Genomic DNA, 72,089 nt, shown 5'->3' with positions numbered 1-72,089 from the left:
GTCATGAAATGGATGAAGGACAATGTATGGCAGTGGATGGGACACGGTTGACTCTTTGCAGAACAACATCTCTTGAACATATAACGACACTGATGTGATGGATTGGTAGCATTACCCCAAATGTGGATGGTGTGGCGAGGACCATGGTGATGAGACCGGTGAATGAAACAACCCAACCCGATGTGATACGGAGGACAAAGTGTCATGTTCAAGAGCGACTTGCTACCATTAAAGCTGTGAGGTTCTCCCAATTTTTCCCCAGTCATTGCTGACCAGTACCTCTTTATTTTTATCAAGCTTGAGGAGAATAACATATGCTTGTTCTATAACCTGTCCTTCGGGCAAGCCCATCGCTATGTTTTAACAAGCCTAGCGATAGGGAAACTCGTTCTCGTCTAAAGACAAGTTTGTCACTATTTAATGAATTTAACGAGTCTAACGACAAGGATAACTCGGTCCTTTTCATTTTTAGAGAGTCTGAAAAGGCACATAAAGTCAACTCCAGAATTCCTTTTTCGTCATCTAATCCCTTAAGTCCAAAAAAGTATAAAACAATACAGAAGGGATGAATTTTCGATTGCTTTAACGAGCCGAACAAAACAAGCGCTCGATCTTTTTGTGCAATAATCCCTCAGGTCCAAAAAGATTAAAATCTAGAGGAGGGATAGCTTTCCGGTCGCTTTAACGAGCTGGAAGGCCAAAACTCGGCAAACTTTTCATATTTTACGAGTCAGTGAAAAGAGCTCAAAGAAGACTCGTCTTTTGAGGAACGAGTGATAAACGGGGATAGCAGCAGATTCCAGGTACAGGTTGGAATTTTCCAATCACGGCAGTGTCACAAGGATGGCTAAATGAAATCACTCTTCGCAGCTGTTCCTCAAAATGGGTAAACAAACATATGGAGATGAACGATTGGCCAAATGAACGGATGGAGGTGAGACTGCAAGAACACGACCAAGGGCTTTAATATGGCTGTCAAAGGTTACATTTACCAAGGTTATTTACCGGTTCATTTTTTCTGGGTGAGCTTGAACTCTAGGGGAAGATTGCTCACAACTTATGTTTATTTTTTAACGAGCATGAACTATGTGCTAAAACTGCTCGATGATGGATGCCCCCAGCATAATAATGCAGACGAGGCATATGCCCCCTAAACCTTAAGGGGCAGTTCATTTTTTAACGAGCTTGAATGCGACCAAACCTTGCTCAATTATACCAGTCATAATACAAGAAACGCCTCAGGTGAGATAGCTATTTTTTAAGGAGCTTTATCTCACGAAGCTATGCTCCTATTTGGCAAGTTTTAACTTTTGCCCCACATCCTTTCTTTATGCAAGCTGGAAACGGCTAATCCTACGAGTTTAACGGGTTAGACCTACAGGTTTAAAGGGAGGACCTAAAAATTTAAAAAATAAATAGTCGTCCCGTGCTTGCACTCCAAAAGGTTTGCATGCCCCCAGGTATAAAGTATAATTTCGAGGCACTGCCTCTTTCTTATTATCCCAAAAATGGTTTTGTTCGCTGCCGCAAACTAAACTCTTTTTCCCGGCGATGTCTATTATTAGGTTGCTAAGGATGGTGACTACCTGTTGCAGCAATTTCATCTCTTTCTTTGGAGGCTGCCCCTACTTATCCTTCAAAACATATGTTTTAATGGGTGAGGCTTGCCTTCAAAGATGGTGGCTACTTGCCGCCGCAAATGGATCTCTTTCCTCAGGAGAGCCTATTTTTTAGACAAAGGGAGCCGATTATTTCGCTCACATAACTTTGACAAAAGAACTTTATCCTAGAACAACCCTCTCTTCCTTCCTTCGGACGGGGTACGGACTAGTCCCATTCTTCTGCGGAAATTAACTTTATACCCAAGGTTTTCTCTGCCCAAGGCAGGCCAGGGTGCATGCCCCCTGGGTCCCAGTTCTTTCTTTCCGAATCACTCGCACTCATCGGGAAGTAGAACCGGGGGTGGAGGCATTCCTTGAGTGAATAAACCGTTAAGGGATGGTATTTGACTATTTGCGATGCGTGATCCTGGAAATGAAAGTTGGTCTACGAGCTTGACCATTCTTCCTTCGTGCGGAAAACACATAACTCTAAAGAGTGAGGACACTATCGTCTCCATGCAATATATATAGTCTCGTCCAAGGAGTAAGTTATAAAACAAGGGTCCCTGGACGACTATGACATTCATATGAACTATCTTCCCCTTCAATGTAATGGGAACATTGGGGAGAATCCCTAACGGGTGACTGGTTCCTTTATCAAAACCCGATAGATTTCTCATCTCAGGTAAAAGCGCCGGGGAACCCAGTGCTTTCCAAGCAATAGAGGAAAGGATACTCACAAATGCCCCTTCATCAATGATAGTTCCAGCCATCACCATTCTGTAGATTTGGACGATGATTCTGAATGGGATACTGGCTGGTAACCGGGGTCTGCCTAGTTGATTCCAATCAAAGGATACAACTAGGTTGCTTGGTGGTGGGACCGAATACACGGCCGGATACGACCCTGACGATGTTCCTTCCTGTGATAAAGGAATGGGCGCATTGCCCTGATGCTCATCAGAGTCTGTGTTGATGAAAAGAATATGGACGGTGTCATCCTTATCCTCTTCAGTGAGGGTGTCATTTGAAGATGGGTCTTCAATGACGGAGTCATTTGAGGATGAAACCTCTGAAGGAAGAACCGGGTCAACTACCGTTTCGACCTTTAGACTTTCGTCTGGTCTGGATTCAGCAGGTTCATTCTCAATGACTGACACTTCAGCTGACCACTTGAGCGGGCCAGCTGGATTTTCAACTATCGAGGGATTAGGCACGAGTTTTTGGTATCCAGGAGGAAGTCGTAACGGTGAAACCGGACGATCTTCCAAAACTCTCTTCGCCTCATCTAAGAATGGACAACGGTGGATGGCGTGATCGCCTTCACACAGTCTGCAGGGTGATCTTGGTCTCCCTCTTTGTCCTTCACTCTCGCTAGTTGACGGACTGCAATCAACATGGCTATCAGAGGTTGATGCTACCGGATTGTGCAACCTTGGGGACCAGTCCCTTAGTATCCAGGGAATACAAGGACAATCACGATGGAAGTGGGTCCCTTTGAAAATGACACATGGCGATTTAGGCCCGGTCGGTGCAGTGTGTGGATTTTTGTCAGATGTCTTTTGCTTGCCCCCAGTCGCCTTCGCCATAGGCCCCTTCTGCTTCTTTTCTCTCTTCTTCTTTTCCTTCTTCTCCATGGGAGGCTGACTTTTGCCGGCTCTACCTTGCGAAGATGAAGGATCAGAGGAAGAATTGTAAGAAGTGGAAGGCTGGTGGGTAGCTCTAGACTGGTCTGACTGTTGATTCGACTGCTCAGGATTAGTGGTGATCTGAACTACATTAGTTGAAAAGAGCCATACAGGTAGGCCAATTGTCAATCCTGGAAGTGACAATGTGGCCATATGAGGCGCACCAACATCTCCCCAAGAGGAGAAGGGATTGGGGACTTCCGCCAAGGTGACTTCCTTGGTCGGTGGGCTCCATACTTTTCAACTTAAAGATCAACGTGGGAATAACAGGTGATTATGTTCCGATTAAAATAAATTTTATTAATGACGCTTTAGACACAGCTTTGCTTTTTCATGTTTTAAGAGTCGAGAAAAAGCTAAAGATGACTCTAGTCTCCTTCGATGTTTTAACGAGCCCGAAGTGACAAATGCTCGGATGGACTTTTTCAGTTATAGAGTTTGAAAAAGGCCAAAAGAAACTTCTCTGGAGTTGTAGGCAGAGGGTGTGCCAAACTTTTCGCGAAACCACAGAATACGTTTTACGGTACGGGTGGTCGATCTTCGTGAATGCTGTGTTCACTGCATCGCGATCAGTAGGGCGGCCGACACGGCTTCCTATGGATAAAGGCTTTGTTCCTATAGGGGTCTCCCAATATATACGCGACGGTACGTGGGAGCACAAGTTCGTATTAGTGCCACCGACTCTCAGGAGGAATCACCCACCTTCGTAGAGATCGACAGTCACTATGTTTAACGACGCCGGAACACGTCTCTACCTAGACCTCTATGTGTTTGCGTTATGTTACAAAGCGTTGTTATGTAAATTGAATTTATTTTAATGTTGATATTGTTTAGTAGTTTGCCTTTAAGGATCACCACGAGATGTATGTAACAAATTCCTGAATGCAGTCTAAGATGAGAAGCAAACTTTTCAATCTTTCAACTTTGAAAATCTTAACTACTGAGGGAGAAGAAAGGCAAATCTTTTCACACAGATCATAGAGCACACACTAATGGAAAATTTCCTAAATCAGCATGCAAACAGTCAAATGCAAAATGCACAATGCATGTATTTTCTTTTCCCTTTCTTAATGTTGATGTATTACAAAAAGAAAGTTGTTATATAACTTTGATTTCGATTTAAAGCGAAAACAAACAAGTTTGTCCAAAATCAAAAGACACCTTAAGATTTACTTGTTTAATCACTGGAAATACATGAAATCAAACCATAATGACGAAAGTAAAAAGACTAATCAGCTATGGACAGCAAACAAGCTAACTCTTTAGACCAGCAAAATGCCTAACACAGGTTCAGATCTAAGAGGCCAAAGCAAGACTAGTTCACTTTTGTTATGGGAAATTGTAAATGATGTAAGAAATACAAAAGAACAAGTACAATTTCGTTATATAACAGAGGCGGAATGATGGCAAGTAAGGTTGGTTTCAGAATAGGTACAAGAAAGACAACTTGCTGCAAAAAACTATAGTGAAAACAGACAAGAAAAAGGGAGGAAACCCCAACTGCACAAGGCAAAATTGGGCCAACGCAGGTGCTGCTCAGCCAGTCTGGCTCTCAGCGCAGGTAGCCCCTTCGGGACCTGCGTTGCAAAGCAGGTAGCCTGTGTACTACCTACTTTGGAAAACGAAAGTTGCGTTTTCTCAGTTTCCGGGTCACAATTTTCTCAAAAATTCACGGTTTTTGCTCAAATCAGAAGCTATCAATCAAGCACACACTAAGGGATGACAAGGAAGATGAAAAGCTATCACTAAGAGCTTACAAGGATCCTTGTAGATCAGCTCTTCAAATCATGAACATGCTCAGAAATGAGCTAGAGTAGCTGCCCTCTACTTCGCTTTTGATATAGTCAAAAGCTTTTCGATTTGGTACTCTTTTGTTCAGGAAATGAATAGCAAAATACTACAAACAATCAAACAGATACGATCCCCAGCGGAGTTGCCAGTTTGTTGTAGGGAAAAGTATTCGATTCGGATGACCCTATCCCACTCTAAGGGTGATAGTACCTCAGCAACAACTGTAAAGAAAACTACTTAAGGTTTACTTCTTTATGAAAGCAAGAGAGAATGAGGAAATGCACTAACCGTTGCCTTGCGCTTAATGTCGAATCCAAACTCTTCTCTTTGCTTTCTTGCTCCCAGCTCCTTGTTCTTTTGCTGGCCCAGCTACAATGAGATCCTGCAAAATGACAAAGAAGGAAACTACAAGAAGCATGCAATCATAACTGATTCAAGGATTAGTATAAATCAAATATACAATTATCACAATATATCATTGAAACAAGTGCATATAGAAGAACCTCAATAACTTTTATTAATGAAGAAGTAAAGTTTTGAGAAGGTTACAACCATTGAAGGCCCCAATCCAGCAACACCTCCCAGCAGAAAGAATTTCTCCTCTTCACCTCCTTCAAGCAATCACCCAATAGCTCTATAGTGAAACCAACAGCATATCATTACTTTGCACAAAAATCCAGCCTCCTGAGCTCATAGGAGAGAGCTCAATATATAGATGAATTGAGAAAGGATGAGTCAGCTTGCAACTGATGTGTAGCTGCCTTGTGTCCTCTCTCTCTTCAGTTGATCTTCAGTTCTTGAGTCCACTTGGAGAACCTTTCTTCCACTTGGAGAAACAGAGCCTCTGACTCATCACAAGGCGAAATCCCTGATCCAAGTGTCATTTTTGGAAGATTCCAGAGCAATGACTCAGTGTGCCACTTGTCCCATCTCGCTCAGCGCAGGTGGCCTTTGTTCCACTTACTTTGCAACGCAGGTACACCATGGAGGAGTTGAGTTTCAGCGCAGAAGCCTAGTGGAGCACCTGCTTTGATTTCAAGATTGCTTGTTTTTGAGCGTTTTCAGGTGGAGAACTGATCTGAGAGCTGTTGGTTTGCTGACCTTGTTCCTCTAGGAGTAGGAACATCATGTTTAGGGACTTTGGATCCCTTGGATTATTGACAATTCATGCCTGATGCTGCAAGGCACAAAATTGTCTATAACAAGCTCCTTTTTCTACTTTTTCAAGCTCGGTAAAACATGTGAAAAGGTTACTTTGAGGTCCGCTTTCAGCTCTTTTCTGACCGTTTAAAGACGAAAAGATTGCCGAGTTACTCCTCTTGACTCATTAAACTTTAATAAGGGGCGGTCGTTTTAAGTTCTTTTTGTCGACCGTTAAAACATAAAAGATTATCGGGTTTTTGTCGTTTCAGACTCGTTAATGGTTACAAAACGACGTGGTTTTGATCACTTTTTGACTTTTTCAGGTCGAAATCACTATTTATGAAAAGTACTCCTCGATCGTAATGGTCGGGCGGTTCTTTCGAGCATTTTTTTATACTTTTTCAGGCTCGAGAGACACAACTTTACGAAAAAGGACACCCCTGGAGTTTCCTTTTCTGTTGTCTTTTCAAACTCTCTAAACATGAAAAGACGCCGAGTTCTTCCTTTGTCAGACTCGTTAAAACCTGATGACATCGGATTCTGTCGAAATGACACACCACAAGCATATGCTATCCCCATCAAGCTTGTTAAAAATAATTGGGGTACTCGCCAGAAATGGCGGGAGAAAAAAAAGGGAACCATAATTATTGTCGTGTCGGCAGTATGTCGCTCTTGAACATGGCACTTGTCTGCTTTCGTGTCTGGGTGGGGATATCTCATCTCACTTTTCACTTGCCTCCGTGGATTTGGGTAATCCTGTTTGACCTCTCATCTGCTCATTGCCTCGTCACCATGACCTCTGATCCATTGATGTCAAATACTGCCAATTCCACTATCGTGCCACCAATATGTTCAAGAGAAGTTGACCTCTGCAGAAAAAAAACCTCCCTCTAATAGCTCACATAATCCTGATTCACAACATTATCTCTCTGTCTCATGTCGCTGATGTGGGAAACATCACGGCCCACCTTCGATTAAGGTCACTTCCTATCGACTTCAGCTCATTATCCAGGAAGCTGATCTAGAGACTCCCTTCCGGTGCCTTGGAGCCTGCATGCCTCAACGGCAGGTTCTTCGTGTTCGACGTGAGGTTTTCATCATTGGCCTCCGATTGAATGATTCTATGGGTGTTCGACGCCAGATCACTAATTCGCACGCCGTAGATTGTACCTATAGTACCTTGAGGGCCATTTTCATTATTGGTGGTACCTCTCGCGTCTGTTAACAGTTTCCAATATTGACTGGTAATTAGACAATGATCATGCATGTTCGACTTCAGCTCATATATTCGCATGCTTGAACTTGTAATTTTGCTCGGGTCGAGATGGAGCGCAAGACCTTGGATTTTGTCTGTTGTAATCCAGGCATGATTCTTGTTACATGACTCATTCACTGGATGGATGCGACCATACCTGAGTCGATTCATTGATCCTAACCAGATGGCTGCGCCCATACTATGGATCTAGATTATTATGTACTCTCTTATGGATGGCTACGACCATACCACATATATCATGTACTTGAGCTATCAGTTGTATCTCTCCATGCAAATTCTCGGTGGCAGCTGCATGTGTTCTTGTAAAGCATTTCACCCCTCTCTCTCTCTCTCGGGCCTCATGCTTTAGGGGGCATCTATTACACAGTAATTTGTCACCATTGGTCACTGTCCCTGTTACCCCTTTCTTGTACTTTGGAGGACTCATTCCCGGACCTGTGAGCAGTGACATAACTTAAAAACACTTGCATTATGTTCCCCTAAGTATGGACTTCATGTGCCCTGAAGACACCTCCTGCAAAATATCCCTAAAAAGTGCCCTTTTTCCATTAGCGCGGGTCCACAATGTATTACCTGCGCCAGTGAATGAGATCCTCAAAAGAAGGTGCGGCCATTGGCGCTCTGTCTTAGAGTAACACCCGCGCCAACCAAGTTTGGAAAAGATTTTTAACAAACGCGTGCCCAGATGTTTTTTCCCTTCAAGTCATGAAGCCTTTTGAGGATAAAGCTCATCTTCTGGATGTCGAGAGTCATTGTCTATCCCTTACATCTATCCACAGCGGCTTTTTGGAGATAATGTCAATCCATAATGGGTGTCTTGATGCATTGTATCTTCCTCCCCTTCTCCATCTATAAAAGTCTGTCCTCATGCATTTGACAAGGGAGTTTTTGAATAGTAGTGATAACGCTTCTCTCGAGTGATAGTAAGAGTCTTGGAGCATAGGGAGGTTATGCTGCCGGAAGTCTGAGAGAAAAAGGTCTATTGCAAGACATATGTAGTTGCTTGCCCAGCCAGAGGAGAGATTCAACGTCAGAACTTTGGTTGTACTTTTCTCTGTTGATTATTCATTAATAAATGACTATCATTATGGTTCCGATCTTATTGTTCATGTTTGATCTATATATTTTCTGACTGATATATAGTTGTATTTAGTGGATTTTATGCTTGTATTCGCTTCGTTCTTCGCATGTGCAGGTATCCATTCGCGGAGATCGTGAGGATCGTGACCTGCTGGAGCAAGGGAACGAGAGTATCAACTCTTCTACGATACTCGCGTTGGACTCTAGGTTGGTTCTCATAATCCACTTTCTATTGGCAACTAGGAACTTGTATGGTAGCGTTAATTGATTGTTGCTAGTCCCATTTTGGGCTAGTGGGATCGCCTCTATCCGCAGAGGGGATTTACCTCTACAACAATCATCTTGAACCAAAACCATGGTGATGGTGCTATTGGCGGTGGCCAGATGAAGAGTATAGTTGCGGTGATAATTAGGCTGATGTAACAACGGAGCAGAAACAAGGAGTGCCTTGATTTGCTCGAATGACTCTTTTGCAGTGGCATCCCAAATGAAGGAGGTATCCCACTTTAATAACTGTGTATAACCCTTGGCAACTTCAGCATAGTTCGAAATAAAATGGCGTAAAAAATTTGCTTTACTGTGCAAACTCTGCAATTGTTACAAAGAAGCAGGAGGAGGAAGATTCAGAATGGCTTCAACCTTGAGGGGATCCAGGCGGATGCCCTCTTTGGAGATGAAAAACCCAAGAAGTCTACCAGATTCAACGCAGAAGACACATTTATGTGGATTAAGACGGATACGGTAGTGTCGACAATGAAGAAAAATTTCGCGGACGTGATTTGGATGGTCATGGCACTTTGTTGAATGGGTCGGAAGGTCATCCAGGTAAGGCTGCAAAATGTGACGAATATCATGAAACGTATAAGACATTGCTCGTTGGAAGGGAGCTTCTTATAGGTGAAGGTACCCCACGGGCAGATGAAGGTGGTTTTGTGTTGATCCGCTCGCGATATATTGATCTGGTTGTAACCAGAAAAGCCGTCCATAAACGAATAAATATCACTTCCAACATAATCGTCAATGAGCTAGTCAATGAAAGGCGTAAGATAGTTATCTTTGGGACAGGAACGATTAATGTCATAGTAGTCAACACAAACTCTAATAGTTCCCTGCTTCTTGGTCACAGGGACAATATTAGAAACCCAATCAGTGAGCGAGATAGGGTAAATAAACCCAACTTTAAGAAGTTTTTCAACTTCTCCTTTAATAGCTGCAGCCTTTCGGGGGTGCACAGGGCATAAACATTGTCGAATAGGTTTAGCACCTAGAAATGTAGTTATTTCATGCACCATGATACTAGGATCAATGCCAGGCATCTCTTCATATGACCAAGCAAAAACGTCAGGAAATTATCTAAAAAGATTGGTATAAATTTGAATCTCCTCCAGAGTACAAGTTATTCTGATGTAAATATTCTCGACAACCCCTGGTTTAACAAAGATGTTGATAGGTATGGTTTGCATAATGTTCCCCATGTTTCCTTCATAGAAAAATTGATGGATTTGAATAGGTATCTAAAGGGGTTGGTACGGGAAACATGAATCAAACTGCTCAAGGCAAGTAATCATAGCCCCGTGGCTAGGGAGAAACAAGGAATGATGGTGATGATCAAACCAAGGAGGTTCCTTGAAAGACATAGTCTCAATAATCGCTTCATCAGAAGGAAAGATTTTCTGTAAGGGATTTGAAGAAGCACTATCTCCGAGCCAAGGGGATTGTATATATGTGTCGAGAGCTCTGCTTGAAGGAGAAGGTTTAGAAGATGAAGCCAAAGCAGAAACAATTTCGACATAGTTGATCTCAGCAGGACTCAACGACATGACATTGCCCCAAGATTATACCTGATCAATGGGAGAAAGGACCCAAGGATCAGAGTGGACAAAGATCATATTGATGGCAACAATGTTGGGAGGTGGGAGTGAAAATACACCCATGAGGGCAGGATCTTTAAAAAGTCCAGCACCCACACTGTCATATGGAACAGAGGTATGCTCCACGAAAGGCACATTGCCATCGGAAAAAGAAGAAGCACAGAAGGACAATCGGTCTATCGTGACAATTTTCCCTTGATGGGGAAAACAAAGGACACGAAATAGAGATGAAGCCACAGCTCGCATGGCATATGTCGAGCTTCATCCTAAGAGGAGGTTGTAAGTTAAATTCGCATCGACAACCTCGACCTCAACTTCAACTATCTTCCCTTCCAGTGTAATAGGCAAATGCGGAAGGATACCATAAGGACGGGAATCTCTCCCATCAAAGGCTTCCAAGGTATTGGGAGACTGACTCAGGGTTGGGGAACCAATAGCCTTCCAACAAGAAATAGACATGATGCAAGTGGAAGTGCCCTCATCAATAACAGTGAGGTGAATATTCTTAGAGTTGATGATGACCTGAATGACGAAGGCGATTTGGTGAGGCAGTCTCAGTACATGATTATCCAGGTCAAAAGTAAGCAAATCTAATTCGGCCAGGTCAATGCCACCAGTGGCTGATAGCAGAGACTTCCTCTAGGAGGGATAGCTCTGAAGGACTTCTAATGCAGACATAGCCGAAGGAGCTTGGGCTAAGTCTTCAACAATTCTATAGTGTTGTGCAACACAAGCATTAGGGTTGTAGGAAGACTTCTGGAGCACTCCATTGGGAGGAGGTCGAATGACTGACTCGGTATTAGGCCTCTCAATATGGAGTGGACTAGTACTAGATGAAGGAATACTAGAGGGGACTTCAGTTTCCTTCCCGGCTTGTGAAGGATATTCTTTTGACTGTGTACTAATATGGATGGAGATCGTCCCAGCCATTAAGACTTGAGAGCCGAAGGTGGAAGAGGATTGAGGTTGATAAACCACCATTTGAGTCTGTTGCAAGGGAAAAGGCTCTTTGAGCATAGCAAGTGTCCTAGGGGCGCCTTTTAGTAAAAGACTAACCTCAGACTGCCTAGGGTAGTCTTTAGTGTAGTGATCGTCGTCGCAAATGAGACAGGGATACTTAGGCTTGCACTTGGCACCTTCTTCGGCTGGAGGCTTAGGGGGATCCTGCTTCGGTTGATCGGTTTTATTCTTTCCTTTTCCCTTCTTCTGACCTTTCAAAGTTTTGTCCGCCGCGGTGGACAAGATGGTGTTAACTTCGGAAGTTTTACCAGGATTGGGTGGAGCATGAGAATCATTTTCGTTTGGAGCAGGAGACTTTTGATTTGCAGGGTTCACGCAAGATTTTCTGGAGGATGCATTAACGGAACCGATGACACCATCAACAGATGGCGTTGATTGAGCTTTGGAAGTTTTGGGTCGTGTAGCATCAGGAAAATAATCATATAGGGTACCGAACTGGGAGTAAACCAAGTCAAGATACTGAGCATGCACAATAGCTTGCTCTTCAGTTACACATGCTCCCATAGCAATGTCTCGGGCTATCGAATTGACAAACAAGGTTGTAAACCAGTCAGTCAGCAGTTGATCGGGGATCCAGAACTTAATTAGACGATGCCACCTCCTCCATTCATGGATATGATCAAAGATATGCTTGGCCATGTCCTATTTCAAGGATGTCAGGAGGTGTGTGCCTGTTTCATATCGAATTGACAACTGAAAATGAGTTTAAAATGCCATAACAAGCGAGTTAAAGTCTTGAAAAGTTTCACAAGCTAGCTCAATGTACCATTTCGTGGCAGAGCTAGTGAGAGTCCATTGGAATAGACGGAGCCAGATGGAATCGTCAAGCCATGAATTAGATGAACACCATAGGTGATAGGTCATGACATGAACTTGGGGATCTTCTCCAAACTTACCGTCAAATTTGGGACAATCACCGGGAATCTTAGTTGGAACCGGTGGCCAATATGGATTATGAAGAATGGGATCATTTGTCAGTTTGGATACATCTAGTAGTTCCAACATTGCCACGAAAGGAAATTGAGGATTAAAGGACATCTAAGGTCGTGAGTAAGAAGCAGCATTAGAGTTCCATCTAGTTCCTGGTTGCTCCCATTGATTTTTCCCAAACAAATTTGGCCCATAAGGGTTTTTTCTGTAAGGGTTTTTTCCATAGGGATTATAAGTGTAACCGGATGGTTGACCCTGGTTTTGACCACCAGCAGCCCACTGATTAACAACTTGACCAACAGGAGCAACATATGGTTGCTGAAAATTCTGATAAGGATGAACCTATGGCTGTTGATAATTTTGGTATGGGGCAATTTGAGGTTTCCCTTGGGGCTGCTGGAGGTTTTGAAAACCATATGGCGGCTGGGCTCCAAACTGTGCCTGGGGTCTAGGCTGCATTTGATAAGCAGGTTGGGTTTGAAATCCAACTTGAGTTTGGAGACCGGATTGGGTCTGGAGCCCAGATTGGGTCTGGAAACTAGGTGGAGCTTAAGAAACAATGAGCGTTTGAGCGCCTAGTTGAGTGGGCCCAGACATATGTCCTTGCGAGAACTGAGGCTGACCCATCTGGTTAGAAGGTAGGCCTGGTTGAGGTTGAGGTTGACCCATTTGCCCAGAAGGTTGAGCTTGCTAGGTAATGGGTTGACCTTGCAGAACTCAAGGCTGACCTGACTGACCAAATGGTTGAGCTAGCTAAAAAATTGGTTTGCCTTGCTAGATTTGAGGCTGACCCACTTGTCTAGAAGATGGACCAGGCTGGAGAGCAGGTTGGCCTTACTGGATTTGAGGCTGACCCACTTGTCCAGAGGGGTGACCTTGCTGGGCACCAGGTTGGCCTTGTTTGATGTAAGGTTGTCCTAGTTGACCAGAAGGTTTCCCGAAGTAAGTAAAAGTGGAACCACTAAACGCCAAAGGTTGTCCCTGTAAGGGTTGTCCTTGTGGGGCAATAGGTTGCCCTGGATAAGGTTGCTTGTAATACGGCTATCCATAAGACAGCTGCCCGTGAGACGGCTAACCTTGATAGGGTGGACCTTGAAAATTTGAAGGTTGTGCTTGGCCACCATGATAACTGGTCGGGCCCCAAGCAATAGATAATGGAACGGAAACCTCAACCATAGGTTGAGACAGGATGGTTCCAGGGTGACAAATATGGGCTCCTCGAGAATCATAGTAATGAAACAGATTTTGTGGATCTGGATTCTGAAGAGCATGAAAGTACTGGTCATAGGCCCCCCCTGTCGGAATGGAACCAGAAGAAGGTGGGACACTATGGGTGGGATTAACAACTCCAGAAGCCAATGCTGATGGACCACCATCTGTAGGACCTACTGAAGGTCTGGCAATAGTGGTCACGATTGAAGATGCAATGATGGAACTAACAACGGGAGCTGAAGAAGCCACATAAACAATCGGAATAGTCGGGACAGATGTGACAGTCACATTTTTAATCTGGGGTGTGAAAGGTTCTGAGGTTGGAGTGGCAGTACGAGACCACATGGAACTTGTAAGGGGAGACCTGGAACTCATGATATCAGCCAAAGCATGGTGGCGTAAAGGCAACATGATACCAAGAGGGGTGACACAGAAGGGTGAAGTTTCCGTAGGTATATGGATTTCACCACTTGCCATAAAGGTTTCTTCACCAAAGACGGGGTTCGTCTCGTCCATGTCAGAGGAAGATATTGGGACTGAAATAGAAGAAGGAGTAATGTGGAAATCTTCTTCGGAAGGTTCCTAGATGGGGTTCCAATTAATATCGTAAAACTTGTCTTCTGGAGCGCAAGAGTTAAGCAGTTGAATACTCGGAATAAAAAGAAGAGTATCACTCACAACCTGTACCTCAGAAGCGATAGAATATGGAGAGCCTTGGTCACTTGGTACGGGAGACGGGATCGGTGATTCCACTAGGATGATTTAACTCAAAAGTTCTAGGGAAAAATAAACGAGTAAGGAAAACAATCCTATGCAAACTAAGACACAGTCAAGATTTAACAAGGTAAATGTGAACGCAGTCGAAAAAATTTTATGACGTAGGAATAGAACTTGACCTTTTCACTTTTAAAGAGTCGAGAAAGGACAAAAGATGACTCTAGTCGCCTTCGAATATTTAATGAGCCTGAAAGGACAAGTGCTCAGATGGACCTTTTCTTTTAAAGATTCGAAAAGGAACGAAAATGACTACTCTAGAAAGCTAGGAAAAAGGTTTACCAAACAACCCGTAGAACTACATATACACCTTGGTGATCAAATGAAAGAAAAAATAACCAAGGACTTTTCATACGGCAGTCAATCTTCCCAAATGCTGTGTTCGGTGCGTTACGGTTTGTAAGGCGGCAGACATAGTTTCCTATGGATGTAGGATGATAACCTAGTGGGGTCTCCTGATATATACTTGATGGTACTGGAAGCACAAATCCGTACTAGCAGCTATTGAGTCACAGAAGGAGGAGTCACCCAACCTTAAGTGAAAGCAATAGTGACTAGGTCTAATGACGCCGGAGCACATCTCTAGCCTAGAGCTCTTAATAATGTGCATTAAGTTCCAATGCATTGTTAAGTTCATTCAGTTCATTTTAGAGTTGATCTTGAATTAGGTTTCAATTTCCAGGCCCTACCGTATGTATATCAAAAACCATAGGATGCAACTAGAATGAGTAAAGCATATTTCATTTCGATGAACACCTACTTACAGAAAGGTAGAAAGTTCGTTCCCAAACTGAGACAAAACCAAGACAAGCAAATGCAAGCACTAAGAAACATAATGCATTAACACACTAATCCTATAGTGCATCGATACGACTAATGATATATTTAAAGTTTGCTTTCCAATTTCTCAAACATGAAAATTTGAAATGAAAATGTACTTTCACTTTCGTATACTAAATGAATGCAATCTGTTGGTTTTGATTGTTTTGAATTTAAAGAGACAAACAAGCAAGTGTGAACTGATCGATCCAAACAATTGTGATCTATGCTTGGTAGTGAAGAAATCGAACCAATATAAAAAATTGGTTCAATAATCGACACTAAAAATCAACCAGAAAGAAACAAGCAATGAAAAAGCCTCAAGAAAAATCAATAAGACGGTTGTGGATGAACCTTGGATAGAAAAGCAACCCAGAAAAATGGTTCAAAAACTTGAAAGAGCTAGGTCACAAGGCCTAAAAACACAAGATTCACTCAATGAAACCAAAGAGACAGTACCTTAACCAAAATCAATTAAAACAAGCTGATGGGTGAGAGGAAAACAACAGGGGATAAATAAGACTGGTGAATTCAGGAGGTGAAACTGTAAAAACAACTTACACAGGAATCATCGCGGGTATAATAACCAGCGACTAGTGACGATGAGCCAATAGTTGTAGCAATAGAGCGACGTCGTCGCGGGAGTACATCGATATTGCCGATTTCAGGAATAGTCGCAAGTATACGACAGGATTCAGTGACGCATAGGTTTACAAAACGAAGACAGGGCGATGTCATCGCAGCTGTCAAGAGTTTTTTAGCGACGAGATCAAAAATAAGGAAAAACAAGTGAAAACTCCCGAACAAACACCAAGCTATTCTTCTAGATAGTAAGGGGAGTTCCCAGATTGACCCAGGTCACCCAAAAAACTAATGCTTTAACTCAAAATTCAAGAGACAATAAATCAAAACCAAACAAGAGAAAACATACAAAGGACTCCCCAGTGGAGTTGCCAACTTGTGAAGTAGGAAAGTGTTCCCACTGCAGACAGAGGCAACCCCTCTAGCCCTAGAGTGGGTCTAGTCATAGCAAAGACAAAAGAACAATCGTTGGAGGCCTATCTAAAACCAGTGGTTGATGAAGTTCCGTTGCGCTGCTCCATATCCCGTTTCTTTCTCCTCGATGAGCAATCAACCTGAAACACCACAAGAAAACAATAGAGCACGTAACTGAGAACAACAATGATCTATTTACTTATAAAGTAAAGAAATCATAATATCAAGTAAATTGTACAAAAAATATAGGAAATCATCATTGATTGTATTAAAATGAATCAAGAGCAAAGCTTACAACCAAGTCTTCACGTCACAAGCCTTCTCGGAGGGTCCAGCCAGTATGTTTCTTCAAGCATTCACTCTCAAGAATGGGTCTCCCAAATAGACAATATCTCTCTCTCACTCACAAGCTCTAATACAAGGCTAAGGCATTCCACAACCTCTTACCAAACCATTAGCAATCCTACACTTGTCACACTCACACCAAAGCTATCTACCAAACTCAAGAGGACTAGCAGCATTGCCCAACTAAAAGAGATAGCAGATCATAGCAATGGTGAGTGATTTTATAGGAGAAGGAGTCTCCATGAAATGAGGGAGAAGGAGCTTATCCTCAAGGGAGGTTGCACAAGAAATGGAACCAATATCCCAGAGGAGGAAGGGCGACCCAAACTAACCCAACAACCAGCTCTAGAGACATCCAGAAGGCCGACTGTTTGAACAAATTTGCCAAATCTGGATTGTCGCTAGTCATGAACTAAGTCCCAGTGATGACATCGCAAGGAGGAAATGCATTCAGACCAATCATCGCCAAAAATCGTTGGAGGACTTGCGTTGGGCCCTAATACTCAACCGTCATGGGAAACATGTGTACACCTACGACGGTGTCGCAATGAGACTATTCATGACAAGGGATCGTCATGTATATTAATGGCTTAATCGCGACAAGGCAGAAACTTAGGGAATAAGGGTCAACTTTCATCATCAGAGAGCATTTTCTTAATCTTCTTACATGAGTGGGAAGATATGGACATGTGTATTTTTTATGTATGACACAGTAGAGGGACTCAGATGAGGACAGTGACAAATTACTGTGTAACAGTCCTGAACAAGGTAAGCTAGAAAAACAAATAAATAATTGATCAACATGAGGAATGTGGAGGAATTTTCAATCTAAGTCTAAGTCACATGCACAGGCCTGAGTCAAATCAACTGGAAGATACAATCTCTCTCATGGGGCCCATCTCCAAGTTACTGGAGCTTTGTAGTCGTTCTCATGACCCATCCTCCATGTGACTAGGGCAGAGGATTAGGAGAACTCATCCAAAATCAGCTCATAACCTGATCAAGCCTGACCCACTGAAAAATCATCTTCTGTAAGACCTCAAGGACCCACTGTATCCTCTACAACACTCCAGAAAAACACTATAGCAACACCATTATCTTCATCAGTCAAACTAGGTTGACTTGTATGCCACCCATTAGCGGCTCCAACACTCAAGCCATCAAACTTCACCAAAACTACTCCAACATCCGCAACCATCAATAATTAACCTTGCAACTAATCATACAAGCTGAAACCCATCCATATATACACCAAGTACCATAGACATGCTTGAATGTCTCCAATACTGTCAACTAGGTGTAGCAGCTCCACAACCTACCAAGGCATCCATACAACAACCAAAAACCAACACTAACATCTGCAAACATCAAGCTAAGGTCTGCAGCCAATTTATAAGCCAAGTACCATCTCACTAGCATAATTCCATTTTTGTATTAATCAACCATGTAGTATCTCACCATACACACACAAATCAGAGACCATAAACCAAACAATCATGTGCATAAACAATCTCATACTACTCGGTTGACATCAATTCCAACCAATACCAATGAAACATCTAACACCAATTCTACTAGGTTGAAATCAATGCCAACCAACCAACTGAGCTATAATGCCAACAATCTTCCCTTTGGCATTGATGGAAACCCCATCTAAGCCAACCAACTAGCCTCTGAAAAACTCATCATTCACTCCCCATTTGACATAAGTGGAAAAGGGTTGAGCTCATCCAATAACCATAGTTGAATAGAAGCTACTACCCCTTGACACTAACTATGTCTCAGTAAGAAGCAACAACCATAACCATCAACATAGTGTGGCCAGCAATATACTATAACCAACAAGTCATCATATGCACCAGTAAGGTCATATCATAATGCATCAACAACACTCCTGATGGAAGAATGACATAAAACAACAGAAGTAATGGGTCTCTCTCTCTCTTGAACAAATGATAGTATTTTCAAGGAATAAAACCATCTAAATGAACCGTATTGTCAAGGCCAAAATAACAACACTATATTGTTGCTTGCAGCAACAACAATATAGAGTAATCAACAGTATAAAAATCAGAAACAACACATCATAAGCAATAGAGAAAAAAATAATCAAGAACTCCAAGATCACCACTGTCAACCAGAGTAGTGGCACTCTATCCATTAACATCACCAACAACAACAACAAAACAATTGATCACCATCATAAAGCAAGACTACACTACATCCATCAGTAATAACATAGTTAGACAATGACAATAACATCCTCCCATGCATCAACATATCATAACCAACAAAAATACCAACAAGGAATATGATGACCATCATCCAATATGGTGTGAGAAACAACACATAATTTCCTCCAAGTGACAAGCAGGAGGGTACTCCAAAAGAACCAAGGACTATGACTCCAAAATATTGCAATGAAAGTATAGGGCTTCATAATCCTACTACATGGCTACATGAATGATAGATTGTGACTGTACAATGCTTCATCAAATATGAAATATGACTCCTCACAATACATGAACATCACTCATATGATTCTACCGATGACCCAAGAGTGATACATGATGTTACATGACTACAAAATAATTTTGAACGCTCACACATGACTGCAAAAACATAACACATACCAGTTGATGTAAGGCTGAAATAAATCTCATGGTGCTCTCTCTCAAGACAATCTTGACTCATGACAATACATAAATTCCATTTCACGGATCACTCAATCAACACAATGATGATAAGAAGTAAAAATACAAGTCTTTGATCCATGATCAAAAGTGAATAAATGCATGCCAAAAAGAGTGTGCACAACTCTATCTAAAGATTTGTCAGAACATGTCCTGAACTACCAAGCTGCAACATTAATAGTTGGTAACCCCAAAAACACAAGCCTCCATGAATGAACTATAGAAAAACGATCCATTCACATATAAAAATAAGTAACAAAACACTATTAACCGTCCATATGAATGAATCGATACTATAAACTCCAACTAAATAGCAAGCAAAAACATGCCTCTAATCATTAGGAAACTATCATATATATGCCATCAATACAACCTTTCTTTTTCTGGCACCAACAACACATATACATCATGAGCAATAATTTGATCTGAACACAATAATGCAGCATCAACATATGCAAGTAATCCTCAAATACAATCAGCAGTAGTAACCATGCAACCAAGTTTTTTTTAGCACAACCTCTAGGCATAAGAGGGCTATCATCAAAGTTAGAAATCTGCAATATAAACTTCATCCACTCTCTCTAGATATCATATGTGCACTACAAAGAACAATCCTCGTCATCATTAACAAATATATGTGATAGTCTTCAAGGTGAGATCCTTATGACAATATGATATGAAAATAGGATGCATGGCCACTTAATAATGAAACGTAAGAAATATGACTTATGTGAATACACATGTAATGGACTCTCAAACATGTTACAACTGTACTGAATGATGTATCAATTTTCTTCAAACAACTCACAAAAATCGACCAACAACTTCCTAATACACATGCATGTATCAATGACCCTTCCTCATGTCAAAAATGACTCTATAATGAAGTAAAAGAGTGAGGGTTTCAATGAGAGAAACATCATTCTCACAAAATATCACGAAAATTCCCATGGAAGACATAGTATCATGCATGGCATAAGTGTTATACATGTAAATCATAAATCCAAATGAAATTCCCGCTAAGCATATGTCATCTTTCCATCAACAATTGTTGCTTGCTGCATGGAATTCTATTAGTGTTCATTAAATAGGAAAATAATCTTCTCATAACATGGCTGCAATTATCAACAATCATGACACAAAAGCATAAAATGATATATAATGCATTAACCTTGTAGAACTCCCCCTAGACTCACACACTCTCCTTCTATGCCTCAAAAAGATCTTGTGGACCTAAAATGAATAGATGCACGAGGCTGAAATTTACTACTTATTAGTCACATGCGCCTATCAAGTTTGGTTTCTCATGAAGCCATCTCCTATTGTTCACAAGATAAAGATCTATTCCCCCTGAGTAGAATATCATTTTTCAAACCAAAACATTCTTCTTTGATGTCCTTTGAAGACCTATTTCTTTGCAACTCATCTTTTCTCCTTCATACCTTCTTTGTTTTTAATGGTGTTATTACTCTTTTTGTTGGTTTGATTCTGTCATATATACAACCTATAGCTTTGTGGCCATATTTTTCACACTTGAAGCAATGATTATCCAACAAACCTTATTTTCTTGCAGAAAATTTACATTTTCTAGCACGATGACCAAAATGATTGCAAGAAAAATAATACCCGTAAAATAAATTAGGATATCTTGGAAATTTATAATTTTATTATACAAACTATTTTTAAAATAATATTGGATTTAAACTCTATTATTTTAATTTTTTTTAATTACTATTAATATATATTTTATTTTTTTCATCTCTATTATAATTAGATGTAATATATATAATATTTGTGATGTTATTGAACCAATGACTTAACACATAGTGTTGCATGAAATCACCTAATAATCTAGTAATAACAACCTTTTTACCCGTTTGGGAATTCTGCATGTTTCTTTGCTCAAAAGGAATTTGATTGAGAAATTGTTGATGCATTAATATTTTGATTTGCTTCAAAGTTAAATCTTTTACATGTTTCTTTGCAAGATGGAATTTGATTGGCAAGTTTTGGATGGAATTAAATAAATCGTTTTATTTTTATTTTTAATATATATTAAATTTTAATATATTATATTATTGCCAGTCCCAACTTGACGTTTATTGTAAATTTGGGCAATAATTCTAACCGTGCTTCTAGCCGTGCTAGATACTGGTTCCCCGTATCAGAAGTACCTGCATACCGGAAACTTGTGCAACATAGGAATTACCCATGTACTCGGGTATCCTCAATTCCTTTGCAATGTTCTATTTATTGGTAAATTTTTGTATCATTTTACTCCCACGATTACTTCCCTCTTATGATTATTCATAGAGTTTAGCGACACAGGTTCTTGATTCACCCTTGAATGTTGTGAGCTTCATTTTGATTGGTATTCGGGTACACTATGTATCACTGCTTAATTATGACTACCTCTGCTACCAGGTTTTACTAGAGTTACTTCCTCTGGCGTTTTGAAGTTTCATAGAATTTTTTACTTTCAGTTCTCAAAATTTGTTCTAGGATTGAGGGTTTTAAATCAGTTCTGAAAGGGTTTTTATAGCAGACCCGACTCTGCTCATTTATGGAAATAATTGTCCCTATTGGCTACGGTCTAGACAGGGTTTTGAGTTTCTTACTTAAGTTAGCTTGACTCAGAAGCTAAACAGATCTCTGTCAGATTCTTAAACAGTTTTTGTTTTGCGTGTGCTCGAACCCAAGTATTTGAACTGGGTATGGACAGCCTCTTAGTTTTCTTTCCTCTTTTTGAGTCAATTTTTTGGTTGGTAACCCTATTAACCCTACCTTCAACACCATTCATCCTCTGGAATGGGAACAACGTATTTGCTAACCTTGAGCATGTTGGGAATTTCTGGTAATTCCAAACAAAAATGAACAGAGAACAATGCTTTGTTTGACAGAGGATCTTAACACATGGAAGCTAAAATTGTTTTCTGGGAAGAACAAAGTTTTTCTCTTGCACAAAGAAACATCTATTCATTAAAACAACTACTGTTACAAAACATTCTTCCTCCAACAGAGGGATTTTCCAAGACTGCTTCAGATGCAGTTAAAAAAAATTACTCTGTTTCACCTTGCAAATCTTCACACTGCAGCGTAAAAAAAATTCCTTACATATGCCCTGCTGCATTCCTCACATTACATTTCAACTACAAAAGAAACATTCACACTAGCGCTGCTGCGCATTCCCATTAGATATGTTCAACAATAAAAAAAACATTACATTACATTTGTTGCTGCGAATTTTCTTTCGTTTTCACTCAATGAAGAAGTTTCTTCACACTGTTGCGTTTTTACTTACACATTCTCAACTAAAATCATTCGCGCTCTGCTACGCGTTACATATTACATGGTCTGCGTATTGCCCTCTTTTTTTTGTTCACACTGCTGTGCATATTATACATTCAAATTCAACAAAAACAAACCGACATTACATATTACTTTCAGCTCCCGTGAATTAAAACTTCACCTACATTTACTGACCCCAATACATTTCAATTAAATTCTTTAATTACTTCAGCATGGCAGTAAATTGATTCAGTCAGCCTTGCATACGATTTTGTTAGTCATGCGGAGGTCAAATAAAAATTCCATTTCACTTCACGCAATGTGGTGCAGACCTGTACAACAAACTTTGGTTCGATCAGACAGCTTCAAACCTTGGTTTCAATCGAACGGCTAACAGAAATATCGTACAGCCACTTCTTGCCGAACGTTATGCTCCTGGAAAAAACTACTTTGGTAAAACTACTATGCACGTGACAGTCGATGGATGTTATCGCTACCCTCCGGAGGAAAACCACCGCTGGATGAAAAGTGGTGCGATGGAAGACTGGCGGTTTTCAAAAACAGTTTGGGTCACTGGCATTGCACGGCAGTTGAAATTACAATTTCAACACTCCCCTTTAATTTCAACTGTTAATATAGTTCAGCAAGGATTTCATAAGGACCCGTTCACTAATAGCTTCAGCGATAATGATCAAGAATTACAGGCTCCCCCTAACTGTATGAATCGTCTCCTTTTGGCAGAGTCTTCTCAAAAAAAGCTTAGATTGGTAGGAGAGCTCAAGGGACTTTCAAATTGTATTTCCTTCCTTCTCCATACTTGTGTAACTTTCTTCTTTTGCATGGTTCTAGCTTGAGTAAGAGCCCATGTTAAGTTACAATCACGTGCCATATGACCAATGTTATGACACTTGAAGCATTCTACATTGTTCATGAATAAGATTTCATGATTTCTTCTTGTAAAATTGTTTCTTGGAGGTTGTCAGAGACTATAACATCTATCTCTATGAGATGATTTATAGTCGTTTTCCATATGACCAAAGTTTGAACAAGAATAACAATAGCCAAAAAATGAGCTTTGGTACCTGGGAGATGGAGGTTTCCTTGATGTACTTCTGAAGCCTTTCTGCCTTGAGATCCTTTGATGATAATCATTGTCTCTTGCCTCTTTGACAACATCTACATTTCTTTTTGGAGCTGGCTTTCTACTTGGAGCAAGATTTCTTCTATTGTAGCCTTGATTTTTCTCCTTGCCTTTGCTGGGACTAGAAGCCTCACAATTTCTTTCTAGCTTCTTCACATCTCTTTTGCTTAAAGCATTTTCATTCTTGTTTGAGGGTTCACCTGCATACCCGAGTCCTAATTTATCAGATGGACATCTGTGATAGCTGAGCATGTCATCCAAGGCTTGAGAGCTCTTCATGATTTTGTTCATCCCTTCAACCTTTTTCTGAAGAGGACAATCTCTTCTTCCAATCTTTCACACTCATTATTCTTCTTTGCAAGTTGTTCCTCAGTTTCTTCCTTGCTACGAGTAGCTTCAGCTGCTACTATTTTAAGGGAGATGATATCTGACTTCATTTTGAAGATTTCTTCATTGTTTGCTTGACTGCTCTCCAATTTCTTCTCAGTTCCTTGTGCCTGTTTCCTGGCTTCTTGTAATTGAGACTTAAGGGAGAAGACCTCTACCTTGTACTGACCAATCTCTTCTTCAAGTTTGTTCACGCTCTTGTGCCTTTGTTCAAGTTGACTTGACAAGGTATTTTCCTGCTTCTTTGCTTTATTCAATTGATTTGTCATGGATATGACTTCTTCATGATGCTTCCTTTTGCTTTGATGAAATTCCTTCTTAAGCCTAGAAAGCTCTTCATCCCTTTCTTGTACTTGAAGCTTGATGAGGTCAACTTTCTTCCTTATTTGATCTTGGTTATCAACTAGAGCTATCTTCTTAAGTGCCTCATTTTCCTTTTTCAAATTCTTAATCTCTTCCATGGCAGTCATAAGTTGAGCGAGGAGTTCTTCTACAAAGTCCTTTTCATTCCTTTCATCTTCTAGGTCTACTTCAGCCTTGATGCCATCATTTTCATTTTCAGCTTCTATGATGGGTTCATAATGTCCTTTTTGATTAATGGTCATGGTCAGTGCTCCTTTTGAGTGAAGGTCATGAAGTTTGTCCCATATATCCTTTCCTGATGAATGTTTTCTTAGATTCTTCTTTACAGAATCAAGTAGCCCATTCAAGATTGTCTTTGCTGCTTTTGCATTGTACTCCTTGGATTCTCTATCCATCCTGCTATCATCAATTACTGATTCTCAAATTTCAATCCCTTGAGACTGTAAGAAAGTCTTCAATCTTGCTTCCCATATATTAAAGTTCCCATTGAACATTGGAGCCTCATCAAATTGATTGTCTCCTATTTTAGTAGTAGAGGGAGACACATCCTTAGGAGGATTGGAGACTTTCTTCATTGACCTCGCCATTTGTGTTCTTGCACTCTTAACTGTGCTTCAAAATACTTGACTGTGTATTTAAAATAACTGAAACAGTAACACAAAAATAACTTAAGAAATGCCTTGGAATTTTCTTGACTAAGTCTTCACTCTGCTGGAGAAGCTGCTGCAACAAGAAATCCTTCCTTCAACTTCTTTGACACCTTCAAAGAACCTAGACAAGCTCTGATACCATGTTGGGAATTTCCGGTAATTCCAAACAAAAACGAAAAGAGAACAATGCTCTGTTTGACACAGGATCTTAACACAGGAAAGCTAAAATTGTTTTCTGAGAAGAACAGAGTTTTTCTCTTGCACAAAGAAACTTGTATTCATTAACACAACCGTTGTTACAAAACATTCTTCCTCCAACAGAGGGATTCAACTTGTATTCATTAAAACAACTGCTGTTACAAAACATTCTTCCTCCAACAGAGGGATTCTCCAAGACTACTTCAGATGCAGTTAAAAAAAATTACTCTATTTCACCTTGCAAATCTTCACACTGCATTGTAAAAAAAATTCCTTACATATACCCTGCTGTGTTCCTCACATTACATTTCAACTACAGAAGAAACATTCACATTCACACTAGCCCGCATTCCCATTACATATGTTCAACAATTAAAAAAACATTACATTACATTCGTTGTTGCTAATTTTCTTTCGTTTTCACTCAACGAAGAAGTTTCTTCACGCTGTTGCGTTTTTACTTACACATTCTCAACTAAAAACATTCCCGCTGCTGCGCGTTACATATTACATGGTCTGACTATACATATGTTCAATAAAAAAACATTGCCTTCCCGTTGCTGCGTGTTTCACTTCGTTTCCTCAACAAACAACAACCACAAAAAAAGCAAAAAACTTCATGCTGCTGCGTGCTCTATTACATTGCATATTTCTAAGCTGCTGTGTATTCTGTGCATTACATCCACAATGCTGTGTGTATTACATTCAACCTTCTGGAAGAATTCTCTTTACATTTGCTGCGGGAGTTTCTCTTTGCATTACATTCACTGCTGTGCAGTTTTTCTTTACTCACCCGCTGCTGCGTGCTCCCCTTTCATTTTTTTTAACTCCTTACTTTTATTCACACTGCTGCCTGCTCCGTTGCATTTCAATGAACAATTATAACTTTTCTTCATGCTGCTGCGTTTTCACTAGCACATTCTCAACTAAAAACATTCGCGCTCCGCTGCGCGTTACATATTACATGGTCTGCGTGGTGTTTGGGAGGTTTCACTTATTCACCTTCCCATTGTATAAGAACACTCTGAAGATTTTAATTTTCAGTGATAGAGTATTGGAATTCATGATATTTACAGTCAAATATTATTGTCACGATTAGTTTTTAAAACTATAACAGTTCCAACCATTTCTTTGTTGTAATTTGAATGAGCATTTTTCAACTATTCTTAAAGAAATAGATCATTCACACCTAAACAGCATACTTTTAAAACATGTGCATTGTGTCACCATATTTATCTAATCAATTAGAGCCAAGCAATCCAATTGAGAGTACAGCTCTCCTCCCAAGCAGGAGGACTAAAATTACGGTTGTCTCTCCTTGGAGCACTAAGCTTCCAGAACAGTAGAGAAGAGTGACCTCTAGGGTTTAATTCACTAGCATCAAGTTGCCAACCAAGAATTCAAGGTCTCCACTGGTTCACAGCTCATCTTAAGAGCCCCTTAATGGCAGCGTCATGCCTGCAGTTTTGTCATCTCCTCTCTATCTTCAGGTGGCTCAGTTGTTTTTTTTTTTTTTTTTTTCCTTTCCTCAACCCCTTTTCCCAGTGAGATGCCTTTTCTATGAGGAAAGAGAGGCTGTAACTAAATATCTCTAACCGTCTTGTTCTTGACAAATCTCATTCTTGGGTTCTCTCCCATGGATTCCCAAACTTGTTAGTTAATAATAATTTAACAATCACGCAAAAAAAAATCATTTCCCGTTTAACCATCACGGTTCCACAATACCTTTCACTAATTTCTTTGTTTACCAAGATTGTTGAAGTATCTAAGTCTTACTTTTGATCATCTCCATAAAGTTATAAACATCCAAATAAAATTATCATAAGCTTCGGGCTTACTTTGGATCTTCTCTCCATAAAGTTGTAAATATCCAAATAAATTTATCATAAGGCAAACCAATGTTGAACTGAGCGTCTCTATTATAGATGCTCAATTTGAAGGCCAAACAGATTGGATCTCCATTTATTAAATTATCTGTGGATGAAGATATTATTTCTCAAAATAAGTCTACAAATCAAGAGCGCCTCCTCACATTGTTTTCAAATAGTTTTCTCAATTATGAAGTATCATATATTAAAGAGTTAAGTTAATTTACGCCATCTTCAGCCACAAACAATTGTGTTAGTGGACGCGTTTTGTGCCATCTTCTGTCCCAAACAATAATATCAAAGGACCATAGGAGCTAGTGCGATTAACCAAGTCCCTTTGGGTTTTGAGCATGTTCGAAAACTCAGTCAATCTTACACTCTCTCAAACAGAAAAGCATTACAAATTTTCAAAGCGTTGCAAATCTTCAAGACCACTGAGAAAGCATTATTGTAATTTTTTCCCCAAATTAAGTTGAGTTTAAAAGTGTTGAAAATGTAATTTCAACGCAGCCATACTACACTCCCCAAAACCACCAGCATGAAACCACAAACCAGCTTGACGGATATCGCATCGCCATCCAGCGAAAAGCAGTTTCCGTATTTTTGGCTCCGATGCGATTTGGTGAAGACGCGTGGCTCTCACCTGACATCAGCCAACGTAATTTATCGGGAGGTAAAGCTCAGCATTAAAGTGGCTTCCGATATCTTTCTCCACCGTCGGATTTACTCCATTGCTCTCCACCATTGATCCACCAAAGCTTCATACGAGGTGCATTAAAAGGCTTGCGTGGATTAAATTTTTGAGTTTGACCGCCGTAGAAGAAGAGTTATGGAATTTAATATTGATACGTAGATTTAGGTGGCCCTTTTAAATATGGGTATGGGCACGTTTCAATATATGTTTTTTTATATAGCACGTAAGTTTTTTTTATGTAAAAGGTATGGAGCATTTAAAGATAGGTATGGTCGTTTTTTTATAAAACGTAATACAAAAAAAAGGGAGCTTGTATATATATGTTTTGTGTGTTGACTTTTATTATGTGGTTGTTGCACACGGGAGGAATAGAACAACTGGTGTTCGCAGCAGCGAGAGAGAACCAGAGATGTATGCACAACAGTGCTCAAAATATACTTTGTAAAGTTCTGTTTTGACTTTTGTAATGGAACGCTGGTGAAATGAGAATGTTTTGTGTGCTGAAGATTTTGTAATATCCATGAGCGCATTTTTGTAAGCCTGTGTAAATTTTCTTTTACAGCAGTAAACTTATGTAAACTTTTGTTACAGCAGTAAGTTGTTTTTCACAGCAGTGAATATAAAAAGGATTTTACAGTGGTAAATCCCTCTCAGAAAAAGAGGATGAAGTTTGTATCAGTTTTTAATGAATAGAATGTTTTATGATGGTGAAATACTCTGTCTCTCAGTGAATTTTTTTTAAGTCTTCCTGTGCACAAAAAGATCCTGGAGTAAAGTAAAACAGAGCATTGCCTTTGTGTTTTATTTTCTTGGTTTTTGGTATTTTCCCCATCAAAAATACCCAACAGTGGTATCAGAGCAGGCTCAGGCTCTTTAAAGAAGTTAAAGAAGCTGAAGGGAGAAGGTTGTTGCTGCAGCAAAACTTCTCAGGCAGACAGAAGACTCAGACAACGAAGGATTCAGGTATTCTTCATAACTATCTTGTTTGTTACTAAAGAGACAGTCAGTTTTTAAAATACACAGTGAAGGAATGGCTAGCACAAGCACTGGTATGGGTATGTTTAATACCCAGCTCCCACAGTTTAATGGGAAGAACTATGACTACTGGTCAATAACTATGAAAGCCTTGCTTTCTTCCCAAGGCTTATGGGAAATAGTTGAAGATGGTTTTGAAGAACCAGCAGATGAAACTGAGTTCAATGCATTAACTCAGGGAGAGAGAGATCAGCTGAAGAGTAATAGGAAGAAGGATTCAAAAGCCCGTGTGTTGTTGTATCTAGCAGTAGACCAGAGTATATTTCCAAGGTTAGCAGCAGCTAAGACATCCAATGAAGCATGGGAAACCCTTAAGACAGCCTATCAAGGCATGGAGAGAGTGAAGACAGCAAAACTACAATTGCTGAGAAAGGATTTTGAGAACTTGAACATGAAGGAGTCAGATAGCATTGACTCATTCTTCACTCATGTGATTGGTGTAATCACACAAATGAGAACTCATGGAGAAACCATTGAAGATAGAAGGATTGTGGAGAAAATATTAAGGGTCTTACCCTCAAGGTTCGATGCCATAGTCACCACCATTGAAGAGACAAAGGATCTCTCAAACTATTCAGTTGATGAGCTACATGCATCACTGATAACACATGAGCAGAGGTTGAGTAGGAATGAAAACTCATCTCTTGAGCAAGCCTTCAAGACCCAGATGTCCTTTGGAAGAGGAAGAGGTCAAGGCAGAGGAAATCGAAGAGGAAGAGGCAGAAGCCAGAACAGAGGTGGAAGGAACAGCCCATCAAATGCACAAGGAAGAGGCAGCAATCTAAATCAGAACCAAGGTCAAGGCAGCAACCAACAAAGAGATCAGTATCAGGCTCAAGGACAAAGGTATGATAAATCTAACGTTCAATGCTATTATTGCAAAAAGTATGGACATTATGCTAGTGATTGTAGAAAGAAACAGCATGATATGAACAACAAACAAAATGCAAATGTTACAAGAGAAAACAACAGTCAAGAAAATGTCCTGTTAGCTTGTAACATGGTTGAAACACATAGTGAGGACATATGGTTTTTAGACTCAGGTTGCAGCAACCATATGACCGGAAACATAGCCTTCTTTTCTGCCCTAGATAAAAATGTGAAATCAGAAGTCACACTAGGAACTGATAGTAAAGTGTCTGTTATGGGAAAAGGAGAAGTAAAAATATTTTCAAAGCAAGGAGAAAGGAAAACCATAGCAGATGTATACTATGTCCCCGGAATGAGATGTAATCTCTTGAGTATTGGACAGCTTGTCCATAAGGGGTACAATGTTTTCTTTAAAAATTATGTATGCACCATCATGGATATACCACCCAGCAAAAGATGCATTGCTGAAGTGAAGATGACAAGGAACAGGATGTTCCCTCTCCGGATCAGGGCAGACTTGAAGAACAAGAAGGAAATGGCAGCAGTCACCCAAGAGGCCTTCCAAAGCGTGCCAAAGGATGAGAACTGGTTATGGCACTTGAGATTCGGGCATCTAAATTTTGGAGGTCTAAACTTATTGAGCAGAAAAGGAATGGTAAAGGGATTACCATTGATAGAGAAGCCGGACAACCTTTGTGAAGGTTGTATATTGGGCAAACAACATAGAGAAAGTTTTCCATCAGGGAAGAGCATAAGGGCAAAGACACCCTTAGAGATTATCCACTCAGATTTATGTGGACCAATGCAAAATCCATCATTAGCAGGCATCCAATATTTCCTAACATTCATTGATGATTTTACAAGAAAGACTTGGATATATTTCCTCAAGAACAAAAGTGAAGTCTTTGAGAAATTCCAAAATTTCAAAGCACTTGTGGAGAACCAAAGCGGGCTGCACATAAAAGTTTTGAGAACTGATAGAGGAGGTGAGTATATCTCAAATGAATTCCTAAAGTTTTGTAGAGAAAATGGAATACATAAACAGTTCACAACTCGGTACACTCCGCAGCAAAATGGAGTTGTTGAAAGGAAAAACAGAACCATCATGGAGATGGCAAGGAGCATGTTGAAGGCAAAGCATTTGCCAAATGAGTATTGGGATGAAGCTGTACATTGTGCAGTTTATATATTGAACAGGTGTCCTACAAAAGCAGTCTTGAACAAAGTGCCAGAAGAGGCATGGAGTGGGAGAAAGCAAGGTGTCACCCACTTGAGAGTTTTTGGGTGTGTGGCCTATGCACACATACTAGATCAGCTAAGGAGGAAGTTGGACAGCAAAGGGGAGAAATGCATCTTCATTGGATACAGTGATGAATCCAAAGCCTACAGGTTATATATCCCATCTACCAAGAAGTTTTTTGTCAGTAGAGATGTTCAATTCATTGAAGAAGAAGCTTGGGATGGAAGCATAGAGAAAACAGTGAATGTCAAGAATTGTTTGTCTCATGATGAAGATGAAGAGGAAGTGGCTGAAATGCATCCCCAAACAGCAGCGCCAACACAAGGACAGCAAGGGACACCATTGAGGATAAATGAAAGTGCTTCTCCAAGCACACCACAAGGAGGAAATTCAAGTGCATCTTCAAGCACTTGCACACCAAGTGAAAGAGGTAAGAAATTTAGACATCTAAGTGACATTTATGATGAAGGAATGAATTCCTTATTTGCCTTGTATTGTCATGTTGATGATCCTATTCATTTCGAAGATGCAATTAAAGATAAGAAATGGATAGAAGCTATGGATGAGGAGATGAATGTCATAGAGAGAAACAAAACATGGGATTTGGTTGAACTACCAAAAGGCAAAGAAGTCATTGGAGTGAAATGGGTCTATAAGACCAAGAGTAATGCTGAAGGCAAGATAGAAAGGCACAAGGCAAGGCTGGTTGTCAAAGGGTACAAACAGCAGTATGGGAGAGATTATGAGGAGACTTTCGCACCGGTCGCAAGAATGGAAATAGTGAGAGCAGTGTTGTCCATAGCAGCACAAAACAAATGGAAAGTCTACCAAATGGATGTGAAATCAGCATTCCTAAATGGAGTGTTAATGGAAGAGGTCTATGTGGAACAACCTCTCGGATATGAGAAGAAAGGTGAAGAGCACAAAGTGTGCAAATTGAAGAAAGCTCTTTATGGGCTGAAGCAAGCGCCACGAGCATGGTACAGCAGGATAGATTCTTATCTATTGGATAATGAATTTGACAAATGTGAAGGAGAACCCACAGTCTACATCAAGGAAAAGGATGGTAAAATTTTAATTGTAGTCTTGTATGTAGATGATGTTATTTTCACTGGAAATGATATTTATCTTATTGAGAATTTTAAATCAGTCATGAAGGATGAATTTGAGATGACTGACATGGGTTTGTTGAGATACTTCTTAGGCATAGAAGTAGATCAAAATGAAAAAGGAATTTTTATATCTCAAGCGAGATATGTAAATCAAGTATTGGACAGATTTAACATGCAAGAATGCAAGGCAGCCATCACTCCCACAGTGATGGGATTAAAACTCAGCAGAGAGGACAACAGCAAGGATTTTGATCCTAGCCTGTACAAAAGCATTGTGGGCAGCCTTATGTATTTAACAGCAACTAGGCCTGATTTAATGTATGTTGTTAGTTTAATTTCCAGGTTCATGGAGAGGCCGAAGGAGGCACATTGGCAGGCAGCAAAGAGAATTTTGAGGTATGTCAAAGGTACCAAAATGTTTGGAATTCTATATCATGCCTCAGAACATTCAGATTTGGTTGGATACACTGACAGTGATTGGGCTGGAAGTGTAGATGATCAGAAGAGCACTTCCGGTTATGTATTTCATATGGGTTCAGGAGCCATTTCATGGGCTTCTAAGAAGCAGTCCATTGTAGCATTGTCTACAGCAGAGGCTGAATATGTGGCAGCTACAGCAGCAACATGTCAAGCAGTTTGGATGAGAAGAATGTTGAGAAGCTTAGGCCAAGAGCAGGCAAAAGCGACAATGATTTTTTGTGACAATAGCTCAGCTATTGCATTGTCAAAGAATTCAGTGTTTCATAAGAGAACGAAACACATTGATACAAGGTTTCACTACATCAGAGAATTGGTGAACAATGGAGAAATTGTCTTAGAACATTGCAGGACTCAAGAACAGGTTGCAGACATCTTGACAAAGCCACTGGATCAGAAGAGCTTTGAATTTTTGAGGAAGTGTCTCGGTATGACCGAATGTCCAGCAGTTGAAATTAAAGGGGAGTGTTGAAAATGTAATTTCAACGCAGCCGTACTGCGCTCCCCAAAACCGCCAGCATGAAACCACAAACCAGCTTGAGGGATATCGCACCGCCATCCAGCGAAAAGCAGTTTCCGTATTTTTGGCTCCGATGCGATTTGGTGAAGACGCGTGGCTCTCACCTGACATCAGCCAACGTAATTTATCGGGAGGTAAAGCTCAGCATTAAAGTGGCTTCCGATATCTTTCTCCACCGTCGGATTTACTCCATCGCTCTCCACCGTTGATCCACCAAAGCTGCGTACGAGGTGCATTAAAAGGCTTGCGTGGATTAAATTTTTGAGTTTGACCGCCGTAGAAGAAGAGTTATGGAATTTAATATTGATACGTAGATTTAGGTGGCCCTTTTAAATATGGGTATGGGCACGTTTCAATATATGTTTTTTTATATAGCACGTTAGTTTTTTTTTATGTAAAAGGTATGGAGCATTTAAAGATGGGTATGGTCGTTTTTTTATAAAACATAATACAAAAAAAGGGAGCTTGTATATATATGTTTTGTGTGTTGACTTTTATTATGTGGTTGTTGCACACGGGAGGAATAGAACAACAGGTGTTCGCAGCAGCGAGAGAGAACCAGAGATGTATGCACAGCAGTGCTCAAAATATACTTTGTAAAGTTCTGTTTTGACTTTTGTAATGGAACGGTGGTGAAATGAGAATGTTTTGTGTGCTGAAGATTTTGTAATATCCATGAGCGCATTTTTGTAAGCCTGTGTAAATTTTCTTTTACAGCAGTAAACTTATGTAAACTTTTGTTACAGCAGTAAGTTGTTTTTCACAGCAGTGAATATAAAAAGGATTTTACAGCGGTAAATCCCTCTCAGAAAAAGAGGATGAAGTTTGTATCAGTTTTTAATGAATAGAATGTTTTATGATGGTGAAATACTCTGTCTCTCAGTGAAATTTTTTTAAGTCTTCCTGTGCACAAAAAGATCCTGGAGTAAAGTAAAATAGAGCATTGCCTCTGTGTTTTATTTTCTTGGTTTTTGGTATTTTCCCCATCAAAAATACCCAACAAAAATGTAAAATCTAAGTACTTGGAGAAATAGTTTGTATTCTCCCTTCTTCAACCTATTCTGAGAGAATTAAACCTATAACTAAAGAAAAGTAACCTCTAAAAATCATTTAATCTATATTTCATTAATTCATTCACTACAATGGATACTCCCATCCTTAATCCAACACATCATTAATTGAAATTTTAACCTATAATCTAAATTAAATCTGACAAAAATCTATCTGCAATGCAATTTAATTAAATGAAATGAATTTGATTTGAATCGAACAAAAAGAGTCAACATTCTAACTGAAATCAACGGATTGACGTTATGCAAAATACAACGAGAACCGATTTTTATTACTTTTGTGAAACATTTTACTTAGGCATACCATAAAAAAGAACGACAGAACCGCACATCACCATCTACCATCGGTAACATATGTGTATGATCTCTACAAATTAGGGTTTCCCCACTCTACTGGCTCTGCGCTGCGCCGTCGTGTTCAAGATCGCGTTCACCAGGATGATCCGATGGGAATATCTTCCTCTCGCTGTCTCTGGTAAACTGGTTGGCAAGCGAACGCAGGTCAGACACCGAAGCTTTCGAAGATGACTGCGAATCATTTGGCATATGGCTTTCGCCAGGTGACCAGAAGACATTGGGCCTCTTGGGTATATCAATGGCAATATGAGGCATTAATGCTCTTCCACCCGAGGTTCCCTCATCCATATCTACATTCATCTGGTCCTGCCCACACGAAGATAATGTATTTGCTGGGCTATATTGCGGATCATATTCTTCTTCAGAGCTTGCAGTTTGCCCTTGCTCCGAATTCAGATTAGGATCGAGCCCTGAAGCAATTGGTGTCGGAATTGTAGCCGAAACCTGCCCTATTCTAGCGGATTCCAAAACAGGATGTTCAGGCTGAGCGGCGGCTCTGCAAAGGGGACAAGTGGAATGCCAAAGAAACCACATATTGATACACTCAACATGAAAACTGTGGCCACAATTGGGCAAAAGCCTACCTTTCTCATTCTCCTCCCACTCGCACAGGCAGACTGCACACTCTAACCCATCCGTGCAAATCTGCGATCTATACACAAACTTGGGCAGCGTCTCTAATATCGCAGAATCCAGCCCCACGTTCCGCAGCGTCGTCGGTTCTTCTCCCGTAAAATAAAACTGATGCTGCATAAAACATGATCTCTGCCCACTCCGTCTGATAAATCTAGCACACTGTAAAATAATTCTGCCACAAACGCGCAGCAAAATGGCGATTAAAATCACAATAATACAAATTGTGGCAAACAGCATCATATCATCATATTTGTTCATGCCATCATTGCCAGGCCGCTGATTGAAATCACTGCCCTGGGTCATTTTATATATGAAATTGAAGCAGGAAAGTGTTTTCCGAATGGAGATCTTCTCGGCACTCAAAACCCTTGGTTTGCCTGTGCTGCCAAGAAGACACACTGCCACTCAATGTTGGGTATTTTTACATGGAGAAAATACAAAAAACCAAACATTCAAACACACAGAGGCAATGCTCTATTTTACCTCCACAGGATCCTCTTGGGCACAGGAATACTTAAAAAAATTTCACTGAGGAACAGAGGATTTCACCACCATAAAAGATTTCTATTCATTAAAATAAAAAACATTTGCTCTGTATCCATATGAGAATTTACACTGCTGGAAAAATTCCCATTAACATTTACTGTTGTAAAACCTCCGTTCACATTTACTGGTGTAAAACAATTTTACATACTGCTGTAAAAACAAAACTTACACAGACTTACAAAAACTCGCTCCACCATTTTCTTTATGCACTACTGTGCAAAACCACACATGGTTTTCTCTTACACCTCTGTTTTACAAAAAATGCCACCCAAAAACATTACAACCTGTTCATTGTAATTTCTTCACACTGCTGTGCATACATCTCTCTCATTCTTTTTCGCCGCTGCGAACACACACCTCTTTCATTGCCTCCCGTGTGCCATACATACATTAAAAAAAAAAGTCAACACACTCAATAAACAAATATAAGACCTCCCTCTTTTAAATATTACATTACATAAAAACGACCATACCTATCTTTAAATGTGCCATTCCTTTTACATACAAAACTTACGTGCTATATAAAAAATATTGAAACGTGCCCATAACATTATTAAAAGCATCTACCTAAAAACTACGAACAACACATAAATTCATTAAATTCTTTCATTCGGCGGTCAAACCATAAGTCTTTTACTCCACGCAATGCATTGATTTGACGTTTGTTGGTATGCAGCTTCAATCGATCAACGACGGAGAACACGGGAGTAGATCCGACGGTGGAGAAAGATATCGGAAGGCCTCATGCTACAGAACTTTATCTTCCGATAAATTACGTTGGCTGATGTCAGGTGAATGACACGCGTCTGCACCAAATCGCATCGGAGCCAAGAATACGGAAACAACTTTTCCGGAAAAGCGGTGCGATATGCTTCTGGGCGGTTTTGTGGTTTCGTTCGGTGGTTTTTGGGCTGCGTTGAAATTATAACCTCAACACTCCCCTTTAATTTCAACTGCTGGCCATTCGGTCATACCGAGACACTTTCTTAAAAATTCAAAGCTTCTCTGATCCAGCGGCTTTGTCAAGATGTCCGCAACCTGTTCTTGAGTCCTGCGATGTTCCAAGACAATTTCTCCATTGTTCACCAATTCTCTGATGTAGTGAAACCTGGTATCAATGTGTTTCTTTCTCTTATGAAACACTGAATTCTTTGACAATGCAATAGCTGAGCTATTGTCACAAAAAATCATTGTCGTTTTTGCCTGCTCTTGGCCTAAGCTTCTCAACATTCTTCTCATCCACACTGCTTGACATGCTGCTGCTGTAGCTGCCACATATTCAGCCTCTGCTGTAGACAATGCTACAATGGATTGCTTCTTAGAAGCCCATGAGATGGCTCCTGAACCCATATTAAAAACATAACCGGAAGTGCTCTTCTGATCATCTACACTTCCAGCCCAATCGCTATCTGTGTACCCAACCAAATCTGAATTTTCTGAGGCATGATATAGAATTCCAAACATTTTAGTGCCTTTGACATACCTCAAAATTCTCTTTGCTGCCTGCCAATGTGCCTCCTTTGGCCTCTCCATAAACCTGGAAATCAAACTAACAGCATACATTAAATCAGGCCTAGTTGCTATTAAATACATAAGGCTGCCCACAATGCTTTTATACAAGCTAGGATCAAAATCCTTGTTGCTGTCCTCTCTGCTGAGTTTTAATCCCATCACTGTGGGAGTGATTGCTGCCTTGCATTCTTGCATGTTAAATCTGCCCAGAACTTGATTTACATATCTTGCTTGAGATATAAAAATTCCTTTTTCATTTTGATCTACTTCTATGCCTAAGAAGTATCTCAACAAACCCATGTCAGTCATTTCAAATTCATCCTTCATGACTGATTTAAAATTCTCAATAAGATAAATATCATTTCCAGTGAAAATAACATCATCTACATACAAGACAACAATTAAAATTTTACCATCCTTTTCCTTGATGTAGACTGTGGGTTCTCCTTCACACTTGTCGAATTCATTATCCAATAGATATGAATCTATCCTACTGTACCATGCTCTTGGCGCTTGCTTCAGCCCATAAAGAGCTTTCTTCAATTTGCACACTTTGTGCTCTTCACCTTTCTTCTCATATCCGAGAGGTTGTTCCACATAGACCTCTTCCATTAACACTCCATTTAGGAATGCTGATTTCACATCCATTTGATAGACTTTCCATTTGTTTTGAGCTGCTATGGACATCACTGCTCTCACGGTTTCCATTCTTACAACCGGGGCGAAAGTCTCCTCATAATCTCTCCCATACTGCTGCTTGTACCCCTTGACAACCAGCCTTGCCTTGTGCCTTTCTATCTTGCCTTCAGCATTGCTCTTGGTCTTGTAAACCCATTTAACACCAATGACTTCTTTGCCTTTTGGTAACTCAACCAAATCCCATGTTTTGTTTCTCTCTATGGCATTCATCTCCTCATCCATAGCTTCTATCCATTTCTTATCTTTAATTGCATCTTCGAAATGAATAGGATCATCAACATGACAATACAAGGCAAATAAGGAATTCATTCCTTCATCATAAATATCACTTAGATTTCTAAATTTCTTACCTATTTCACTTGGTGTGCAAGTGCTTGAAGATGCACTTGAATTTCCTCCTTGTGGTGTGCTTGGAGAAGCACTTTCATTTATCCTCAATGGTGTCCCTTGCTGTCCTTGTGTTGGCGCTGCTGTTTGGGGATGCATTTCAGCCACCTCCTCTTCATCTTCATCATGAGACAAACAGTTCTTGACATTCATTGTTTTCTCTATGCTTCCATCCCAAGCTTCCTCTTCAATGAATTGAACATCCCTGCTGACAAAGAACTTTTTGGTAGATGGGATGTACAGCCTGTAGGCTTTGGATTCATCACTGTATCCAATGAAGATGCATTTCTCCCCTTTGCTGTCCAACTTCCTCCTTAGCTGATCTGGTATGTGTGCATAGTCCACACACCCAAAAACTCTCATGTGGGTGACTCCTTGCTTTCTCCCACTCCATGCCTCTTCTGGCACTTTGTTCATGACTGCCTTTGTAGGACACTTGTTCAAAATATAAACTGCACAATGTACAGCTTCAGCCCAATACTCATTTGGCAAATGCTTTGCCTTCAACATGCTCCTTGCCATCTCCATGATGGTTCTGCTTTTCCTTTCAGCAACTCCATTTTGTTGTGGGGTGTACCGAGTTGTGAACTGCTTATGTATTCCATTTTCTCTACAAAACTTTAGGAATTCATTTGAGATATACTCACCTCCTCTATCAGTTCTCAATACTTTTATGTGCAGCCCACTTTGGTTCTCCACAAGTGCTTTGAAATTTTGGAATTTCTCAAAGACTTCACTTTTGTTCTTGAGGAAATATATCCAAGTCTTTCTTGTAAAATCATCAATGAATGTCAAGAAATATAGGCTGCCAGCTAATGATGGAGCTTGCATTGGTCCACACAAATCTGAGTGGATAATCTCTAAGGGTGTCTTTGCCCTTATGCTCTTCCCTGATGGACAACTTTCTCTATGTTGTTTTCCCAAAATGCAGCCTTCACATAGGCTGTCCGGTTTCTCTATCAATGGTAATCCCTTTACCATTCCTTTTTTGCTCAATAAGTTTAGGCCTCCAAAATTTAGATGCCCGAATCTCAAGTGCCATAACCAGTTCTCATCCTTTGGCACGCTTTGGAAGGCCTCTTGGGTGACTGCTGCCATTTCCCTTTTGTTCTTCATGTCTGCCTTGATCCGGAGAGGGAACATCCTGTTCCTTGTCATCTTCACTTCAGCAATGCATCTTTTGCTGGGTGGTATATCTATGATGGTGCACACATCATTTACAAAGTAAACATTGTAACCCTTTTGGATAAGTTGTCCAACACTCAAGAGGTTACATCTCATTCTGGGGACATAGTAGACATCTGCTATGGTTTTCCTTTCTCCTTGTTTTGTAAATATTTTTACCTCCCCTTTTCCCATAACAGACACTTTACTATCAGTTCCTAGTGTGACCTCTGATTTCAAATTCTGATTTAAGGCTGAAAAGAGGGCTATATTCCCTGTCATATGGTTGCTGCAACCTGAGTCTAAAAACCATATGTCCTCACTATGTGTTTCAGCCATGTTACAAGCTAACAGGACATTTTCTTGACTGCTGTTTTCTCTTGTAACATTTGCATTTTGTCTGCTGTTCATATCATGTTGTTTCTTTCTACAATCACTAGCATAATGTCCATACTTTTTGCAATAATAGCATTGAACATTAGATTTAACATACCTTTGTCCTTGAGCCTGATACTGATCTCTTTGTTGGCTGCTGCCTTGACCTTGGTTCTGATTTGGATTGCTGCCTCTTCCTTGTGCATTTGATGGGCTGTTCCTTCCACCTCTGTTCTGGCTTCTGCCTCTTCCTCTTTTGTTTCCTCTTCCTTGACCTCTTCCTCTTCCAAAGGACATCTCGGTCTTGAAGGCTTGCTCAAGAGATGAGTTTTCATTCCTACTCAACCTCTGCTCATGAGTTATCACTGATGCATGTAGCTCATCAACTAAATAGTTTGAGAGATCCTTTGTCTCTTCAATGGTGGTGACTATGGCATCAAACCTTGAGGGTAAGACCGTCAATATTTTCTCCACTATTATTCTATCTTCAATGGTTTCTCCATGAGTTCTCATTTGTGTGATTACACCAATCACATGAGTGAAGAATGAGTCAATGTTATCTGACTCCTTCATGTTCAAGTTCTCAAAATCCTTTCTCAGCAATTGTAGTTTTGTTGTCTTCACTCTCTCCATGCCTTGATAGGCTGTCTTGAGGGTTTTCCATGCTTCATTTGATGTTTTAGCTGCTGCTATCCTTGGAAATATACTCTGGTCTACTGCTAGATGCAACAATAAAATGGCCTTTGCATCCTTCTTCCTATTGCTCTTCAGTAGATCTCTCTCTCCCTGAGTTAATGCATTGAACTCAGTTTCATCTGCTGGTTCTTCAAAACCATCTTCAACTATTTCCCATAAATCTTGAGAGGCAAACAGGGCTCTCATAGTTATTGACCAGTAGTCATAGTTCTTCCCATTAAACTGTGGGAGCTGGGCGTTAAACATACCCATACCAGTGCTTGTGCTAGCCATTCCTTGACTGTGTATGTTTAAAAACAACTCACTGTTTCTTCAGAAACACAATTTTTTTTTTTTGAAATACCTGAATCCTTTGATGTCTGAGTCTTCTGTCTGCCTGAGAAGTTTTGCTGCAGCAACAACCTTCTCCCTTCAGCTTCTTTAACTTCTTTAAAGAGCCTGGTCCTGCTCTGATACCACTGTTGGGTATTTTTACATGGAGAAAATACCAAAAACCAAACATTCAAACACACAAAGGCAATGCTCTGTTTTACCTCCACGGGATCCTCTTGGGCACAGGAAGACTTAAAAAAAATTCACTGAGGAACAGAGGATTTCACCACCATAAAAGATTTCTATTCATTAAAATAAAAAACATTTGCTCTGTATCCATATGAGAATTTACACTGCTGGAAAAATTCCCATTAACATTTACTGCTGTAAAACCTCCGTTCACATTTACTGGTGTAAAACAATTTTACATACTGCTGTAAAAACAAAACTTACACAGACTTACAAAAACTCGCTCCACCATTTTCTTTATGCACTACTGTGCAAAACCACACATGGTTTTCTCTTACACCTCTGTTTTACAAAAAATGCCACCCAAAAACATTACAACCTGTTCATTGTAATTTCTTCGCACTGCTGTGCATACATCTCTCTCATTCTTTTTCGCTGCTGCGAACACACACCTCTTTCATTGCCTCCCGTGTGCCATACATACATTAAAAAAAAAGTCAACACACTTAATAAACAAATATACGACCTCCCTCTTTTAAATATTACATTACATAAAAACGACCATACCTATCTTTAAATGTGCCATTCCTTTTACATACAAAACTTACGTGCTATATAAAAAATATTGAAACGTGCCCATAACATTATTAAAAGCATCTACCTAAAAACTACGAACAACACATAAATTCATTAAATTCTTTCATTCGGCGGTCAAACCATAAGTCTTTTACTCCACGCAATGCATTGATTTGACGTTTGTTGGTATGCAGCTTCAGTCGATCAACGACGGAGAACACGGGAGTAGATCCCACGGTGGAGAAAGATATCGGAAGGCCTCATGCTACAGAACTTTATCTTCGGATAAATTACGTTGGCTGATGTCAGGTGAATGATACGCGTCTGCACCAAATCGCATCGGAGCCAACAACTTTTCCGGAAAAACGGTGCGATATGCTTCTGGGCGGTTTTGTGGTTTCGTTCGGTGGTTTTTGGGCTGGGTTGAAATTATAACTTCAACACTCAAATCCCTTGGATTGCCTGCGCTGCCAAGAAGACACACTGCCCCTCAATTTAAGTAAGCAGCGTCTCCGAAAATTGACCCGAAAATAAGGTAGGGTTTAGTGGTTTCGATGAATAGCTGCATCTACGGTGTTATTTTTTACATATTTCATTTTAAACAAGGGGAGCTGCGACGCAGCGAGTCCCTGCGTGAAGTTGAGCCTGTAATATATAGTCAATGACGCTTATACAAACATTAGGGGTCCATGAGGTGCAATAGGTAATACTTAGCAAATGAAGCTCAATACTAAATTTCCCAGGACCAAATAGAAATGAACACCTATATGAAGTGGTAACACACATGGCTTTAGTTGATAAAGATATGTGGTAGGGTGCTGATGTGGCATTTTATAGTCATGACATGTGGTAAGTGGATATGGCATACATAATAACTAGTAGGGATTCATGCCAAGAAGCCAGTTTGGAAAGGCTCTCGAAGCCCACATGCATAAGACCATCTAGACATATACTTTGGAGCCCATATGCATAAGACCATCTAGATATATGAAGGTTAGGCTAAGCTAGTTGACGGTAGGTAAAGAATAGGTTCGGTCGCTAGATCCTCGATTAAGAGTTAGCACAGACCTCACCGCACAGCCATTACCCGGCCAACTGGAAAAGTAGTTGTGTAACATTGTTGGAAGGAGTGGGGACTAGATCCTCGAATTCCGGGACTTAATCTATATGCAAGGAAATACGAGGCAGAGTACATCGCAGAGCACGCTACCTAAATTAATTCAGTTCAACGATATAACCATGAATGAGTACACAATACAACCATGAATGATCGTCGAAGTTAAATTTTATAATCTTTTGTCAATAAATATAATTTTTAATAAAAAATCAGGTAAACTCGTATCTTTGATTTTGTTGTTAAAAGCATTCCCCTAAATAAAACCAATCCTATTATTTCCAGTAAGTCAAGGCTTCCCGTCTCGTATATATTACGGTTATTGAAAACCCATGGTCTATTTCTGGCATAGTATTTGTCGTCTCCATAGTTATCGGCACGCACTCAAAAATGTTCATGTTTTAAAGTTCGTTGAACTGTAATGCGGGGAATTGCATGCAAGCCAAATTAATCAAAACCCTACTACAGTAGCCATGCTATCTCAGGAAAAATGAAATACTTATAACCTTTTAGGGAGAACACTGGATTTAAACTAACTAATCAAATTCCTGCTCCATTCCGTCTGCTAAAAACAATGCTTGACTCCCAATCATTTCCACTGCTCACGACTGTACTATGTTATAGGCAGCCGGAAACCATAATAGAAGGTTCAATGGAATCAAGTTTTATGTAATCAATATTAACAGCAACAACTAAATACACTAAATAATTTTTTCCGAAGTTCAAATTTTGATTAAAGAGTAGATATCGCTACATATATTATATTGCAGTACAGCTATGCGTCTTAAACCTGCAATTGCTTTGCAGTATAAATTGAATAATAAGAGTTAGCAATCAGTCAAACACTGAACATAATGCGCTGGCAAGGCTTGCACGACCATTCGGGAATCACCCTATGTAATCATATGCCAACAATAAAACTCTAGAAAAATCCCTTTTATCCGACGTGAGTGATGTTTTTTAAGAACTCAAGCGAGAAACAGACTAGGAACCAAATCAAAGGTGTATGTGGCACGTTCGAATGACTCATTAAAACTCCACGCGTGAAGCCCTTTCAGAAGTAGCTCTCCACGCGTGAAGCCACTCTCCACCCGTCAAACGATGATGTTGATGGTGGTAAGTATTTCTCTAGCACTGGATTCACTGATATTGCCTCAGGCGTGGGAAACGGCGAGGCAGATTCCACTGGTGTGGTCGGTGGAAGCAGTACAACATCAAGAAGCTTCCAAAGATCGCTGGTACGATGCCGATGATACCGTCGCTGGAACACCCACTGTGAAAGATGAGAACCCGAGGCTGAGCCATCCAGGTTCAGAGAAATCTGGAACAACGGAGCCGATATCAGACGAGCTTGAAGATGCAGATCAGGATAAGCTTGGCGACAAAGAGATTAAAGGTCCTGCAGGTCTTTCAGATGAACCGCAGGCTTCAAAAGTCCTGCAAGAGGCTAGCAGCGAAGAGTTTAATGGGAGTTACAGGCCAGGATCAAGAAGGGGGCGGGGATGACGAAAGTTACAAGGAGAAGATTCATGACAAGACATCAACAGAATATGGCACCAATTTTGCATCAAAGCGTGGAAATGACGAACAACAATCTATCCACGAACCGCCCTAGGAGCCAGATAGAATGGCAGAGAAAGAAAATTATGAGAACAGCGAAGAAGGTAAAAGTTACGGAGACCAGATCTATGACAAAGATCCCACAGAAAAGATTGAACCTTCATCCAAATTCGGACTTGGCGAACATCAAGAACCTGGGCAGGGGGAGACTGAGAACAGCGAAGAAGGCAAAAGTTACGGAGACCAGATCTATGACAAAGATCCCACAGAAAAGATTGAACCTTCATCCAAATTCGGACTTGGGCAGGGGCAGACAGAGAAGAGAACAGAGCCAGATAGAATGGCAGAGGAAGAAAATTATGAGAATAGCGAAAAAGGTAAAAGTTATGGAGACCAAATCTATGACAAAGATCCCACAGAAAAGATTGAACCTTCATCCACATTCGGACTTGGCGAACAGTGTGTGGGACGTTACAGAGACCCAAGGATCTGAAATATCCCCCACGTGAAACAAATGTTTCTTCATACGAGGACGGGCGTGGCCTTCACTTCATCTCGCACAGGCACCATGTGTGGACTTGAGCTCGGTTAGTCATCAAAATTTCTTTTCGTTAGCTTCATCAAAATGCATTTGAAAATCAATCGAATGGGTAAATTTGGTTTCTGTATTTTCGCCTTCTAATTGCTTATGAATTTCTATCTGCCTTCCCTATTATATCATGTGGACTATGGTATTATAAATTAACAGCGATATTATTTAGGAGTTTGAATACCTTCAGAAAATGCTTGTATCTGGTTCCTACGGCATACCTGCAAGGATAATACAATAAGCCATATTAGTATTGAATTAACTAAGAGACAATCCTAATTAGCCGATAATATGCGTAAGAAAAATATAACATTGACTAAAGCATGGCGATATAGAAAATTGTTTCGCAAATAAATTTCAGGATTTTCGAGAATGTACCTCTATTTTTTCGGTTAAACGCGTTTCCAATGCTAAACTGCCAAACAGACCAGAGAGAATAACCTTTCAGGGACTCCAGGTCAACAGCAGAGGTCCCTGGGAGGGTAAAAGAGTGTTGATAAAGGTAAAACCGAAAAGGGAAAAAGCAAAACCCTATGTCAGTAGGACAAAGACGAGTTACCTGTAGCAAATAAGATGAAGCCAAGGAGTAATTACACGAGGGGACCTTTGATTTCCATGCAATCGCCTGGTGCGAGAAAAAGGAACCAATTTAGATAATAGATTGAGTTCCCATTTCTATAACCCTGAAACTAAATTATCAGTTGTAGCAAGTCAAGCCAATTCCACCATTAAGTACAGTCAATTGAAGCGATTATTGTAAATAGAGTACAGAATGGAGGATAATTCAACGGTAAGTTTCATACCTTGTCTTCTGTGCTACTGGTGCAGGTGCAGATGAAAGGAGCTGAACCAGCGCGACATGACAGCCGCAACAGCCCCTGTGTGCTTTCTCTTTCAGTACGCAAGCGAGATGGCGGTGCTGATGAAGCCACTACTGGACTATGATGAAGCCACTACTGGACTACGCCTGGAATTGGCTCTGCCTCTTATGCTTACTATAACGCCTTTGCCGACAGCATCTGTTCTCCATGCAGAGTGACACGTTCAGCCTCCTCAGATAGCTCAAATGCAGCTCAAATGCAATAAGAACATGAAATGCCACAGATTTAATGCCAGCATTAGTTCAAACCCGTTAACGGTTAGCCAGAATGCAGGAGGCTCAAATTGGTTTTTAAGCTATGGTCGGGCCTCTTCCGCCTCGGGAAGAGGCCAAATAAGATGGCAAAAGTTAAGTTAGAAATGAAACTTTGGTTATCCGGCACAGCTCATTAATCCAGCGCTTGAAAACTTTGTAATAACCAGCATATAACACAATGTTTATTTGGGGAAACTAATGCTATCTGCCCCCGATCGATTACAATAGTCCCTGCCGAATGCCAGATGGCAGGGACTAATAAAAGATGTAAGAGATAATCGTCCAAAAAAATTGTAAATCGATACATAGATTTTTTTAAATAATAATTATTAAATTTCTGTAAATTGAAACGTCATTTTTTAAAATGATATTATTAAAATTATGTAAACTTATTGTATTTGTTTTTAATATAAATTTTGATAACGAATTTTATTTTTAAAGTTTTGTTTTTTCGCAATTTTTTATTAATATAAATTTTGGTAATGAATTTTAGTTTTTTAACCTTTGTCCTTTTTTTTCATTAATATAAATTTTGGTAATGAATTTTATCTTTAAAGTTATGTTTTCTTTCGTTTTTTTTCCAGAGGAATTAGCTATTGGATTAGTTTTAGATTTTTACGTTTCATTATTTTTTGGGGCTTACGACTTGTTTTTCTTTTTATAGATACTTTGAGAACAGTGAATTTTAGATTTTTTAATTTATTTTACTTTACACAATATTCAGATTATTTCACTTCATTTTGATTATGGATTGAGTTATATTAGAACAATTACTTTAAAGATCATCTAAATAAATATATTTCACATAATTTTATTTAATTGAATTAAGGCTTTTGTGATCTATATCAAGTTTTTAGACAAGTTTTCAGTCATACTCACATTAATATTCATTTGTCACGTGTTTCGAACTAGCGAACCAGCAAGTGTGGTTGATCGTCACGACAAGATGAAGAATCAGGTCAAAGTAGCAAGTTAAATAGAGAAACCAATCCATTCAAACAGCTAGAAAAATGGCTACTTTTGACCAAGAGGGACGACTAGTTTTAACTAGGCTTCAAGGAAAAAGAATCTAATGAAATGAATAATTTTTAGGATAATTTTCAATACAAACTTTTTAAATATTTTGATTAAAATATAAAGTTTTGTTTAAATTAAATTTTATTATTAAAAAAATTATAATAATAAAAAAATGAATATGAAGAGATGATTAAATTTTGGGATAATTTTTCATGTATTATGCAGATATTGTGGAAGCTAGCTCTTGGGATAATCTATTTAGGAAGGGGTTGCTTAACAAGTTGGGAGCGTTTATTGTGAGGCTTCACAGGAAATAGGCCCAATACATCAATGGGAGGAATAAGCAATCTGTCTTGTAGGCTATTTTTAGCCTCGTGCACGTTAAAATAATTTTCTTTCCTTCTTTTTTGAAGTGGATAAAAATATAAGTTAACAAGTGTTGCAGGATAGCTTAGTTATGTTATGGAAAAAAATGAATAATGGTTAACAAGGAAATGGAACCCTATAGTCTTGCTTTGGAAAAACTAATAAATTAAGATGTGAGTGGTGAAATTAATTGGTTACTAAGACACACGGACTTAAATAAATTTTGGTGGGTGGTAATCATTACCAAATAATGGTGAGAAGTAACTCAGAGAAAATATATTTATTTGCATCTTATTCTATCCATTTTTAATTGAAAGACTTTTTTTAATTATGGTCGGAAGTAATTGATGCTAAATATTATTTACTTCCTTCAAAGCTTAAGAATAAAAAATCACTACACAAATATCTAAAATAATGAATAAACTGTATCCATAAATTATTGCATAAAATATGTAATATTAGTCATATGCCATTATCTTGTGCAAATGCTGCAATAAGGTTTTCTAGTTATAGTCTATTCAAATGTTTGAAAAAATATTTTTTTAATAATATTGAAAAATAAATATTTAATTTTCAAAGTTAAAAATTATAAGTTGCATTGATCAATGCTAAAATAATAGTGGTCAAGGAGCAAGTGGATTTCTATAATCGTCTAGGGAAAAATAAATGAATAAAATGAACTTTATAGTTATTTTTTTATAAAAAAAATTGTGTAAAATTTATCTTTGTAGTATTTTAGTTCATTTTTAGATGAGCACAATCTAAATATAATACATTTTTTCACTTTTCCCAACAAATTTTTAGACAATTTTTATCCATCTTAACTCTAGATCTACCAAGCGCAGAGAGGGATCAAATCTCTTTTCACTCTAAAAGAGGCTTTAATATCTACACATTTGATCCGTCTAGCTGCTTGGTAGATCCTAAGTTGAGATACATCTACGCTCCTTTAATTCCCCCCTTTAAATAAACTATACTTCACACAAATACCAAGGGTCAATAGCATGGGCTAGTTTTATTTTATTTTTATAGGGTTATTTTTATTTCATTATTTTTATTTTTTAATTTATTTTGAGCTAGGTAAAATGTCAGAATTGAAGCTTCTATGATCAATAATTTGTATAAAGGAAATTTTTTTCAGAAAAAATCACATGCCACTTTTTGGGTTGATGGATTCTTAACCATAAGTGTGGTTCATCTTCAAAATAGAGAGAGCACAATGTAGAGACCCATAATATAACCATTAGAATCTAAAGCCTAAATTTTAAACATATTAAAAATATTTACAAATGTACATAAATATTTTTATTTAATTTTATTTTTGGTTTTAGGTAATTTGACTTAGTCAAAATGCTGAACATTGCATTTCAAATCTCTACCATATTGGCCTCGAGAGGCCTCTAGAAGCAATAAATGAATAAATTAAACTTTATAATTAACTTTTCTTTACAATTTTTGTGTAAAATTTTGTTTTATAATATTTTAGTTATTTTTTAATGAGCAAAATCTAAATATCATACATTTTTACACTTTTTCAACAAATTTTCAAATTTAAAAAAATTGTTAAAATTGTAAATATAAAGTTTTAGATGTATACAAACTCACTATCACTAAAAAAAAATACTTTTAATCTATTTAGATATTTAAAATAAATTTCACTTAATAAAAAATGATAAAATTATATCACTATATTCGACTAAAAAAACCAAAAAAACATAAAATTATTAAACTTGGTTGTCTTAGCTTAAATTATAATAATTTTCATAAAAATAAATAAATGAAACTTAAACCTTTTATCATTAAATAAAACTGTATTCTAATTAAAAATATTACTTATTTGTACTTATATACTCACCTCCTTAAAACTATTTTAAAAATTGTAAAATAATATAAAAAAAATGGCCCTTATCCTTTGGAATTCCAGTTCGACTATATTATTTTTTAATTTTTAATTTTAATAAATGAGTATATTGTTTTTTATATTTAGATTGGATAAGTTTATAAATAAATAAGAGCTCTAGGAATTTATCTAATAATTTTTTAAATTTACTTTAAAAAAAATAAAATTAAAAAATAAATAAATAAAATATAAATTCATTAATAAATTAATAATTTTTTTTAATTTTTTAATATATTAATAAAATAAAATTTATTTTTGCGAAAAAGTGACTTCATACCAGTGTTATCCAAATAACAAAACTTGGAAATAAATTTGTTAAAAAACGAATAACAGGATGTCCGAATTTTTATTGTTTTTTTGGTTGTAGTAAAAATATAACGTGTTTTAATTAAAACCCTTCAAATCATAAATCCTTCAAATATTGAAAAATCATACCACATGGTCCAGTGCTCACCATTGGAAAGAGTCGCCTATTTCATACTTGGATTTACTAGGAGAAAAATGGTCTCGACTTACGAGGGCAGGCCCCACACCTGTTTCCACTTTGACCTTTGTAATAACCCCAGATCTATGTAAATTTTGAAAGTTACTGTGGTAAAAGATTTAACAGTTGTTGTTATGTTTAAACAAAGCTGTGACAAAACTAATTCTGATTTAATATTTAAATTAAGTATTTTGTTTGGAAATTGCTGGCAGCCTCTAAGAGGTGAAATTTAAAACAAATGGTCAGTTGGGATAACTCATGAAACTACCCTCTAAAAGAGGAAAAAGCCCTGACTGGGAAAATTCTGTGCTGTGAAGACAGACAGAGGAAAAAGGAAAAAGAAAGAAACTAATCTTGCTCCAAGAAAGGGAGAAGAGGGGAAGGTTAAGTCTGGTGAGGACCAGATAACCTGGCACAGAAGTGCACTGTTCCTGTTGAGGGCTGGAGGCCTGCAGGATTGCTCGGGGGGAGAACACTGTCTGTGGGTGAATCTCGTGGCTGGGAGGAGAGCAGAATATAAATTCAGGTGACTTTTGTTGAACAGACTCATACCTGATCGAGACATTCAGGTACGATTCCATAAAACTTGTAGTCCCTGTTTAGAAAGCAGTTTATGTAGACATTGCAGTAAAGAAGCTAGGAAAACTTGTTTGCTTCCTAAGTACTGTTAATAAGGACAGATAAGGGTGTAAGGGAATTTAGAAGTAAAGTATCTGTCACAGATTTAGTTCAAGTGAATGCTAGAGAAAGATAATATTATAGAGACAAACGACAATTTGTTACAGGTTAGAGAAACCCAGTTGCAAGACTGGCTATAGGTAGCAGTCTCAATCCGGATCACGGATATTGTGAGATCATTCAATAAACTGTTAATGTCATTAGTGTAGCAGTAGCAATCATAAACGATAAGATAATGTTTGTTGGTAACTGAAAGGAATAACCAGTAGACCTCTGATATCACTCTAGCCATATCTGAAAAACCCTGAGTCGAGAAGTTTGGACGGACAGATTAACCCAACCGTGTAAGGGTCGGCACCGAGTCTCAGTACTCGTGACACGGGACAGTTACCAGAACTGTGCTATACCACCGGACGGGGTATGGTGTGTTAGTTCCGTGATTTGGAATAAGAAAAGAGTTAACAGAGAAAACGAGTATCAAGTTACAGTATGCATTAAAATGGAACATGCGCCTAAAATGAACTGTACAGGTGGTAAAGCATGAAAACGGAAAGAACACTTACTTCTATCTGAGTCGGAAATGAACCGTCGATTTTAGGAGTAACCATATCTAAAAACTCAAAGACATTGAAGCATTACGAGTAAAGGAGAATGTAGATACAGACACATTCGTTCTTGCATGTGAACTTCATACACGGAAAACATGTGTTATATGGAAACAGTATGAGAAATTAGAATTTATTCCACCTACGGTAACCGGTATCCAAGGTTATATTCAACATTGTGAAATAACAGATTAATATAAATATCACAGAGTAATTTTACAGAATAATCTTGAAAACCTGATATCCTCGTGATTAAACTGTTGAGGGTATGTATATTATAACCTAAGACTTCTGAACATTCATAAATAAATAACAAATCAGACTCTATCATGGCTGCCGAGAGTCTCAAACATGTACATAAACATATATATAAAGAAGCGTACAGCATAAGAAGAAAACCGAGATTTATATATGAACAGGGGTTTCATTAAAACGGGTAACAATCCAAACTCTGTCACGAATGCCGAAGGCTTCGAGAAGATTCATAACCTCGGCAATATTTGAACAGTAATAAACAACGCAGTTCATGGTATGCAGAAAAACTCACGAATATATACATATAAATGAAACCCATCTCTGTGCGTGAAACCGATAGAGTTGCACCACGGCATCAGACAGTCTAGTCCGCTGTGAACAGCTCAATAAATTACAATTTAGCAGAAATATGACGGGTGAGTAAACCCAGAAATCCATGGAAGTAACCTTGAAAGATCCAGACAGTATTGACAAACCCTAGTTACTATTAAGTAAAACTAAAGAGGCTCTTCGCCGAAACATGGGTAACAAATGAGCAGACTTCAATGGAAACGAAGACCTGCATGAGAATACCCAGACTAGTTTAAGCGACTGTATACAGAACTATCACATTGATGCTTATGCCGTTCGTAGCAGGAATTCATACCTGGTAGTTGCTGAGATTCGTTGCAGAACCCTTCTCCATGGCGTTCACCATCGCATGACCGGAACGACTGTGTTAAACTCAACAGGAAAAAAACCAGATAATGTTAGACTTTAACACAGAGAAGGTAGGAACTGAATCGAAAACCAAGTATGAAGGAATCACTTGTTACCTGCAAGGATCAATGCATCTGAACGCAACTCTGGAGGAGAGCAGGTCATAGCTTCGAGTTCTGGTTCGAGCTCGAAGGGGAAACAACACGCTGAACGCAAAGACCGGATGGCAAATGACTAACTATTGGAGAGAAACACTTAAATATCACCAATAACCCTTGCCCAATTCCCAGCCGTTCGATCCTCAGATTTAATCCAAGCCGCTGAATTATGGCGGGGACAGCTAGTGAAGAACTCGAGGTTTGGCAACCCGAGGTGTCACATGGCTGGAGAACCCAGACCATGCCACCTGCCCCATAAGGACGACTATCATAAAGACCTTTGTGACCTGTCATCTGAGCGGTACCATGGCAGAGCCATAGAAACCAACGCTCAATAAATACCTTATACATAAATCAACTTTGGGTGGTTGCGTCATACGACCAAGTCATGAATGTAAACCAAAACAGTGCCAAGTAAATCGTTAAGTGGATGTGCGGACATGGCAAATGTAAATTCACCAATGTTTAAAGCGTAAACATGATATTATTATTATGGTATGCCGAATAATTTCTTAAATATTATTTCAACGCTAATGTTGTCAATTATATGTATTATGATGACTCAGATTTCGTTGGTAAAGAAATGTACAGGTACATGGTTATCATAAGGACATAATATGAATTCGAGTTAGGAATTATAGTTATGCGTGATTATTACTTTTAACAAAAAAAATTTTTTGTTTAGAAGAGAGGTGTGACAAATTGGTATCAGAGCCCAGATTCAACACTGTGGCCTTAGAGAGAACATATTCAATATACAGAAGGGTACACCAAGCAAGTTAAAAAAAAACTAACAACATACTTATATATGTTTGTTTTTATTATTTGGAATGATTCAGAATTGCAACAGCCAGCGGTTTGACTTAAAAGGGGAACAAGATGCAAGGACCTGACGGTCATCCTCAGGAGAATGCAGAGCTGTGGGTGCAATTGGGGGCTGAATCGCGGAGTACAAACCGTGCTATCCTAGAAACTGTCCAGGAATTGAAAGCTGAGATGGCACGATTGCGTGAAGACAACGCACGCTTAACAGTTGAGCAAGAAAGGATTCTAAAGAGCCTGTCGGACAGGCAGAACCCACCCCTGTCCAATCCCAGTGCAGAACAGCAGCGGGAGACAGAAGAACCAGAGTATCAGATGGAACCGGGAAACTCAGAAGATAAAGAGGATTACTCTGATAACGTACCTCAACAACAAACAATAAAACGTCAGAAAGTGGAGTTACAAGGAGAATTTCGAAAAATCAAACCTCCACATTTTGATGGTGAGAAAGAGGAAGCTGCTGAAGCTTGGTTGATCAATATGAATAAGTATTTCCAGTTATACGAGTACGACCACAACCTGAAAGCAAGGTTGGCAATCTTCCAGTTACAAGGTAAGGCAACCTTGTGGTGGGAGGAGATAAAAATTGTCAAAGGAGTCAGCGAACGAACTATTACATGGGAAAAATTCCAGAAGTATTTCAAAGAAAGGTACTTGACAGAACGCTTCTACGATGAGAAGGCTAGAGAGTTTCATGACTTAAGACTGGGACAGCAGTCAATGGACGAGTTTATCAATCGTTTTACCTCACTGTTACGTTATGTACCTTACATTAAGGAAGAAAAAGCCAAAGTACAGAGATTTGTAAGTAGCTTACCTTCGTATATAAGAGAAAGGATTGAATTTGATAATCCTAAAACTATGGATGAGGCTATCCGTAAGGCCAGAATTTGTTATCAGCAGACCAAGCAGAAGGGGGACACTTCCGGCAAGAAGTGGAGTGAGAAGAGAGGTGGTCGGGTATTTGGAAACAGCAAAGGAAGTCGCAGCAGTGGAAACAAGAGTGCTGGTAAAGGACCAAGTAGCAGACCTACTGCAAGGAATGCACCTCGGAACAGACCCATGGGCGAAGTTAAGACTAACGAGCAGTTTGTTAGATCAGACGGTGAGGGGTTGACCCGACCACCAGTGCAATGTTGGGGTTGTGGAGGCCCCCATTATGTTAAAAACTGTCCACAGAAGAAAGGGGCAGATCAGATATCTCAGATACATGAGGCATCAACAGTTGGGGACGTGGCACGTAGCGTACCCAGGATTAACGCGGCGCTGGAGGACCGTCAGGCGGAGTACCAACCATCCATGATTGAATTTGAAGGTAAAATCTCAAACCTGTCTATAGCTGTTCTTATAGACCCAGGGGCTACCCTAAGTTATATTAGTCCAAAATTAGTAGAACAGTGTAAACTGCAAGCTGAAAAGTTCAAAATTCCGTGGCTGGTCCAATTAGCTACAGGAGCCAAGAGGCGAGTCTTGGCCAAGGTAAATAATTGTACCCTAACCTTAGCAGGGCAGCCAATAACGGCAGATTTGAATATATTACCACTGGGCTCCTACGATATTCTGATTGGGATGGACTGGCTGGAGAAACACTGGTCCTTGGTAAACTGCAAGACCAAGACCATATATTATAAGGATGACCTGGGAATCCAGCAGGAACTGCAGGGAATCAGACACCCTGTGCAGATTCGACCTATTACAGCTAACCAATTAGTTAAGTGCTTTAAGAAGAAATGTCAAATCTACGCTATCCAGGTGGGATACGCAAACCAGAAAGACAAAACTGTTATGCTGAATAACATACCGATAGTGCAGGAGTTTACAGATGTCTTTCCCGAGGAAGTGCCGGGTTTGCCACCAAAGCGGGATGTGGACTTCACAATTGAGCTAATCCCAGGGGCAGCACCTGTATCTCGGGCACCTTACCGTATGAGTGTGCCAGAATTAACAGAACTAAAGTTGCAGCTCCAAGAATTGTTGGAGAAGAATTATATTCGTCCCAGCGTGTCGCCCTGGGGAGCCCCAGTGCTGTTTGTTAAAAAGAAAGACGGGACCTTTCGGATGTGCATTGATTATCGCCAGCTAAACAAGCTTACCATCAAAAACAAGTATCCATTGCCTAGAATTGACGAGCTCTTTGATCAAGTGAAAGGGGCAACGATATTTTCAAAAATCGACCTGCGATCTGGTTACCACCAGATCAGAATAAAAGAGGAAGATATCGCCAAAACTGCATTCAGAACGCGGTATGGCCATTATGAGTTCGTGGTGTTACCCTTTGGGCTGACAAATGCACCCGCCACTTTCATGTGTTTGATGAACAGTGTGTTTCATCAATTTTTGGATAAGTTTGTGCTGATTTTTATAGATGACATTCTGATCTACAGCAAATCAAGGAAGGAACATGAGGAGCACTTGAGATTGGTATTGCAAACCTTGCGGGAACATCAACTATTTGCAAAATTCAGCAAATGCGACTTTTACAAGGAAGAGATACAATATTTGGGCCACGTAATCACTAAAGAAGGCATTGCAGTGGACCCAGAGAAGATTAGAACTATAATGGAGTGGCCTGTACCAAAGGACGTGGCCGATATTAGGTCCTTTATGGGGTTGGCAGGATATTACAGAAGATTTGTCGAAGGCTTTTCAAGAGTAGCATATCCAATCACCTCGTTGCAAAAGAAAGGAAAAATATTTAAATGGACCTCGGAGTGTCAGAAGAGCTTTGAACAGCTCAAGCACTTACTCACTTCTGCACCGATATTAAGTATCGCAGATCCTAACAAGGATTATGTAGTTTGCACGGACGCAAGCAAAGAAGGTGTGGGAGGAGTGCTGATGCAGGATGGAAAGGTCATTGCTTATGAGTCGAGAAAACTGAAAGAGCATGAGCAGAAGTATTCTGCTTATGACATGGAGTTGGCTGCTGTTATTCATGCCTTGAAAATGTGGCGACATTACCTGTTGGGCAGAAAATTTCTGTTATTAACAGATCACCACAGCCTAACGAATTACTTCAGTCAACCCACTTTAAATACAAGACAGGCTCGCTGGGCTGACTTCTTAAGTGGGTTCGACTTTGAAATTAAGCATCTGAAGGGTAAAGAAAACCGAGTAGCGGATGCTTTAAGTCGGAAGGTGCAATGTATGTGCAGAATTTCAGTTAGCAAATGGCAAAGTACCCTATTGGAAAATATAAGAATAGCAAGTAAGCAAGATGCTGTTTATCAGCACATCAAACAGCAATTACAGCAACAATCTGATAAAGAACCCCAACAAGGGTACAAGCTAGGTAGTGATGATATGTTATATTTTAACAACAGGCTGTATGTACCCAATGAGGACAGCATTAAGAAGCTGATTTTAGACGAATTTCACACCAGCCATTATACTGGCCATCCGGGGTACCAGAAAATGGTTACCGCACTCCGCAAAGAATACTACTGGCCAAAAATGAAGAAAGAGATAGCTATGTACCTAGCACGCTGTCTAGAATGTCAGCAAATTAAGGCGGAACACATGCATCCAGCAGGGTTGTTACAACCTCTACCCATTCCGGAATGGAAATGGGAGACTATCTCCATGGATTTTATAACGGGACTGCCCAAGACCAAGAAGAATAATGACTCCATTATGGTGGTAGTCGATAAGCTGAGTAAGGCAGCCCATTTCATACCTGTGCAATCGACATTTAAAGCTGTACAGATTGCCCATATTTTCATGCAGCATGTGTTCAAATTGCACGGGTTACCAAAAGTGATTATTTCTGATCGGGATGTCAAGTTTACATCAACCTTTTGGAGAACACTGTTTGCTGAGCTGGGAACGCAGCTGAATTTTAGTACAGCCTATCATCCCCAAACAGATGGTCAAACAGAACGAGTAAACCAAGTGGTGGAAGATATGCTGAGAGCATGCGTAATGATGAAGCCTACTCAATGGGAAGACTATTTACATTTAGTCGAATTTGCATACAACAATGGGTACCATTCCTCAACTCAGATGAGTCCTTTTGAGGTTATGTACGGGCGGAAGTGCCGCACCCCCGCAAGCTGGGGTGGACCAGAAGATAAGCTGCGAATTGGTCCTGACATGTTACAGGAAATGGAAAATACAGTAAAGAGGGTGCGTGCTAACTTGAAGGCCGCTCAGGACAGACAGAAAAGTTTCGCTGATCGGAAAAGGAGATTTAAGGAATTCCAGGTTGGAGATCATGTATTTGTAAGGATCCAACCAAGAAGAAGCACTTTGCAATGGAGCGGATGTGCCAAACTGGCACCTCGTTACTTTGGGCCTTTCCAGATTTTGGCCAAAGTAGGACCAGTCGCCTACCAGCTTGCCTTACCAAGCCATATTAGGATACACAATGTATTTCACGTATCCGTATTAAAGCAATACGTTTACGATTCCAAACATGTGATTCAATGGCAGAATGTACGGGTAAGAAATAATCTGGTTATTATGGATAAGTATTGTTATCTACTGAGGAATTAACTAAATTCATTGTTGTTGCAGGTCGAGCCGGAAGGCGAGGTTCTGGTCGAACCACTGACCATTCTCGACCGGAGAGAAGTGCAGCTGCGGAAACGAGTTATTTCCCAAGCTAAAGTGCAGTGGCAGCACTATGGACCGGAAGAGGCCACTTGGGAAGACGAGGAACTCCTTAGGAAAGCTTATCCAAACCTGTTTACAGGGGATAGACATCGGGACGATGTCCAATCTCAGGAGGGGGAGATGTAATAACCCCAGATCTATGTAAATTTTGAAAGTTACTGTGGTAAAAGATTTAACAGTTGTTGTTATGTTTAAACAAAGCTGTGACAAACTAATTCTGATTTAATATTTAAATTAAGTATTTTGTTTGGAAATTGCTGGCAGCCTCTAAGAGGTGAAATTTAAAACAAATGGTCAGTTGGGATAACTGATGAAACTACCCTCTAAAAGAGGAAAAAGCCCTGACTGGGGAATTCTGTGCTGTGAAGACAGACAGAGGAAAAAGGAAAAAGAAAGAAACTAATCTTGCTCCAAGAAAGGGAGAAGAGGTGGAAGGTTAAGTCTGGTGAGGACCAGATAACCTGGCACAGAAGTGCACTGTTCCTGTTGAGGGCTGGAGGCCTGCAGGATTGCTCGGGGGGAGAACACCGTCTGTGGGTGAATCTCGTGGCTGGGAGGAGAGCAGAATATAAATTCAGGTGACTTTTGTTGAACAGACTCATACCTGATCGAGACATTCAGGTACGATTCCATAAAACTTGTAGTCCCTGTTTAGAAAGCAGTTTATGTAGACATTGCAGTAAAGAAGCTAGGAAAACTTGTTTGCTTCCTAAGTACTGTAATAAGGACAGATAAGGGTGTAAGGGAATTTAGAAGTAAAGTATCTGTCACAGATTTAGTTCAAGTGAATGCTAGAGAAAGATAATATTATAGAGACAAGCGACAATTTGTTACAGGTTAGAGAAACCCGGTTGCAAGACTGGCTATAGGTAGCAGTCTCAATCCGGACACGGATATTATGTGGTTATTCAAATAAACTGTTAATGTCATTAGTTTTAGCGGTAGCAATCATAAACGATGAGATAACATTAACTGGTAACTGAAAGGAATAACCCGTAGGTCTCTGATATCACTCTAACCATAACCGAAACAAAAACCTGAGTCGAAAAGATTGGACAGACAGGTTAACCCAACCGCGTAAGGGTTGGTACCGAGTATCAGTGCTCGTGACACGGGACAGTCACCAGAACCGTGTTATACCACTGGACGGGGTATGGTGTGTTAGTTCCGTGATTTGGAATAAGAAAAGAGTTAACAGAGAAAACGAGTATCAAGTTACAGTATGCATTAAAATGGAACATGCGCCTAAAATGAACTGTACAGGTGGTAAAGCATGAAAACGGAAAGAACACTTACTTCTATCTGAGTCGGAAATGAACCGTCGATTTTAGGAGTAACCATATCTAAAAACTCAAAGACATTGAAGCATTACGAGTAAAGGAGAATGTAGATACAGACACATTCGTTCTTGCATGTGAACTTCATACACGGAAAACATGTGTTATATGGAAAACAGTATGAGAAATTAAATTTATTCCACCTATGGTAACCGGTATCCAAGGTTATATTCAACATTGTGAAATAACAGATTAATATAAATATCACAGAGTAATTTACAGAATAATCTTGAAAATGATATCCTCGTGAATAAACTGTTGAGGATATGTATATTATAACCTAAGACTTCTGAACATTCATAAATAAATAACAAATCAGACTCTATCATGGCTGCAGAGAGTCTCAGAACATGTATATAAACTTATATATAAAGATGCGTACAGCATATAAACACCCGAGAATATACATATGAATAGGGGTTTCATTAAAAGAGTAACAATCCAAACTCTGTCATGAATGCCGAAGGCTTCAAAAGATTCATAACATCGGCAATGTTCGGTTAACAATAAACAACGCAACCCATGGTATGCAGAAAGACTCACAAATATATACATTTAAAGGAAAACCCATCTCTGTGCGTGAAACCGATAGAGTTGCACCACGGCATCATACAGTCTAAGTCCGCCGTTGGAACGGCTCAATAAATTACAAACTTAGAAGAAATAAGACGGGTGAGTAAACCCAGAAAATCCATGGGAGAAACCTTGAAAGATCCAGACAGTAACTGACAAACCCTAGTTACTATTAAGTAAAACTAAAGAGGCTCTTCGCCGAAACATGGGTAACCAATGAGCAGACTTCAATGGAAAACGGAGACCTGCATGAGAATACCAGACTAGCTTAAACAACTGTATTCAGAACTACACATCGATGCTTATGCCGTTCATAGCAAGAGCTCATACCTGGAGTCGCTGAGATCCGTTGCAGAACCCTTCTCCATGGCGTTCACTATTGCATGACCGGATCGACTGTGTCAAACTCATCAGGAAGAAAACCAGAGAATGTTAGACATTATTACAGAGAAGGTAAATATCGAATCAAAAACCAAGCATGAAAGAATCACTGGTTACCTACAAGGTTCAATGCAAACTGAATGCAACTCTGGTGAAGAGCAGGTCACAGCTTCGAGTCCTGGTATCGAGCTCGAAGGGGAAGCAAAACGCTGAGCGCAAAGACCGGATGGCAAATGACTAACCATTGGAGAGAAACACTTAAATATCACCAATAACCCTTGTTCATTTCCCAGCCGTTCGATCCTCAGATTTAATCCAAGCCGCTGAATTATGGCGGGGACAGCTGGTGATGAACTCGAAGTTTTGGCAACCCGAGGTGTCACATGGCTGGAGAACCCAAACCATGCCACCTGCCCCAGAAGGACGCCTATCATAAAGGCCTTTGTGATCTGTCATCTGAGCGATACCATGGCAGAGTTATAGAAACCAACGCTCAATAAATACCTTATACATAGATCGACTTTGGGTGGTTGCGTTATAGGACCATGTCATGAATGTAAAACAAAACAATGCCAAGTAAATCGTTAAGTGGATGTGCGGACATGGCAAATGTAAATTCACCAATGTTTAAAGCGTAAACATGATATTATTATTATGGTATGCCGAATAATTTCTTAAATATTATTTCAACGCTAATGTTGTCAATTATATGTATTATGATGACTCAGATTTCGTTGGTAAAGAAATGTACAGGTACATGGTTATCATAAGGACATAATATGAATTCGAGTTAGGAATTATAGTTATGCGTGATTATTACTTTTAACAAAAAAAAATTTTTGTTTAGAAGGGAGGTGTGACAACCTTGGACCACGCATCCCTCTTAACGTTGGTCAGCATGGGATACGCGGTCGTCATAAGGAGCTCCGCATCCTCACTCATTAAAATTTGGTTAAATTTTTCAGTCAAAGGAAAATTGTGATTTTATTAAGATTAATTTTATAAATCATAATGGGAAAAAATATTTCCATAGTTTGATTTGATTGATGAAATTTTTATTAGCTTAAACGAGTTGTTTTTAGTGAGGATTTTTGAAAGTTTTTTTTTGGGTTCTTGGATTTAATATCTTTAAAATTTAATAGAAATTTATTGAAACCACAAGTTTCATAGTTAACTCTGGCATAATCAAAGTGCTTTAGGAGTTTTTGAGGGTGATGAATCTATATATACAGTCAAGAGGGTGTTGTCGAATCCATATATGCATTCAAAAAACCCATTTAAATAACACAAATCAAGATTTCAACTCAAAATTTTCAACTAGATTCGTGCCATAAGAGTTTTTGACAAAATGTCACACTAAAGACAACTCCTTATCTTAAATAATACTTTGGTAGTAGTATTAACATGAAGAAATTATGAGTTAATAGAAATGAAGAAATTACGAGTTAGTGAAGAAATCTAAAAAAGATCACAAAAATGAATCACACTTTAAATATGAGTTAGTAAGTAAAATAAAAAACAGTTACAAAAATAAATTATGATTATGTCAAGAGGCCTTCCCTAGCCTAGTATAGAAGAGATATTGTATGGATATATTATATGATATGATGTTATGTAATGTAAACATTTTGACTCACTAAAATTACATAACAATTTAAATAAAATAAAATAAAATATAAAAATATAAGAATAAAATAATTAATTACTAATTAAAACATTTTAACTAGACAAAATTACATATAAATAAAAAATAAAAATAAAATAAAATTAATAATTAGAATTATAAAATTAATAAATAAACCAAATTAGATCCATCTTTATTAGTCTACCAGGCAATGATGATCAAATATTTTGAGTATTTTAGTATTAAAAAATATGGGATTCCTCTCTATGCTTAGTAGATCCAGAGTTGAGAGTTGAAACTACATGAAAAGAATGACTATTACATGACAAAAATGACTATATTTTTTTCACCCTCATCTATTGCACTTTCTTCGCAATTGAATTTCATTGACATTGGATTAGTTTGTGGTTTTTTTGCAATTTTAACCAAAGTTTCAGTAAAATCATCAATATTTCTTTTTTCAAGTAAATTAAAATATAATTTTTAATTTCCAAAAATTTTATTTTTAATTTTCTATTGGCATAGCAAACCTTGATGTGACATAATTCTATTGGTAGAGAGTGATTTTTTTTCAATTAGTGCCTAAGAAATCATTTTAAAAGAAAAGAAGATTAATTTTATGTGTTTAATCCATCAATCAGTGCTACAACACTGTTATGCCTGACATTGCTATATTATGCCCAATAATACTATAAATGATGAAGTTCTAAACTAACAAAAACATGTAAAAAAACTTTTATATATTAATTTAATATCAAACTGCTACTATATTGCGTAGAAAAAAAGGTGTGCTAAAAAATAAATATATAGAGTGGTGACACAAACAAAGAATGGAAGAGAAAATGTAGGTGGAAAATAGTTACGCAAACCTTCTGCTACGTACATCTCAGGTCCTTGCTCCGAACATGCAACATGCTATCAGTCACAACTTCCGTTCATGCTCCACTCAACATTCCAAATTAACCCTCAATGTGGAAAATAGCTACGCATACTTTCTGCTACGTACATCTCAGTTCCTTGCTCCGAAAATGCAACATGTTATCAGTCGCAACTTCCCTACACGCTCCACTCAACATTCCAAATTAACCCTCAATGTATCAAATTTCTTTGGACTGCTAAAATCGTAAAACACTGGGATTTTCGGTGGGTTGTGCTCACAGTCCAAAGCACCTGTACATGCCCGTCACAATAACAATAAGCTAATCTCATAAGTGTTTCTTTCCAAACACTGATTTCATGTTCGTGTAGGGGCTTAGCTTCCATTCTTTAACGACTTTGTATCCTTTGCATGTAAATTCTTCGAAAGCCTTGTGAAACGCTCCTTGAAGGGACACTGTAGTCTCAACGTCTCTCCACAAGTACTTCATTTTTTGAAAACACTATCATATGAAAAATTTGGGGAATAAAAGTTTGGTTTCCATGTACATCAAGTCATGTTGACGTGGGCTACTTTTATTTTATATGGGATGCAATGAAGTTGCGGCAAAGTTGCTTTCTCGATGATTTGATATGTGATTTTCAAAATTATGTTCGAAAGATTTAATTGTTTAAAAATTGTATCAAAGTAAAAATAACGAATTTTGGTATTCACGTTTTCCCAATACTATTGCATTTATAATGTTATATTTGTGAATTAAATATTTATTATCCAATATTAAATAAAAAATGTAATGTTTATAAAGAAAAAATGTGGTATAAAGTAACCAAAATACAAGATTCCCTTCATGTTCCCATACCTTCGTATACTTCCTCTGCATATCTCTATCTCACACAAAACTATATATTAACCATTCATGGTTTATTTGATATCGATATGTGAAGGCACTCTATCAAAGTACTCTATCTCACAGAAAACTATATATTAACCATTCATGTTTTATTTGATATCGATATGTGAAGAAACCGTATCAAGAAAAAAACAACAAACCCTCCCAATAATAATTTCTACTACAACGTTATGTATTTACACATACATTTCCCCACACTACATGTTAATACATTAATTAGTGGTTTTGCGCTATTCAAGTTTGGGCATGAAAAGTTTCAGTGTCTAAATGGTGAAAAATAAGGGTAGATGATTAACTGTTCCTACTAGTATGTCGGATTTGACATTTAACAGTTAAATAGTTATTATCCAATATTAAATGAAGTGTTTTTGTAATGTTCTCGAGGAAGAAGTGTTGTGTGGGATAATGGGTAACTGGAACAAGGAACATAAACTTTCCCCTTTGAACCTTCCTACCACACACCTCTCTCTAGCATAACATTACATATTAATAAATTAATTAGCAATTTTGGTTTATTAATCTGCAAGGAATGAGTGTATTGTGGGAGAACGGGTGTCTTGAGCGTATTGTGTGGGATAATGGGTGACAGGAACAAGGAACATAAACTTGCCCTCCTTTGAACTCTCCTACCACATATCTCTCTCTAACATAACATTACATATTAATCAATTAATTAGCAATTTTAGTTTATTAATCTGTGAGGAATGAGTGTTTTGTGGAAGAACTAATGTGTAGAGCATGGATCATAATTTTTCTTTTGTAACGTTTCATATTTCTGCATACAATTTGGTCGTTTTATTTGAACTTCCCGAATATTAAATACATTTGTCATTTCACATTTGTAATGGCCACTAAAAATAGTTTTATTTGAACTTCCCAAATACTAAATACATTTGTCATTTCACATTTATCAGCGAAATAAAACACTAAATAAAAACTTTCATTCACAATGTTTGTATCTTTGCATACATTCCTTGTCTGCACATTTCTAGGTCACACATCCTTTCCGCATATTGATCAACAATTAGTTAGCAGTTTTGAATTATTAAAATTCATGTGATGAAGAAGTGTTACTTGAGAAAATGGATGTACTTTAGCAAGAAATAACAATTTTCTTTGGCAATGTTTTGCAACTTTTCCGCATATTATAAATTAATGAATTAATAATCAATGTTGATAGGTCTGTATATATTTTCCGCATATTATATATTAATGAATTAATAATCAATGTTGATAGGTCTGTATATATTTCCTCTATACCTTTTTATCGCACATGTAAATATTAATTAATTAATAATTAATATTTAAATAATTTTATTTTATTAAATAAAAATATCTCATAAAATGAATAATTTTCAATATAATTTTTTTAAATATTTTGATTAAAATTTAAAGCTTTAATTATATTAAATATTATTATTAAAACATTAGTAATATTATAAAAATGAATCTGATGAGATGATTCAATTTTCGGATAATTTTTCGTGTAAATTTTTAAATATTTTGATTTATTTCAAAAAAATAGCTATTAAAATTTTCAATTAAATAGTTTTATTATCTTGAATTTTATTTTATTTCAAAAAATATTTTTTTAATAATTACGTTTATGTTTTTATTAGTTTATTATCTTTAAATAAGGTAAATTAATAAGTGAGTAAAAATATAAGTTAACAAGTGTTGCAGGATACTTTAGTTTATGTTATGGAAAAAAATGTATAAAAAATTATAATGTATATTGATAAATATTTCCTAAACTAATAATGGTTAGTAGCGAAATGGAACCTTATAATTTTTTTCGAAAAAATAATAAACTAAGATGTGAGGAAGATAAATTAATTGGTTGGTGAAACACATAGACTTGCATAAATTTTGGTGGGTAGTAATCACTACTAAATAATGGTGAGAAGTAATTCTCTTATTTAATCCATTTTTTATTCCATGATTTGCTTAAATTATGGTGGGAAGTAATTGAAAAGACTGCAACGATTTTCAAGTTATAGTCTGGTCAACTATTTGAAAAATAGTTTTTTTAATAATATTGAAAAATAAATATTTAATTTTTGAAGTTAAGAATTATAAGTTGGATTAGCCAATGCTAAACTAATAGTGGTCAACAAGAAAATGTATTTCTAGAGTCACCAGTAATAATAAATGAATAAAATGAGCTTTATAGTTAATTTCTTTTAACAATTTTTGTGTTAAATTTTGCTTTGTAGTATTTTTATTCATATTTAGATGATCAAAATCTAAACATCATACATTTTTTCACTTTTGCCAACAATTTTTCAGACAAATTTTATCCATCATAATTCTATCTCTTTTCGCTCTATGTAACATCCTACCTATGTGTATATATCTATATATATATATATATATATATATATATATATATATATATATATATATATATATATAATATTATTTCATTAATCTAACAAGCATTAATCATTATAATGCTAATGCCTTGTCTACCCCTTGGTCCATCATAACATGGACTTGTGTGATCGTTGTGGTAATGAATTGGGTTAACATTTGTGATTTGGGTTAGAGTTGGAGCTGCAGAATTGGAAAGGGATCACCACACTGGCAGCCTACGTGGTACATTCCACCGCTGCTGGTATTGTTTCCGCACTCCTTCATCGTCCCTAGTTAGGCTACCTTCCATTAATGTCACTGAGTCCCGAGGTGTCCTCCTGCCTGGATTACGTGTGCTTGTCCTTGCCACATATGATTGTGTTAATGCCCTTATCTAACTTACCGTGGAAGGATCCTGAGGTTGGGTTGGTTGTCTGTCTGTCGTCCAATTGGTGTCGATTGACAGTCTTGATTGTTCAAGCCTCGCTGAAGGGCTTATCGACTGTTTTGGCGAAAGGGATAATTCATTTGGTTAGTCTTTACTTCGGCACTCTGCTTTGTCATGAAGAACTTATGAAACTCTTTGGCCAATTTGCCTCTGGAACTCCAGGTGTTATCGTCATCCCCATTCTACTCGTATTATGCTATTATGCCTTATTTCTTCTGCTGAGGATGGGTTATGACAGTTCTGGAGTTGTTTAATGGGTTATTGACATTTTGGGTAACAATGGAGAACACGACCTGGTCCTTAGCAGTCTTGAAGGAAGGATCATTACTCCGACGTTCCGAGGTAACATCTGTTCCACTGTGATAATGTCATTGAGTCTTCTTGCAATTATTTTCCAATTCTTTCCTCGCTGAGGTGGTCTGGTTCCATACAGGTTTGGTCGCCGCTTCAATGGCTTCCCATCTCACATACAGGTAAGCCTACTTACATTTCTTGGTTGATGTTGTTGTCGAGTTATTACATAGGTGCTCTTTTGCTCATGGTTGCTTGTTGTGCAGGTATTACCTCAGGGTTTGGTTTGAAACCCTTGTTTATTTTGTGCATTGTTGAGGAAGATTCCAGTGCTAATCTCCACTTCTTCCTACTCCTTCTAGGTGTATTAGAAAACTCGTTTATTGTGCCTTGGTTCAGAGAATCACTCTTCGAGATAGACAATTTCAAGATTTGTAACTTGTTTGATGTTGCAGCTTCAGCCAAGATGATTTCTAGACTATCAATTGTAATATTAATTAAGGTTTTGAGTTTATTTCTACTCATACTAGCCACCCAGAATTAATATAGTTCAATTCCCTGTTGAGCATATGACAGAACTTATTGTAATTTTGTGAAATGTTTTTCGACTAGATTGGATTTGACGAAATATAATTATATCAAACTTATTAATGAATTTTTGGTGTTTATTTATGTAAACCCTCATTGTTGTATAATAAGTTGCTTAGATTTGGGATTTGTTTGATTACCGAGGGTTATTTGTTATGCATGATTTTCTTCTTAGTTGTTGAGGAGGCTATAACATTCATTTTTGTTTAAAGTGTTTTATGTACATATTTGTGATCGGTATGATTAGAATTTATGGTTTAGTTTTAAAAAACTAGGGTACATGGCCATGGATTGGTTCTTTACGAACTTGTTTGTGGCTCAAACCCTAGGTATGTAAAGAAATCATTTAATTAACCAGAAGCATGGGGAAGGGTTTCCGAGTTGACTTCTTTCTACAATTTAAGGAAATTCCTGTGTATGACAGAGGTCTGATATTTAGATATATATATTGCTATATGAATATGTTTACAATTTGTATCATTTATTTATTTATTTATAGCAGAAAAATGATAAGCATATGCTTTACAGTTTATATACTTATGTGTTTCCACGTTAAATCGACATTCGTCTGTAATGTTCTTTTACTTATTAGTTCAGCATTGATTGCTAACTGACAATTTTACAGTTCTCTAGATGTGTATCAGCATCCATTAGGAAAGCATGCACCATCTATTTGCCTTACTATTCTACTAAAAAATTAGTGAATGACCATTATCTATACTAAACCATTTCCAAACTATCTACATATAGTAAACAGGTCATTCACTATTACTATGTTATTTCAATTTACAGTAAACATTAAAACTATTCTACTACTAATGATTACCGTGTTAGTAGCACTTATTTGTATTTCGTTACGTATATATTAAATAATCGGAAGATCTCACCACCCAGCCTCGGAACTGGCAATTACTTCCAGGTTCCCCCTCCGAGCCCTTCCACTTCTGCCAATAAGGAATAGCTAGTTACCTTGGGCGTCAGGAGTTTATCCAGCCTCAAGTCTCGTACCTCACAGCTTGTTACCTCAACATTCTTTTCCACTAGTTATGTTCACCAACTCAAGGAAGAATGCAACACAATCCTCCTCTTCCAACCCCCTAGGGTTCTACCCTCTTTTCCCTTTAAGGAAAGAGGGTGAAGGAGCAGTTGTAACTGTTCTCAAAAGTTTTTTCAACTATTTCTTTGATTCTTTTGATAATCTGGTCCAAAGTCTTTTAAATAATTATTAACAGTATTTGTTCTAGCTATTTTAAGCCCAATAGTTTTAATAGTTAAATAACATAAATGAAATTAAACTTGGCAAAAACAATGCATGATGTTTGGCTGTTTGTTACACTCTAAAAGAGGTTTGCATATTGATTTGATCCCTCTTGATGCTTGCACTCTAGATCTAATTTACCACGGGCAGAGAGGGATCAAATAGCTTTTCACTCTAAAATCGTTTTTCATATCGAGAGATTTTATCCCATCCTAACTCTGGATCTACCAAGAGAGGAGAGGGATCAAATCTCTTTTCACTCTAAAAGAGGTTTTCATATCGAGAGATTTGATCCCGCTCGGTTGTGATCTTAACTCTATATCTAATCTACCAAGCCCGAAGAGGGATCTTACTCTAGATCTATTCTACCAAGCCCAAAGAGGATCAAATCTCTTTTCACTATAAAACAGGTTTGCATATCGAGAGATTCGTTCCCTCTCAGTTGCAATCTTAACTCTAGATCTAATCTACTAAGCCCGGAAAGGGATCAAATCTCTTTTCACTCTAAAAGAGGTTTTCATATCGAGAGATTTGATCTCGCGGAGAGGAATCAAATATCTTCTCACTCTAAAAGGGGTTTGCATATCAAGAGATTAATTCTAGATCTACCAAGTGCAGAGAGGGATCAAATCTCTTTTCACCCTAGAAGAGCTTTGCATATCAAGAGATTAACTTTACATCTACCAAGCGTAGAGAGGAATCAAATCTCTTTTCACTCTAAAAGAGGTTTTCATATCAAGAGATTTGATCCCTCTCGATGCTTGGTAGATCCAGAGTTGAGATGAATCTAGGTTGGTTTAATTCCTTCCCCACTTTAAGTAGGTTATATTCCACATGAATACCATGGGTCAATAATATGAGTTCTCAATACCATGAGTCAATACCATGAGCTATTATTATTATTATGATTACTATTTTATTTTTATAGGGTTATTTTTATTTCATTATTTTATTTTGAGTGAGTTAAAATGTGAATTGACTCTTTTGTGATCTATAATATGTATAAAGGAATGATTTTTTTAGAAAAAATCACATCAAAATTTTTTTGGTCGATGCTTTTAGAACCATCTAGTATGGTTCATAAGATGGAGAAGCGGATTTGGCATATGTTTACTATATAAAATCGAGGTGTTGGCTTTGTTATCAGTTTCTATTGTTTCTCTGTTTCAATACCTGGAACATTGTAAAGAGGTTCTTTTAATTAATTGTTCTAATTGATAAGAAATATATATATAATATATATATATATATATATATATATATATATATATATATATATATATAGAGAGAGAGAGAGAGAGAGAGAGAGGGAGAGAGAGATAACTAATTTCTCATTATAAGCATAAAATAGTTTTTTCTCCTTACAATATCTATATTTGTGTATTGGTACTTAATTAAATTCTAAATAGTAAATATTGAAACAAACTCTCTTCTTCTTATTATTTGTGGATGAAATGTCTATCAATGTTTCAAGCAAAATAATGGAAAATATTGTTAGGATCTCTCTTAACTTCTAAATTCTAGGGCTCACAAATTCCTTGTTCTTTCTAATTATGCAAGTATTGGTTTTATGCGACTATTCATGAATTTTCTAGGTTTTATTTACAACTTCTATTCATTGCCTAATGATTGACAAGTGCTCACACACCATAATAATTATACCAGTGTAAACATAGTTTTAGAAAAATTCTCTGGATCAAGAAAAAGAGATAACTTCTGTCCACACATAGAATAAATTAAAACTTCAGTTTTCTAGAATTTGTTTTTGTCTGATTACAGTAACCTAAAAATAGTAAAAATTACCATTCCTTAATAATAGATCACAAGAAATATCTAGGTACTTATCTGTTCATAGTCTTGTGGTCAGTAATTTCTCTTCAGGAAGATCTCACCACCTAGCCATGAGTGTGGCAATTACGTCAAGACTCCCCCCTGAGCTCTTCCCCTCCAGACAATGATATTTCACAATGGATTAAGTCACTCCGAACATCAAGACCCCTAGTCCAATTCTAAGTTCCACCCTCGCGGGTTTTCACCAAAACTTCCACTAGTTTATTTCACCAAGCTTAAGAAGTGTCTTGGTTTTCTAACAGCATCCTAACTCAGCACTAAATCCCTTCCCTCTTTCTTTTCCCGATTATCCAGCCCCCAACCTTCCTTGAATCCCCTCATTTCAAATAAACATGTGTAACTATCCTTAACTGTCTCAAGAGGTTATTTTTCTTGAAACATGAACTTTATTTCTATCAAACATTTTTTATGAAAGTTACTTTGGGTAACTCATCCACAAGTTCCCCAATTTCAATTAAACACGACATTATAAAAGTAAAATAATACAATAGTAAAAGAAAGTAACTCAATGATATAGTTTGGGGTGTTATATTTCCCCCTCCTTATAGGGAACATCGCCCTCGGTGTTCATTCCACTTTCTTGGAATAAAGCAGGATAAGATCTGCATATAAAATATTCCTCTTCCCAGGTTGCTTCCTCCAGAATAAACTGCTTCCATTGCACCTTAACCTGGGTGATGGCTCGCCTCCGTAAGAGGTTTTGAGGAAATTATTACCTGGATATAGAATAGGAAAAGGAATTAGGAGGAATTTTAATGGGGTATTTACTAGAAATAGAACAAGAACGAGATTAAAGAACCTTATGTTACCTCTGACACCTGTGTGGGTAAACAAGGTTCTTTGGTGAAATCCATGAATTTTCCTCTCTAGAAGAAACACAGAACCAACTGTCCAAGTAAAATAGTTGCAATGGATAACTGAGGAAGAACTTTCGATTCCAAATTCTTTTCCATCAAGTAATGCGGAGCCGATGTTATCAAGAATCACCTGCATAGTCCAAGAAACAAATAAGGGATTTTCATAATTTACAGCTATGCAGAAATTATGAAGGAAACAATAATCATAAGAAAAAGAAACCACAATTTACCAAAGGGATGGTGGGCGTAGCAAAATGCAAGAGCAAGAGATTCCAGTGATAAAAAACCCTCGTCGCCAAGGAGAAAAACCTTTCTCATTTGTAGATAAATCAACTTGAAAGCAAATAGATGAAAATGACATCGACCGTGACACTAAGCCGATGAGTAAGTTACCACATCAAACCATCGTCAATGCTGACTGTTGGATTCAAAAGGGTTAATCACACGAAACAGTGAATGCCAGGTGTTCTGGGTCGAATGACCTCTCTGGAATCATGTACATAGACATAAATTTGTGTTGTATGTTGTGTACTATGCACATGGTGGAAATTAATAACCTAGAAAATCTACATACCAAATACTATAGTACCAATTGAAATTTTGTCATATCAAACCCTCGTTTACGCAATGAAAATTAATTATAGAGAGGGTAATTAGAAGTTTATTATTTTTTTTATTTGGTTAGATGTTGTAAGTGAAATGTATGTTACAAGTGGTATCAGAGCCTAGGTTCCAACGCTGAGGCTTTTTTGGAACTGAAGGAACAACGTCTGAATGAACAAGGAGTTAGCACAACAAAATGTAAAGAGGACATAGACCACCAAACCATCTAGAGGCATCTTATGTGGGGGTTGATCCTAAAATCTGGATACAATTGGGAAAGGAATCTCGCCACGCCAATGATGCCTTGCTAGAAAATGTCCAACAGTTGAGTGCTAAGATGGTTAATATAAGAATCGATAATGAGATATTGAGGCATAAGCAGGAGATGATCTTGAAAAGTCTCTCTGATACATAGAATCAGCGAGGCCAAAACCCCAGTTTTGGTAATGGAAACATAACTGCAAATATTCATCACAGGGAGGAGAATGCAGAATCAACAGGAGGACAAGAGGAGGATGAAGGACGTTCTCACAATGTCC

General features: G+C 38.4%; 1 protein-coding gene and 2 long non-coding RNA genes across 5 annotated transcripts; all 3 read right to left on the bottom strand.

Moving 5' to 3' along the window:
* Positions 1 to 34,542: 34,542 nt before the first annotated feature.
* On the bottom strand, positions 34,543 to 35,448 carry LOC149161613 (uncharacterized). The gene has a single exon (XM_089434935.1). The coding sequence runs from the start codon at positions 35,446 to 35,448 to the stop codon at positions 34,543 to 34,545; it is 906 nt and encodes a 301-aa protein (XP_089291061.1).
* A 16,005-nt stretch (positions 35,449 to 51,453) lies between these two features.
* LOC149161612 (uncharacterized) lies at positions 51,454 to 52,275 on the bottom strand. The gene is made up of 3 exons (XR_016261508.1): positions 52,120 to 52,275; positions 51,951 to 52,017; positions 51,454 to 51,863 (listed from the first exon to the last, which is right to left on the bottom strand). It is a non-coding gene; the product is annotated as an uncharacterized LOC149161612 (long non-coding RNA).
* A 7,363-nt stretch (positions 52,276 to 59,638) lies between these two features.
* LOC149161611 (uncharacterized) lies at positions 59,639 to 60,197 on the bottom strand. Of its 3 annotated transcripts, none has more exons than XR_016261505.1 (3): positions 60,006 to 60,197; positions 59,838 to 59,903; positions 59,639 to 59,752 (listed from the first exon to the last, which is right to left on the bottom strand). It is a non-coding gene; the product is annotated as an uncharacterized LOC149161611 (long non-coding RNA). The 3 variants fall into 3 exon arrangements; XR_016261507.1 differs by having other exon boundaries at positions 59,838 to 59,913; positions 60,010 to 60,192; XR_016261506.1 differs by having other exon boundaries at positions 60,010 to 60,148.
* Positions 60,198 to 72,089: the final 11,892 nt, after the last annotated feature.

This window comes from Pinus tabuliformis, chromosome 5_2, assembly GCF_031772625.1.
Source record: "Pinus tabuliformis cultivar Carrire ecotype Pingquan chromosome 5_2, CPIR1, whole genome shotgun sequence".
In the NCBI taxonomy this organism is placed as follows: domain Eukaryota; kingdom Viridiplantae; phylum Streptophyta; class Pinopsida; order Pinales; family Pinaceae; genus Pinus; species Pinus tabuliformis.
The sequence above is the reverse complement of the archived record's forward strand: the minus strand, read 5'-3'. Positions and strand labels throughout refer to the sequence as shown.

Coding starts and splice junctions, on each gene's coding strand:
- LOC149161613 (XM_089434935.1), bottom strand. CDS start 35,448: ATGACCCAGGGCAGTGATTTCAATCAGCGGCCTGGCAATGATGGCATG.